This window comes from Prionailurus viverrinus, unplaced genomic scaffold, assembly GCF_022837055.1.
Source record: "Prionailurus viverrinus isolate Anna unplaced genomic scaffold, UM_Priviv_1.0 scaffold_35, whole genome shotgun sequence".
Classification (NCBI taxonomy): domain Eukaryota; kingdom Metazoa; phylum Chordata; class Mammalia; order Carnivora; family Felidae; genus Prionailurus; species Prionailurus viverrinus.
The window spans coordinates 6,098,982-6,168,403 of NW_025927605.1; the positions used below are offsets into that span (position 1 = coordinate 6,098,982).

The 69,422-nt window shown below is 49.8% G+C and overlaps 2 protein-coding genes across 5 annotated transcripts; both read left to right on the forward strand.

Annotated features, from left to right (window-relative positions):
- Positions 1-10,199: 10,199 nt before the first annotated feature.
- Positions 10,200-39,000, forward strand: KPNB1 (karyopherin subunit beta 1). The gene is made up of 22 exons (XM_047845910.1): positions 10,200-10,596; positions 10,700-10,758; positions 12,954-13,136; positions 16,286-16,486; positions 17,426-17,578; positions 19,436-19,495; positions 20,321-20,410; positions 20,766-20,876; positions 21,679-21,780; positions 24,081-24,305; positions 25,190-25,381; positions 26,141-26,271; positions 28,259-28,406; positions 28,732-28,803; positions 29,989-30,133; positions 31,345-31,427; positions 31,923-32,030; positions 32,401-32,544; positions 32,658-32,763; positions 33,407-33,521; positions 34,522-34,683; positions 35,847-39,000. Coding segments are annotated over exons 1-22 (2,631 nt in total). The 5' UTR covers positions 10,200-10,556; the 3' UTR covers positions 35,848-39,000.
- A 7,196-nt stretch (positions 39,001-46,196) lies between these two features.
- On the forward strand, positions 46,197-63,843 carry TBKBP1 (TBK1 binding protein 1). Of its 4 annotated transcripts, none has more exons than XM_047845782.1 (10): positions 46,197-46,329; positions 48,251-48,510; positions 48,868-48,990; positions 49,300-49,404; positions 50,445-50,625; positions 51,206-51,381; positions 51,546-51,607; positions 60,210-60,328; positions 60,577-61,304; positions 62,244-63,843. In XM_047845782.1, exons 2-10 carry the CDS (start codon positions 48,286-48,288, stop codon positions 62,370-62,372), a joined length of 1,848 nt encoding a protein of 615 aa, XP_047701738.1. In that variant the 5' UTR covers positions 46,197-46,329; positions 48,251-48,285; the 3' UTR covers positions 62,373-63,843. The 4 variants fall into 4 exon arrangements, with proteins under 4 accessions (XP_047701738.1, XP_047701739.1, XP_047701740.1 ...); XM_047845783.1 differs by lacking the exon at positions 46,197-46,329 and adding an exon at positions 47,064-47,870; XM_047845784.1 differs by lacking the exon at positions 46,197-46,329 and adding an exon at positions 47,064-47,870 and having other exon boundaries at positions 51,209-51,381.
- The last annotated feature ends 5,579 nt before the right edge of the window (positions 63,844-69,422 follow it).

Below are 69,422 nucleotides of genomic sequence, written 5' to 3' on the forward strand. Positions count from 1 at the left end.
TCTTCATCTGGCTGTTATCTGTATCCTTTGTCATAGCCTTTGATGAAGTGGCTAATGTATGCAATTCCCTGAGCTGTAATTGCAAAGTAATTGAACCGGAGGAGGGGACTGTGGGAAAGAACCTTTGATTTGTAGCCAAACAGAAGTTGAGGGTAACCTGGGGACCTATCCTTACAATTGGCATCTAAGTAGGGTGAGGGCAGGCTCGTGGGACTGAGCCCTTAACCTGTGGGGTCTGACAGCATCTCCAATTAGCTAGTGTCAGAATGGAGTTCAACTGTAGGACACCCAGCTGGTGTCAGAGAATTGCTTGGGGGGGGGGGGGGAGCCCACATCTGCTGTCAGAAGTTTGTGAGTGTGGCAGTCATGTGAGAATAAAGGACACACGCAGGCAGAAAAGAGCTGGGTTTTCCCCCCAAACAACAAAGCAGATAATCAAAATTGAAGTACGTACTCAAATAAAGACAAGAACAGGAAGATTACAAGAGTCTGGGCCCAGAATGCAGGATTCCCCGGAACACCTGGCCAGGAAGAGAAGCCTCAGTGAGCTTCCGGATTTGTGACCCAGTGGGCATACTTCAATGATCTTCAATTTTTAGCTTATTCTATTGGTATTTCAGAAGCTGAAGTCAAAAGCTTTTAAAAGTTGAAAGGCTTCATTAACTTCTGCATTACATGATCAGTGTGAAAACCCATTCAGAGCCAGTCCAAATACATGCAGTTGATACTATTTTAAGTTTATTTATTTTCGAGAGAGAGAAAGCACAAGTTGGGGAGGGGCGGAGAGAGAGAGAGAGGGAAAGAGAGAGAATCCCAAGCAGGCTCTGCATTGTCAGCGCGGAGCCCGATGTGGAGCCCAGGAACTGTGAGATCGTGACCCGAGCTGAAGCAGGATGCTTAACCGACCGAGCCACCCAGGTGTCCCCTACTATTTTTTAATGCAACCTGATAAAGAGTTGAGCCAATTTAGAAATCTTGAAAGTACAGTTTTTAGGTGGTGACAAAAAAAAAAAAAAAAGTTACATGGTAATATTTTGGTTCTCGATGAAAACTGAACTACGTCGGGGAAAATATGCCAATGTTTTCGCAGTGGGTAGAATGTGGGATCACAGGTGGTTTTTGCTTATGTTTTGATGCTTTTCAAAATTTCCCTAGTGAGGAGCATGTATTACTCTGGTAATCAGAAAAAGAACAAAGGGAAGGAACAAAGGAGGACTGACTAAATGAAAGGGGAAAGCGGCGGAGGCTGTCTGGTGCGGGTGTCCAGCATGCCCACAGACACAGTAGGGGGCAGGGGTAAAACTGATTAAATAATTTGCTCCCCCTCCACCCTTCTCTGAGGCCCTTCCGACTCAGGGTTCACAAAGCTTCTACCTCTACATTCATGCGTTTCTCCTTCTTCCTTCCGTGTCTCCTGTACTGAGTCCCTTTCTGCTTTGGTGGACGCGGGGGGGCGGGGGGGGCAGCGCAAAAAACCATCACCTATTTTCAGAAACTGTTTACAGAGGCTTGGTTGTGCCAGGTGCCGCAGGGGCCGTGCCCATGGGCTTACACCTAGTCCTTCAAACTTTCTCCCTACCCCTTACTCGATTAAAAAAAAAAAAAACAACTAATTTGAAAGATTTTTCTTTCTGATCAAAAAAAAGTAACATCTGTTCACTGACGAAAAATTGGAATACACACAGAAGACTCAAAAAAGAACATAAAAATCATCTCTGGTACTACCATCCAGAGACATCCATTATTAACATCTGGTTTATACGTTCCCAGTCTTTTTCCTATTCATGGATACACAGAACATGTGCTTCTCTTCTTTGAACAAAACTGGACATCTATATTCAATGTGCAAAAAAATATTCAATGTGTTTATTGACATATATCATGCCTGTAGTCAAGTGCATAAAATGCATGAGTCTTAAAAGTGTACAGCTTGATGAATTTTTAATATAAATACCTATAACTTATTTTCTGTACGTGGCAATCTATCGTGAACATTGTCTACACGATTAGATGGTCTTCTATGGCATAATTAAAAAAAATTTTTTTTTTAACATTTCTTTATTTTTTAGAGACAGAGAGAGACAGAGCATGAGCAGGGGAGGGTCAGAGAGAGAGGGAGACACAGAATCTGAAACAGGCTCCAGGCTCTGAGCTGTCAGCACAGAGCCCGTCGCGGGGCTCAAACTCCCAAACCGCGAGATCATGACCTGAACCGAAGTTGGGCGCTTAACCGACTGAGCCACCCAGGCGCCCCCTACAGCATAGTTTTTAATGGCTAACTACCAGTATAGCGGTCATCATACCAACATATAGCAGCTTGCTTAATCCATCTATCATTCTTAGAGATGTAGGTTGTTTCTATTTGTTATTCTTGTATCTGTTTGCTATTGCTGCCGTAACAAATTACTACAAGCAGTGGCTTAAAGCAACACAAAGTATCTTCTTACCATTCGGGAAGTTAGAAGTCTCAAATGGGCCAGCAGGGCTGTTTTCTTCCAGAAGCTCTAGGAGAGAAGCTGCTCCTTGCCTCCTGCAGCTTCTAGAAGCTGCCAGCGTTCCTTGGCTCATGGCCCATCATGCCAGCCTCTACTTCTGTCATCACGTCACCTTGCCTGGCTCATTCTCCTGCCTCCCTCCTGTAAGGACCTTTGTGATTAAACCGGGTCCACCCAGATAATCCAGGAAAATCTCCCCATCTCGAAATCTTTCATTTAATCACATGGACGAGGTCCCTTTTGCCACATGAATTAACACATTCTCGGGTTCCAGGGATTAGCATGGGGACATCGTTGGGGGAACATTATTCAGACTCCTACAACTATCAACAGTCCACTCACCCATTTCTTTTCCTACCTCTGGTGTTCCTTTTCTTCTCCCTCTTACTTCAGTGACTACTAGTTTGCAACCCCATTTCCATTCCCCAAGTGTTTTGCTTTTGTCTTTACGCAACGTCCTTCAAGACATAATTTACTCTTAGGACCTCAATGATTGTTTCCGATCTACTGACTTCTAACCCCAAGCACCAGCCCTTCCCCAAAGTCCCAATCAAGAATGTCTAGTTTCCCTTGGATATCTCCTCATGTTAAAAACTAAATGTTTTTAAAACTGGACTCGGGGCGCCTGGGTGGCTCAGTCGGTTGAGCAAGCGACTTCGGCTCAGGTCATGATCTCGCGGTCGGTGAGTTCAAGCCCCGCATCAGGCTCTGTGCTGATGGCTCAGGGCCTGGAGCCTGCTTCGGATTCTGTGTCTCCCTCTCTCTCTCTGCCCCTCCCCCGCTCATGCTGTCTGTGTGTGTCTCTCTCTCTCTAAAATAAATATTAAAAAAAAATTTTAAAAACAAATGGTGTTTAAAAAACAAAACAAAACTGGACTCACGACCCCTGCTCCAACCTCTACCCCACCTTGCTACACCAACTCAGCTTCTATACCTGACCTTGGTTTGAAAATGACCCACTCTCACTCAAGCTGGAGACATAGGACTCAACCTCCATCTTTCCTCTCCTCTGTATCTAATAAGCCACTAAATCCCATCAATTACTTAGGGATTTAGCATTCTTCTAATAGGGCCACCTAATATCTTGACTGTTCTTGACTGTTGCTGGAGTGTGTAATCAGAAACCCTGTTCCCATCCAAATACAATGCTTGCAGGGATAAACTATCTTCTTCAGCAAGCCTTCTAAGACTGCCCCTTCCTAGGATACCATCTTTCCCCTCCCCCTCTCAAGGAAGTAACCCATAATTAAATATCCACTGTACATGTACACTCAGCTTTTTCAAGCATTTTAAATTTTAATCTTTAAAGTATGGTTTTAATGCTCACAGAGGAGGCAACTGAGAGGCTAAGGAACTTCTACAACGTGATAGAGCTAGTAGGTGGCAGGACTTGAACCCCTCCCCGGCCCCGGTCTGATAGATTCCATTGCCAGCCTTTCACTTCTGTTCCACAAGGCCTCCCTAGAGTTCATGCCAGTGCTTACAAAACTTGCCTGTTCATTAAAATCACCTAGGGAGGGGCGCCTGGGTGGCTCAGTCGGTTAAGCGACCGACGTCGGCTCAGGTCATGATCTCGCAGTTCGTGAGTTCGAGCCCCGCGTCAGGCTCTGTGCTGACAGCTCAGAGCCTGGGGCCTGTTTCAGACTCTGTGCCTCCCTCTCTCTCTCTGACCCTCCCCCGTTCATGCTCTGTCTCTCTCTGTCTCAAAAATAAACGTTAAAAAAATAATAAAATTAAAAAAATAAAATTAAAAAAAATAAATAAAATAAAATAAAATAAAATAAAATAACATAACATAACATAACATAAAATAAAATCACCTGGGGAACAGAATCTAAGGCCCCACATCAGAGCTACTAATACTATCTGAAGGTAGGGCCCCCAAATTCGATTTTTAAAAATTCTTATAGTCTTCATTTGACACATATCATTTATTACTTATTACTAATTAGTATATTTATTTTTTTTAAGTTTATTTATTTTTGAGAAAGAGAGAGAGAGACAGAGCATGAGCAGTGGAGGGGCAGAGAGAGAGGGAGACACAGAACTGGAGGCGGGCTCCAGGCTCTGAGCTGTCAGCACAGAGCCCGACACGGGGCTCAAACTCACGAACTGTGAGATCATGACCTGAGCTGAAGTCAGAGGACTAACCGACTGAGCCACCCAGGCACCCTTTTTTTTTTTTTTTTTAATATTTGTTTATTTAAGTAATCTCTACACCCAACATAAGGCTCAAACCCACGGCCCCGAGATCAAGAGTCACACGCTCTACTGGCTGAGCCAGCCAGGGACCCCACTAGTATGTTTAAAATACATGTTTTGGGGGCGCCTGGGTGGCGCAGTCGGTTGAGTGTCCGACTTCAGCCAGGTCACGATCTCGCGGTCCGGGAGTTCGAGCCCCGCATCAGGCTCTGGGCTGATGGCTCAGAGCCTGGAGCCTGTTTCTGATTCTGTGTCTCCCTCTCTCTCTGCCCCTCCCCTGTTCATGCTCTGTCTCTCTCTGTCCCAAAAATAAATAAACGTTGGAAAAAAAAAATTAAAAAAAAAAATAAAATAAAATACATGTTTTGTTCTTTGAACCAGGATAGGAAGTGCTGCACTATTTATCTTGGTGACCCATGTGGTACCTTAATAGAGCAGGCACTCAAAGTATTTGTTGGTTGCTTAAATGCTAACCTGAGGTGCGCTGTGAGCTATACTGTTACAAAAGTTCTGAGAATAAATATACCAATAATAACAGCTAGCACTTACTAAACCCTCTTTATATGCCAGGCCCTCACTGTTCTAAAAATGTACACGTATCCACTTCCTAGGACTTTTCAATAACTCTAGGAGGCAAGATCAGAACACAACCCGCGGGGCCCCTTGTTCAAAAATCATTAAGAATTTCACATGGTGACAACAGAGCATTAAACCAAGTGAGGGGCCAGACGTTCTAAGCGCCTGTGTGACTGTACAGGTCTCATGCCCACGGCTAAGACTCTTATCCCCATTTTACAGATGAGGAGACCGAGGCACAGAGGTCTCAAGTAAACACTCCCAAGATCACTAAGCAGAGAGAGCAACCTTAGCTAGGGAAGGCTTCCTTGCACCCTCTAATCCTCTTCAACCCTCCAAGGTTTGGCTCAAATCCTCCCTTGTCTGCTAAGCGTTCTCATAACTAAGCCAGGAAACACATCTCTCTTCCTTCTCTGAGACTTTAGCTCCATACAGTTCTTATGGCCATTTTCATAGTCCTATGTTAAACTTGAAATGCCCAGGGGAGGGGAGCCCCAAAATTAATGTAGTCCAATGAACAAATTAACAAGAGTACCACCTTGAAGACAGAGAGGGACGAAGAGGGAATTCCAGGTGGGGGACAGGCCTGGGACAGGCCTGGGACAGTGATGAGCTACTTCTGCAGGATACAGTGACATGGTTGGCTTGATTGGACCAAAGGTAACGCATGCGGTCCAGTATGAGTAACACTGGAAAAGAGGGTGAGGTAAGTTATAAAGCACGTTATGATACAACTAGACAGTCACTTCTCACAGGCCAGAAGAACACGTTGCATGCTTAGTTATGCTTCATCCATTTCATAAATATTTGAGCACCTACCACGGTATGAGACACAATTTTAAGCGACAAACAAGACAGACATGATCCCTGCTCTTGTGGAACACGCATTCTGGTGGGGGTGGGGTCAGATAGCAGCAACAGATCATTCCGGGTATCGAGGAGTTCTGAAGATAATCAAGTAGGGTCCTGTCACAACGAGTATCTTGGAAACTACCTGAGATGGGGTGATCAAGGAACGCCTCTCTGAAGAAGTGACATCTGAACTGAGAAGAATGGGAAGGAACGACCGGGGGAGAGTGACCCAGGCAGAAGGGACAGCAAATGCCAAGGTCCTGAGACTCACAGATCAAGGTGTGTCCAAAGAACCACAAGAAGGCTAGAGCCTAGTGAGCAAAGGGCCCGGCCACAGGAAACAAGAGAGGTGTTTTATGATAATAGCATTGCTGCCCTGCTTTTCCGTGCAAATCATCTCTTTTCTAAATTACTTGGACGAAGTGTGATGTGGCAAGTCAGGAAGATGGCAATAATATTTTGCCCCATTACTAAGCAGGGGGCACTCAGTTCTCCAGGGGTTGTATTCACCTCCGTTCTTTCTCAGTGCTGAGGAAGCCACGGTTTGACCCCTCTGAGGTCAGTTAGCTTTGCGCAGGAGGAAAGGGCATCAGGCCACAGCCTGACTGCTTCTCCCCCTGCAGCCAGTCTTCTCACCCACAGGCACCGTGGGCTGCGTGACTGGGTGGGGACACGCCAGCAGGTCTGTCCCTTCACGAACACACTTGCCTCAAAGATGCCGGTGAGCGTCTCCTGGCACAAGACACTTGCAACGAGCACTTTGAGGAGAGGTTCCCGTTTATGTTCAAAATCACACAGATTCCCCCCATTTCACGGATCCAAGAGGTTAAGTAACGTGTTCAAGAGCGCACGGCAGGAAGTGGCAGAGTAAGACGAAAACCCAGTTCTCTTTCAGAATTTGTCCATCGGACATGAATATTCCTGACGTTCAAAAAGTTACACAGAATAACATTATTAAAACCTGCTGACACCAAGTGCAGCTCAAGAAATACAACTCGAATGGGGTGCTTGGGTGGCTCAGTCAGTTAAGCACCTGACTTTGGCTCAGGTCACGATCTTGCAATCTGTGAGTTTGAGCCCTGCGCTGGGCGCTGTGCTGACAGCTCAGAACACGGAGCCCGCTTCGGATTCTGTGTCTGCGTCTCCCTCTGCCCCTCCCCAACTCATGCTCTGTCTCTGTCTCTCTCAAAAATAAATAAACATTAAAAAGGAAGGAAGAACGAAGGAAGGAAGGAAGGAAGGAAACTTGAAGCCCCTGTGTACCTCTCCATTCTACCAGACCACATGGCCTCCAATTTCTCCTACTTGGGAAACACTGCAGATGCCATCACATCATCATCCATTCCCTAGTGTAAGCCAGAAGTCAAGTAGGCACCAGTGCTCCCTCCCTCTTCTTCCAATCAATTAACCAAGTTCAATTAATCTTGATATCTATTCCTATTTCCACTATAACCTCCCTTTCTCGCTTCTACATATATCATCTCTTATCTGGATTATGGCGATGGGCTCCTAACTGGTCTCCCTGCATCTCCTCTCCCCTCCTTCCAGTCTAATCTCCACATTATAACCACTGATTTTAAGACCTTAAAACAGCTGCTTTTGCTCTTAGAATACAGACAAGATCATACGCATGGCACACAATGTCTCGTATGCTTTTTCCTTTACTCAACACTCCCAACTTTATCTCAATCCCTTGGTCTCTGTGCTCTGGGGGAATTGGCCTTCTTGCAGTTCCTTATAACGCCGTGCTCCTTCCTTTCACAGGGCCTTTGCACATGCTGTTCCTCCCTTCTCCATCTGAATAACTCTTCCCTTTCTCAGGTAAGCTTTCCCTGAGCCTCTGACTGGATCACTCTTCCAACTTTACATTTGTTTATGAGATTCATTAATTAAAGCCTTTCTTTCCTAATTAGCCAAAGACCAAGAACCACTTGCTTAATACAAAATAATGCTTAATAGGTAACAGCCAATGCATATATAACATATATAACAGGCCAAGCAGTGTTCCTAGCATTTCGCATGTATTAACTCACTTAAGATCTCCCAAAAAACCTATATGAAGTAGGTACAATGATTAGCCCCATTTTACATATAAGCAAAGTAAGTCACATAGGCGAAAATGTGGCACTGCTGGGAATATGAACGCAGCAGGAAGTTTCTGGAGTCTGTGTGCTAAACTCTCATGTTATGGTGCCTCACTAGCATTTGCTGAATGCAGGATAGTGCGGAGTGCTTTTGATAGGGACTAGACAGCGCCATCAGTAACCTTAGTTCAATTAAAAAAATTATTTCACTTGGGTTTTGGTAAGGATCTTACCAAACGACTGGAACTTTGCGGCGAAACGTATATCTTCCCAGCATTTTATTCCAGCTACTTTAAAAATGTGTTTGCCCTCACTGGTATTATCATATTGAGCAAACTGCCGGAGGGCAGGAGAAAGTTGGATTGGAGTGAGGCAAAACTGTGGATCATTTGCAGTATGGATAATCCACATAAGGACAACTCAAAGGATTTTCCTGCATGCTGTCTTACTTAACCCCCACTGACCCCTAATAAAGTTACGCACACAGTACAGTTCCCCTTCAGTTAACAGATAAAGCAAAGGCTGGGGCTAGGTGGGCTGCTAAGCCATAGGAAACCAACCAGTCACAGGATGGGGTGACTGGTTGGTTTCACACTTTCAGCTTCTGAACTGCAAAGATAGCTCTAGCAGAGAAAGACCTCTTCTTCTTTTAGGGATTAAAGGTAGCTAACCAACCTTCCCTAATTCTAGAGTGGAACCTCTCAGGAAGGACAGAGTTCCTCCTAGGTTTTCCCAGTTTGGCTAGAGTAGGGTAATTATTCTGCAAGCTCAAGCTATATGGTAAAGGGCTCCACAAACTAGCTACATCCAATGAACCCTAACTCAATATGGTGAAAATGTAGTAATTCAGGAAATTCTTCACCAGGAGCCTATGTACCAATCTAAGAGGAAGTCAGTGTATGCACGTTTTCTTTATGTGCATTTTGCTACACAAAGACTTTCATTAGTTTCTTGCAGGATTTGAACTAAAAAAGGCTAAGAACTACAATCCTTTATGCCTGCGAACACATTCTTTCTGGTTCAAGAGTGTGCGTTTACAGGGGTACCTTCCCAGGTTGAAACACCTGGTAGCTAAGGATAAGGGCATCCAAATGCCCACCCCACCTTAGTTAGGCCTCAAAACCTATAAATAAGGCTAAGGGAACTGGATTAGCATTCACCTCCTGGAAGGGGAGGCTGCGTGTAAGGCCAAGGGCAGTCAGGAGCGCTTATGGTCCGTCCCCAAGCAGGCCACTAACCGGCTGCGTAATCTTGGACACGTTGCATACCCTCTCTGGGCTTCAGTTTCCACATCTGCAAACTGGAAGTTGAGCTGCACGGTCTTCAAGGTCCTTCCCAGCTGAGAGCCTGGTACCAAGTAGGCCTGGCCAAGAAAGCAGCTTCCTGTGGGCGCGGTGCAGGGCTTTAACGGTCTCCCCCGCCTCCCCCGCTAGGGCCCGCGAAACCCTCCTCGACACGCCCCTTGGAGTGACGGCGCTTTCCCAACCGCAGCCCGAACCTGGCTCCGCCCCTTCCCGGGGGCGTCCCATCGTGCCCCGCGCCGGGCTCCTAAAGCAGCGGGGCGCCTCCCGCCTTTCCGCGGCCCCGACCCCGAACTCCTCTCCCCAGTTCTCCCGGGCGCCCTATCCTATCAACGTCTCGTGTCCCAGCCAATCACGCGGGCCAAGAGTCTCGCCTTTGGTCCACCCTCCTCCCAGCGCTCAGCCGGTCTGAGCTCAAGGCCTTTACCAGGCCAACCCAATCAGCGGCTGGCTCTTGCCTGCCCCACCCCAATTTCCCTCTCTTCAGCCAACCCGCGCGCCTCGTTCCGCTGCCCGCCCAGCCAACCCGGGTCTTGAAACCAGCAGGCGAATGGGCGCAGGGCGGCCCTTCAACGCTGACCGCCTGGCCAATTGGGGATTCCGCGTGGCCAGGAGGGCAGCCAATCAACATGGAGCGCGGTGCCGCCGCGGAGAGGTCCGGCCCGAATATCCCTCCGCCTTCCTCCCTCCCTCTCTCTCCCTCCCTGCGAGCCGCCGTTCACTTACTGCCTCCCTTCCTTCTTTCTCCCTCCGCCACCCGAGCACCAGCCGCGCTCTGAGCTACCCCCGGGGTCCCTCCCCCGCCGCCAGAGGAGCAGCTGCCGCCGCCGCCAGCAGCAAATTAGGAGGGAGGAAGGAAGGAAAGGAGGAAGGAAAGGGAGCCGGGGCGACTACTAAGAGGGAGCCGGTGAATGGGCTTGTGGTGACCCCCGCCCCCCACCCCACCCTCCCTTCCCACCCGACCCCCAACCCCCATCCCCAGTTAGAGCCGCCGCCCGAGAGGCCGGACCGTCATCTTAGGAGGAATCCCCGCCACCACCTCCGCCATGGAGCTGATCACCATCCTCGAGAAGACCGTGTCTCCCGGTAGGACGCGGGGGCCGGGGGTCGGGCTGAGGTGACCGGGTGGGGGGAGGGGAAACCCTGGCCCCTCTGACCCTGTCCCCTTCCCGCTTTCCTTCCCCCCCAGATCGGCTGGAACTGGAAGCGGCGCAGAAGTTCTTGGAGCGTGCGGCCGTGGAAAACCTGGTGCGTGCCACCCCGCCGTCCCCCATCCCGCCGTCTACCCATCCCCTGCGTGCGGGCCTTCCCGCCCTCCCGGAGGCCCAGGCCTCGGGAACCCACCCCGCCCCATTCCGTCCCCCTCCCCCCCCGTCCAACCTAACCCCGCCGTCGGGAAGCCGGTGGGTGTGTCCCGCCCCGGGCCCCGGCAGCTGGCCAATGGCGCGGCGCGCCGGGGTGACTGCCGCCCAATCGCCGCGCGGCCTGAGGGCGGCGGTGCAGCGGGAGGGAGAAAGAGGGAGGGAAGGGAAGTTAGGTTGCGCGGCGCTGCGTGTTCAGCAAGGGTGGGGGTGGGGGAGCCGGGCCTAGGGGCCATGTGGAAGATCGGAGCCCAGCTGCCCGCCCTGCTCTGACCCGGGCCGGCTTCTCCTTCCAGTCCCGTGCCCCCTATGATTCTCTCCACCTACTTCCCAGAGTCTACCCTTTCCTATGTCCCTTGGTTGTGTGCTCATGGCCAGGCCTGGTACCCGAATACCTCCTAACCCATTCCGGCAATGTTTCTCCCTTTTCTGCCTGGTTATTCCTCCATGGGTTATTTAGTATTGGGTTCGGAGGGGGTTGGGGTTTTTGGTTTTTTTTTGGTTTTACTTCGATGGGTAGAGACTGATCTGTATCCATACAGCGGGCTGAGGCTCATCCTTGATCGGGCCTGTTTCCAGATGAAATCACAGAGGAAAGTTCCTCATTTTAATATTTTCAAGTTTAAGGGGTATAGAAAAAATGAAGATGAGTCCACTAGACCGGATCTCTGCATAAAAAATGTGTGATGGATGGGGTTGAAACAGCCTCTGTGGCAGTAAACGATTCTCTTTGAGGTCCCTCTTACTGGGGGGGATGGGGAGCAGGTGGAAAGGTAGTTAATACCTGACATCTTTTAAAGGTAATAGAAAATAAGCCTAAATAACGCCATAACCAAATGTGTTCCTTTGTTGTTCAGACAAAATATAAGCAAAAAAAGTGACAAGGCTTATTTTATACAAACTGCCTTAAATCCCCCCCCCCCTTATGTGCTAGTTTTTACTACTCTTTTTATCCTTAAATTTTTCATAGAAAGGGTTTTTTTCAGTAGTCAAGACCAGTAATAATACGTCCATTTGGGGTATGTTCCTGTTTCTGCCTCTGCTAATTGATAAGCGTTTTGTCTTATTCCTAACATTTTATTTCCGACATTCCTAATATTTTTTAGTGGTATATAATTAATAAAATCTTTAAGAATTATCTTCTGCTGTGACTGCAGAACTTGTTAGTGGTAAGAAATTGTCTGCTTTGGTTTTTCCTATTGGAAAACTTTTCCAATTGGACAGAGCTCTCTGTAGGGAAGAGGAGTGTGTCTTAAAATTTGTAAACAGGGAGTAGTTTAGGGGTCCTATGCGTTACAGAAGATTGAGTACGCTTTTCAGAAATGCACTATGTTTGGTGGACAGCTCAAGTCCAAAATATATAGGAGCCTTTCGTGTGTTAACTGTTGACTCTTAAACATAAAATCATTTTTCTTGGCAAATTTGCCTTGACATTTTTATCTTTCAGTTTTCTCCTGTTTCCAAATATTATGAGATTTTCCAAGTTGTCTTTTTTCATTGTTCCCCTCTTGCTGAGCACTTCAAGCTAAAACAGAGGACTAGCCTTCTAAATCTGTGTTTTAGGTTTTTAAGTATTTACCTGTGTTATACAAGATGACCTGCCTATGTGAGATCAAAAGCCACCCTGAATATCATCTTGGACTAAGATTTTTTTTTTTTTTTTTTTTTTATTTAGAGAGACAATTTTGCTTTCTACCCTGTCCTAACATATTCGTTCATTTAATAAGTGTTTATTGAGTATCAGGCATTATTACCTAGAAGAATCCTTTGACTACTAGACTGTCAAACTTATTTTTTTCTGGGAGACCTAATAGGAAGATTCGGGCACTAAGAATTATGTTGGTAGGAAAATCTGTACTCTTCCTTGTTAAGTGCTGAGTCTGTAAGGGAAGATGGATGACTTCCTTGTGGACCCTATAACATTTTTATAGAAATCTTGAAGTAGTATTGTAGCATTTTCTGAGACGTGATAAGTCCTGAAAAACTTAAGTTTCCCCCAGCATTGTGGTGCTCTGGAGCTATCCTCAATCGGTGAAATTCCCGAAAGAGATTTTCATTCACAAATGCATCTTCTCTTAATAGCCCACTTTCCTTGTGGAACTGTCCAGAGTGCTGGCAAATCCAGGAAACAGTCAGGTTGCCAGAGTTGCAGCTGGTCTACAAATCAAGAACTCTTTGACATCTAAAGATCCAGATATCAAGGCACAATATCAGCAGAGGTGGCTTGCAATTGATGCTAATGCCCGACGGGAAGTCAAGAATTACGTAAGTAACTTCATTTCCTTTTGGTCGTGTTAGCCCTCGGGAACAAGAAACATCCCTTCACCCCCACCCCATCCTTTCCTCCTGGACCCCCTGCAAGAAACATCTTGATCAGTTCTGTCGTTTACATAGGATGGAGCTGACAGTGTAATACGTTTCTGAGATCTAAGCCTCACTTAAAGATAAAAATTGTATGTGATTAAAATTTCCTTTCTCAGTTCAGCTTGTCTGTACTGTGCCATGATTTCCCATTAATGAATGCATTGGAATTTTTTTCAGAACTAAGGTAAACGGTAGCGGTTTGGGGAACTTGCATTAGATGCCACAACTTGTAGAATCTGTGGATTGACATAGTATATGAATTGGTGGTTCCAAAACTTGAACTATCCAAATCACTTAGGAATGTATAACAGTAGTATATTTCCAAGCTCCCTCCAGAGATTCTGTTTTGGAGTTAGGCTTGAGTATTTTGTAAATATTCCTGTCTTCCAACATGATTTTTTTTTCACAGCCAGCCCCTGCTCTTGTTGAAGTTCTGCTGTAGATAATTCTCATTGTTGGGTGATATAAGGCATGGCACAGTGTGGGGTTCAAAGGGGAACTAAATGGTGTCCTGGGCCTTTCGAGCCCAAAGAATTGGCAAAATAGAGTATGATGTTAATGATGCTTTTATCTACTTAGCAAATTAGGAAAACTTCCTTAAGAAACATCTGGCCTTTAATCAGGGCGTTCAAAGAGTGGACTGATGAGGTTTGAGGGAAGTAGGATGTCCCTTGCATCATGGAGTTCTTGTGACTTTGTTGTTGAATTAAAATCCATAATTCTAGCTGCAGCGAAACATTCAAAATATACGGCCAGATGTCCTCCCCACCCACCCTACTTAATGAGGTTCTTAGTGGTCTGTCTTAATGTGGATAAGGCACCAAAAACGGTAAGTCAAGCAGTTGGTCCTTGGTATTTAGGGGGAAACCGGTGGGGGGCGGGGGGGCGGGATTCCTAAATGTGTACTTGTACATGTCATGGTTCTACACATCATCTTTACTGTTTCCTGGTTTTAGGTGTCAGCATTAGGTAAATATGTGCCCCTTGAGGCAATAAGCTCTCTTTCAAGTTATATATCCCTTCCCTCTCCAGTCTTACACGAAGGTACTTATGACTGGGAACTAGATTATGAAAGCCAATTTATTTTGAATCTTTTTTGGAATATGTAGAGCTATTTCTATCCACATTGGGTCTGCTTATGTAATAACATTATAATCTTCCCTTCAGTAATTTGATACAAATGAAGCTCATTCATCAGTCACTGGAAATCTTGGTGCGTGTAGTGCCCATTCAGTTTCTCTTCTTCCTTGAATTACGCAGTAGTAAATGAGAGGAGACCTGATTAGAACTGTAATGGACTCTTTTTGGCACACCACTCTTTTAACACTTTTTTAAATTGGGGTGAATTTTGTATATGCGTTGTTGAACCCTTCTGCATGGAAAAAAAAGACCAGCTGATGTGGCCTTTTTTCCCTTTCGTAGCACCTCTGGTAATTAGTACTTTCTCAGTGTTGATGGTTATTTCTTTTTTGAAATGTGGGTCTTGGACACAGTTGAGAGCTACTTCATTATTCTTCTTATTTCTGATAATGAATATAATCATTAGGATTACCCCAGGTCAAAAAAAAAAAAATTTTTTTTCTGTACTTAGGAGTTGGACATTTGTGACCCCTAAATCACCTCAAGTAATATTAATGAAGAGTTTTCCAGAAGCAATTTAAAGGAGAAAAGATAAAGTTACAATGGGATTCGGTGCTCTCTGCATCTGTACTAGGAGACGGTGTGGCATAGTGGAAAGGCACCTTGAACTGGAACTCTTAGTCGGACTTCGGTTGATACCTGTTCGGCCCCTGCTGTTTTGGACCGGTCATCTCATCCCCACTTGCCCACTCCATGTCTTCGGTGTGCAGTTTGTCGGTGTACCATTCTAGCTCTGGTAACCCCAGAGAGCAAAGCCTTCCTTTAGAATCAATCAGAACAGTTTGTTACTGGGCAGAGCTGTTGGCAGTGGGGATAGGGGATGATATACTGTATAGGGGAAGGATGGGGAGTTCATTATTATTAGCTACAAAGCAGGATACTAAGTGACCTGACCCAGTCAGCAGAGCTGGCCTGAATATCTGGCAGCTAGTCTTTGTCCTGTGTTCATGCCAGGAACAGTTAACTGTTTGCCTTTTGAGTGCACTGGTGATTCTTAGTGAGTTCATTGACTGAATTAGCTGATTGTGGTAATGATTAACTCTGGGTCAGTTGTGGCTTCATCCTTTATCTGTACCTGTGCCTTTACCCTTTACATAAATCCTTGTATGATTATCATTTCAAAGAAGACCAGTTTAATGATAAGCACATCTCCTTTTAATTGGCGTTTCTAACTAGTTCTTGGTATCTGTTGAAAGCGGAGAGAAGAGTTCTCTGATTCTTGGGCAAACAAAACAAATCCTTCTAGATTGGAAGTTAAAGAAGGATGCATTCTTAGGTGTTGGTAACATCATTAACTTGGTGTCTGCGCTTAGTGATGTTCCCTGACCAAGGCCTTTCTGTGAAAGTCATCCCGGGTGCTAAATTGTCAACGACCAGAGGGAAGAGGCTATGTTCCATGTTTCATCAGTGGGAAGATCTCTTCCCTGAATCAGGCTAGACCATGAATCAGACCCATTTGAATGCCCCAGAGTTAGCCTCATTCTAAAACCCCCCATTTTCTGTCCACAAAATAAGGCCGTGAGCATCCTCCCATTGTACCACCACCAAGGAGCCTGGAAGGTGAATTTTGTCATCCCTTGCCTTCTAACGTTGTCTCCCTTCTGACTGTTGTTTTCTTACGTTGCATTGAATGTTGACGTGAGGTGTCTGTCTGGCTTTGGAGAATTCCATTTAGAAGCAGGGGGCGGTTAGTTTTGTTTCTAGACTCTGGGACAATGTTGATGATGCAGGTATTAGTACTGAGGCTGGTTTTGTTTTTGTTTTTTGACAGCGGACTATACCATTTAGGCCTTTTCTACTTTCGCATGTTGCAGAAAATTGAGACTGATATAAGAGGTTTGGCGGTAGGCAAAATGTGTTCAAATATTATTAGAAATTGATATCTTTCATCTTGTTTTGTGTGTGTGCAGGTTTTGCAGACTTTGGGCACAGAAACTTACCGGCCTAGTTCTGCCTCACAATGTGTGGCTGGTATTGCTTGTGCGGAGATCCCAGTGAACCAGTGGCCAGAGCTCATTCCTCAGCTGGTGGCCAACGTCACAAACCCCAACAGCACAGAGCACATGAAAGAGTCGACATTGGAAGCTATTGGTTACATTTGCCAAGATATAGTAAGTACTGCCTTCTGTATCCAACATACATAGCTCTGATTCCCCCTGGTTGTCCCATGCATGGTATTACGATTGTTCTTTATCATACGATGGAGGAATCCAAGCTACTACAGAGTGTTTTTGCAAGTAGGACTGCTTTTTTGTAATCTAGACTTTTATATTTGGATAGCTGGCTTATCCTCATACTGCTAATCATGCCCTAACGTAAAGAGACTTGAGGGTTGCAAACTCAAAAGTAGAAATCTGTATGCTTGGAGAGGCATAGATTCTAGACTCTTAAAGGAGGATATTCTCTGCCTTAGAACATCCCTGACCTGGATCCCTTTCTCAAGATCCTCAGTGTACCAAGGACGCTGTGTTATTTTTCTTCATTTATTTTTTTTTTTACAGAAACAGTTTGCCAACCCTTGCTGTAGTTGGCTTAGCCACCATAGGCACAGCATAGTTTGTGAAATGCAGCCCTCCTGGGACTCTGGCTGCTGCTGAGGTTACCACCCTTGGTGTCTGTTTTCATATACAGACTTGATGAAGCAAAGACGTCCACAACACTTTACCTGGACTTAGACTGCCTAGATGGTGTGCCTAGGTATTGATCCTTGGTCCTCAGAAGCTTTACTTCTGTCGGTACAGATAGACTAGAAAAAACACCAGCCTGCCATTTCCCTTTCACAAGAGGGGGAAGAAAAAGTCAGCATTACCTCATGTCCAGAGTCTTCGTGCTAAGAAATCAGATGAAGTTGATGAGTCTAACTTGTTTCAGATTGATTTTGGACGACTAGACCTTGGGATATTTTGCAGGTGATTTGTCCCTAAATGGAAATGTGTGGAAAGAGATCAGAGAAAGTCATGATACTCACTCGAGTGATTTCACAGTTAAAAGGGCTGCTGATTAGTCATGAGCTCATTATTTTACTCACTGCGCTTCTCTGCTCGTTTCAGGACCCAGAGCAGCTACAGGATAAATCCAATGAGATTCTGACTGCCATAATCCAGGGGATGAGGAAAGAGGAGCCCAGTAATAATGTGAAGCTGGCGGCTACTAATGCACTCCTGAACTCATTGGAGTTCACCAAAGCAAACTTTGACAAAGAGGTGAGTCTGTTTCGACAAAAAGGTTTAGAAGGTGCGGAGTAACAATTAAATGAAAGGGCTTTTTGTTTTGTTTTGTTTTGTTTTGTTTTAAGTTTTGTGATTTAGTGCACTACTAGGTGCACTCATTTCCATTCAAGATTTGTGTTATGTAAGAAATGGTCTTGGAGTAGGTGTTTGCCTTTTTTCATGAGGCTTTGGGGAAAATGTGATCTGAAGTGTTTCTAAGCTTAGGTTTTTCCTTCTGCAGATCAAAATGTGGATGTGCTCTGAGATTTTAAAAATACGACAGAAGTTGTAAAGCTTACTTCAGAAGGGTGGGGGGCACCTGGGTGGCTCAGTGGGTTGAGCATCTGACTTAATTTCAGCTCTGGTCATGATCCCAGGTCGTAGGATAGAGTCCTGTGGCGTCTCTGTGCTGAGCGTGGAGCCTGTTTAAAATTCTCTCGCTCTCTTTCTCTGTAAAGAAAGCAGGGGGTTGGGGGGGTAACTGGCTGGCTCAGCTGGTAGAGCATGTAACTCTTTGATCTTGAGGTCACATGCTTGAGCCCCATGTTGGCCATAGAATGTACTTGAAAAAAAAATGATAGAAGTTGAACTATTTCACACCTCCTTAGAAGGGTGCTTTTGAAAATTAATATATAAAGAAAGTTTATCTTGCCTGAAAGTATTTCCCCCTATTACTTAAGTTCTGTTAAAATCTATAGTAACCTAACATTTACATCTTAACCATTGTAAGTGTACAATTCAGTAGTGTTAAACATATTCCCGTTGTTTTGCAACCAGTCTCCAGAACTTTTTCATCTTGCAAAACTGCAACTGTATGCATTAAACAACTCTCTGTTTTCCCCTTCCCAGGCCCTGGCAACCACTCTTTCACTTTCTGTTTCTGTGAATTTGATTACAGTAGATACCTTATTTAAGTGTAATCAATCATACAGCATTTGATTTGCCTTTTGGTGACCGGCTTATTTCATTTAACATGATGTCTTGGGTTCATACATGTTGCAGCATGTGTCGGAATTTCCTTTCTCAGGCTGAATGATATTCTGTTGTGGGTATACATCATGTTTTGTTTATTCATCTGTCGGTGGACATTTGGGTTGCTTCCTTTCATCTTCTGGCTGTTGTGAATACTGCTGCTATGGGCATGGGTATACAACTAGGTCTTTGAGGCCCTGGTTTCAGTTCTCTGGGACATATATACTCAAGTGGAATTGCTGGATTATATGATCTGAAAGTTTTTTTGTATCTATGTGTGTTGACACTTCAGCTGTGCTTTTTGCCATTTCTTGGTCTTGTGGACAAAGTAGGGAGGTCCAAGAAGACAAAGCAAATTGTAATTCTAATTGTTTAGAAAATAGGCTTTTTCCTTTCACATTTCAGAAGACTTAGCATAGTAGCAAATAAGTTCATTGCTCTGTTCTCCGGTATCTTACCACATTTGATGGGGATTCGCCACCTCCCGGAAAACAAATTTGTCCCCTAAGTAAAGCAGATGTTTTGAATTCTCAAATTTTAAATATAAAGAAATGGATTTTCCTAATGTAGGGATTTTTGTTTGTAACCATTTTTATTTAAACTCTGTGACCTACATTTTCCTTTCTACTTCCTCCTTGGAGTCTTGTTAGTGAAGGTCATTTTGGGGATTAAAAGATTAGGGACCTCTTTAGAGGGCAGGTCATATAATAGACACTGGGGGCAAACTCTTTTATAGCTTTCACAGTGCCATTACTATGTCAGGGCAAAGCTGCTCAATTGGTCCAGGGTTATGGGAGTGCTAGGTTTTCCCTGAAGAGGTAGTCTAGGATCTTCATATATGTGAAGAATCTTATTCTCTTCTTTTTATTCTTCCTACAGTCCGAGAGGCACTTTATTATGCAGGTGGTCTGTGAAGCCACACAGTGTCCAGATACAAGGGTAAGTATGAGGTCAGATAATATCTGTCTTCCATCTTTCCTAGGAAACGCCATCTCTAGCATAGTAGTTTGAAATGTTGGGAATCAGGGGCACCTGGGTGACTCAGTTGGTTAAGCGTCTGACTCTTGGTTTCAGCTCTGGTCATGATCTCATGGATCGTGAGTTTGAGCCCCACGTCAGGCTCTGTGCTGACAGCACGGAACCTGCTTGGGATTCTCTCTCTGCCCCTCCCCTGCTTGTACTGTCTCTCTCCCTCTCAAAATAAATGAATAAACATTAAAAAATAAAAAATAAATAGATGTTGGGAATCAGGTGATTTCAGAAATAAGGTTTGGCTAACATCTAACATTGTTTTTAGTACAAGAGGGAAAAACAGTACTTGGAAAGTTAACATAATGTAAGTTGCTATGGTCTTATAAAACGTTTAAGGAAGAAATGGTTTTTCGTCCCCCTTGCTACTTAATTGCTGTAATTACACAAGTGATTGTTTTTCATTGTAGCCATTGGAACAGCTTTTGCTGTTGCTGTAACCTAAACCTTGACCCTCGAGACAGGTGGGAGTAACATCCAGTCTCAGTGGCATTTGTGACTTTAGTCCCACCATAGGTTCCACAGGCACCTTTAAAGTTGAAAGAAAGAGGAAAAATAAATAGGGCTAGTGAAAAAAACTAAGGAAAGAGATTGATTTTTGGGAAATGATGATATTACCCAAATGTACCTCAACTGACCCTTTAGGTTACTGTCCCATTTGTGTGAAGTAGTTCTATATCTTTGTCAGACTACATTGTTAAGCTAAATAGTAAAGTAATATTTTCTTCTTAAAAGGTACGAGTGGCTGCCTTACAAAATCTGGTAAAGATAATGTCCTTATATTATCAGTACATGGAGACGTATATGGGTCCTGCTCTTTTTGCTGTAAGTATTTCTGTTCTGTGTATTTCAGCATGTAGCTAGTTGCAAAGCCCATCGTTTTTGCTGCCTTGTTATTTCTGTAATTTTTTTACTCAATGTTATGAAATCAAGAAAACTCCTGGAGTCCTGAGTGTTAATGTTGACGCTCATCACTAATGTACTAAGCAGACTTGTACTATCTTTGTGCTGGTAAAGAGTGTATTTTTAAATCAGTTTCCTGTTTCTACCTTTCCTTCCAGACGTAGCATTCATAAGTCTACGTTTTTGACACTTGAGTGTCTGTGGTTAGAAGCAGGGGTCTAACTTGAACTAGCACTCATCGGGGTCTGCGGTGTCATTTTTTTTTTTTCCTCTTAAGATCACGATTGAAGCAATGAAAAGTGACATTGATGAGGTGGCCCTACAAGGGATAGAATTCTGGTCCAATGTGTGTGATGAGGAAATGGACTTGGCCATTGAGGCTTCTGAGGTGAGCCTGGGAGAAAGTCGGTGCCGGGGGGAGAGGGCTGTTTCCCTTTGGGCTTTGGGACATAGCTCCTTTATGGGCATTAGTCTCCTCTGGGAAGGCCTTGTTTTGACTCGGCTTAGAGGGCGTCTCCCATTTGTAGAGATTTTGCTTTCTCTGCTAGCCAAAGCTTCTCAGGAGGGAGACAGACCCTTAGTGAGGCATGTCATGCTTTTACCGATCAGCCAGACAGGATTTATTATAAATGTTGGTATTAGTACCGTGAACACAAGGGGGCAGCTGGCAGTCACCATTTAATGAGGTGATGTCTGACGCCGAATTATTTCCCTTTGGAAGTCCTTATGCAAGCACGGGATGCATAATTGCTAGTTTACTAACTCTGGTGAAGGAATTTGATCTAGACAGAGGGGTTAGTTCTGCACTTTGCAGTCTTTGAACTCAAGCTTTGTTTCCAGCTTCACTGTCTTGCACACTAAGAAACAGTTTTATTTTTGGCATCATTACGTAAACTTAGTACATCTCTTGATCCAAAGGTTAGTTAGATGACATCTTGTTAATATGAATTGAGCTTGTGAAAAAGGAATGTAGTTCTTACGATTGCCTTGGCCCTTTAAGGTGGATTTATATGTATGGCCTAAAAGAATCCCATTGAAGTAGACCAAAAAGTGAGCGCCTCCAGAGATCACAGCAAATGTTACATTTGCTAGGTGTATTTCTGTACAGACCCCTGGGCACCTCTTATTGTATGCCTCTAGTATCCGCCTGTTTGCCGCCGTCCAGAATTTGCTTTTATGTTTTTCCTCAGGCAGCCGAACAAGGACGACCTCCTGAGCACACCAGCAAGTTTTATGCCAAGGGAGCACTCCAGTACCTGGTTCCCATCCTCACACAGACACTAACCAAACAGGTGAGTTACCTCACAGATCTAGCCGGGGAAGCCGTGAAACCTTGTTGAGGATTGATTTGCTGCGGAACAGTTTCCGTGAGGGAACTCGGCAACTCTTCAGCCGGTTGGTGTTCTGTTCCGCTTGACTCGGGAACAGCCAAACAGATCTCTAAGATTCTGAGTTGTTTGTGAGGGAGGACTGGGTCTGACCGTTTCAGTCTTGATGGCAGACGAGCTACATCCGCTGCTGCTCTGATTTGAGCCTTGTCCAAAGGCGTGCGGGGGGGACCTACGCTATGAAAGTTGCAGTGAAGTTAGCGAGAGAGATGTACTAGTTTAGGCCACTTAATTTATCTGCTAACATCTGGATTGTTTTCATGAGTTCACAGTACGTGTGTACGCTTTTCAAATGTTGGTGAGGTTGGCTAAGAATTATTCACATCCCAGTGAAGGACGTCAACCCGTGGAAGAAATTTCTGATCCTTCGTGATTATTAACATCCGTAAGATTCGGGACAAAGGAAAAATAATGACTTCATAAAGATGGGGGTAGAGGGGCGCCTGGGTGGCGCAGTCGGTTAAGCGTCCGACTTCAGCCAGGTCACGATCTCGCGGTCCGGGAGTTCGAGCCCCGCGTCGGGCTCTGGGCTGATGGCTCGGAGCCTGGAGCCTGTTTCCGATTCTGTGTCTCCCTCTCTCTCTGCCCCTCCCCCGTTCATGCTCTGTCTCTCTCTGTCCCAAAAATAAATAAACGTTGAAAAAAAAAATTTAAAAAAATAAAAATAAAAAAAAAAAAAGATGGGGGTATAATGGATATATATAGAAGTTTATTTTATAAGAAGTGTATCTTGGCATCGTTCCCTTTTGATTTGGGGCATGACAGTTTTTCTTGGTGTGGTGTTTGGAAAGATTGTGTATCTCCTCCCTCCTGATACATGTAAAATATTACCAGAGGGCTGGGAGTGCTCTGAGGAAACCTTGTTGTCACTTTGAGCACTGTAGAATTTCCTTGGAAACAGGGAGGTTACTTGGTTTTAGGAAAGTACATGACTTTCAGTACAACAGTCTCAAAAGATACGTAGAGACGTATTTGGTTTGAAGTGGACTGGGTTCTCTCTCAAATTTTGTCTCATCTTTGAGTTTTACAGCCACTTTTTATCTCTTGACCTTAGCGTCTTCGCTTTTGTTTATTTTTGTTGTGTTTTTCGCATTTGGGAACAAATCATTCTTTAGGTGTGTAATAATATCCCGAAGGTGCCTAAGGCAGCCTACCTTAAATTGATTGTGTGGTGTGAGTAGCCCCAGTAAGGAAGCTAGACCTTGAATTCTAGTTTCCGGAGAAGTGCGAATGGAATCTTGGTTTTGACGTTGGTTTTGGTTTAACTTTTCATTGAACTGTAATAATTATTAGCACACCAGAAGCCGCCTGACGGCTTCCTCCGAGTCATTCACTCCCTCACCTTTACTACTGTAAATTAGTTTTGCTGATTTTGGCCTTTACGTAACTAGAATCATACGGCATATACTCTTGCTCTGCCTTTCACTTGCCGTGTGTCCCAGTTTCATCCTTCTTGTTGCATGTAGCGGGCGTCGTCTGTGTCCTTGTGTAGTATGAAGTGGGACTTCCCTCTGTCTGCATCACAGGCTATGCTGCGATGAGTCTTTATGGAAGCGATTCAAACATAAAGGTTTTCATGGGGTGGCTCAGTCGGTTGAGTGTCCCAACTCTTTTTTAAAAAAAATTTTTTTTTTTAACGTTTTTTATTTATTTTTGAAACAGAGCAAGACAGAGCATGAACGGGGGAGGGGCAGAGAGAGAGGGAGACACAGAATCGGAAGCAGGCTCCAGGCTCTGAGCCATCAGCCCAGAGCCCGACGAGGGGCTCGAACTCACGGACCGCGAGATCGTGACCTGAGTTGAAGTCGGCCGCTTAACCGACTGAGCCACCCAGGCGCCCCGAGTGTCCCAACTCTTGATTTTGGCTCACGATCTCCTGGCTCATGAGATTGAGCTCTGCGTTGGGCTCCACGCCGACAGCATGGAGCCTGTGGGGGATTCTCGCTCTGTTCCTCCCCTGCTCACGTGCCTGTGTGCTCTCTCAGAATAAATAAGTCAAGTTTAATATTGTATATACGTATATATACGTTTGTACGTGTAAAGGTTTTATATTTTATTTACATCCGCAAAACTTAAGTTCCAGTGACATCTGGGAGTAGTCAGAAGACCTTTGGAGGTAGTGATTTTTTTTTTTTTTTTTTTTTCTTTGAGTGGAAGTGATTCTTTGAACAAAAACTGAACTAGTGCCACATTCTCTTCATCAGGACGAAAATGACGACGACGACGACTGGAACCCCTGCAAAGCAGCAGGCGTGTGCCTCATGCTTCTGGCCACCTGCTGTGAAGATGACATCGTCCCACATGTCCTCCCCTTCATTAAAGAACACATCAAGAACCCGGATTGGCGGTACCGGGATGCAGCAGTAATGGCTTTTGGCTGTATCTTGGAAGGACCAGAGCCCAATCAGCTCAAACCACTAGTTATACAGGTGAGGCTGGGGGCTTTTAAATGGGATATTTATTACTTGAGCTTTTTTACTTGAGAGTGTGCCTTTATTTTAAAAACAAAACTGTACGTAGTCCTCCACAAAGGTAATTTCTGGATTGTTAACAAAACTCAGGACTTGACAGAAAGGCAGAAAAAGTCCCCTTTAATCACGTGCTGAAGGATAACATTTTTAACTCTTAGCGTTGATCTGTGTCACTGTCTTCTGTGTGCACATGTGTGTGCGACAGGATGGGCATCTTCCTGTGCAGCAGTCTCAGGACTTGTGTTTTCACTTACCTGCTGTGTCATTTTTATGTGATGATTCTGTCCTTGGGACACAATGATAGCTGTGTAACGAAAAGTCTTGTGGAAACAGGGTGTTTATTTTACTATTACAAAGCGCTGTGAGAGCCCATTGGAACGGAGTGCAGTGCGGTGGAACTCGGCCTCTCCCAGTGGAGCCACACGCCATCGCCACTGCACGGAGGTGCACTACCTGAGAGATTCGGCGGAAGTCTGCTGGAAGCTTTTTCTTGCTAGACTTCTAATAAAACTCTCTGCTGGGATTTGGTGAAGAGAGGACTGTTCACTTTTCCTTTTGTTTTTATCATACTGTTGGATACAGGACAGACGTATCTTCTAAAATGACACACTGTCTTGATGCTTTGGGTTAAAACCCAACCATCAGGGGGCACTGGGTAGCTCAGTCAGAAGACCGTGTGACTCTTGGTCTTGGAGTCGTGAGTTGGAACCCCATGTTGGGTGTAGAGAGTACTGAAAAAAAATTTTAAGGAAAAATCCCAACCATCGGCATTTCCTCCTCTGAGGTGTCAGTCGACATGAATCTTAATCTTTGCTTCGCTTTGCTAATTGCTATATTTGCAGGCTATGCCCACCCTAATAGAATTAATGAAAGACCCCAGTGTAGTTGTTCGAGATACAACCGCGTGGACTGTGGGCCGAATTTGTGAACTGCTCCCTGAAGCTGCCATCAATGATGTCTACTTAACTCCCCTGCTGCAGTGTCTGATTGAGGGCCTCAGTGCTGAACCCAGAGTGGCTTCAAATGTGTGCTGGGTAAGGGCTCTTCTTTCCATGGAGATATGGAGCTGGGCTGAGCCATGGGCAAGGAGGTAGGAGGTGTGGGAGAGAAATGGGTCTACCTTACTGGAAGGCCTTTTCTGAATAGCATCTCCTTTCTCATTTCTTCAATTAAAATGTGGGGGATGCCAATTGCATGAGCCAGTGGGAGCTGTTGACTCATGGTGAACTGGTTCCCAAACCATTTAGAACAGTCATGCTAACCCGGTGGGAAAACTATCTGGACCTGGTTTTCTTTCTTCAGTTGCTTGGGGAACAAGAAATTTTGATTAAGGTAGAGAGTTGCTAGCTACAAAAACTACCATTGCTGAGAAGGGGGCAAAAGAGAAGGCAGGTAGGCGGCCCGAATGCTGAGTCAGTGCAGGCTGAAGGTAGTTCATTAGGGACCTTTGGGGGTGTGGGGGAGGAAGTTCAGACAAGGAAGGAGTGGGGCTAAAAAGCCTTTCTGTAAGTGGAAAAAGAAATGACGTAGTGGCAGGTATTTGTGGTAGATGAGAGAGTTTGGGGTGGGACAAACAATATAAATAAACAAATACATAAATATTTAATTTTAAGGATACCTCTTGTTAAGTGATTGTCTTAGGACTTTGACAGGAAAAGTTGAGGATTCACTAGCATTGATTTATTCTTAGGTCAGTTGGAAACGAACACTGCCCATAGTATGTTAAGGAGAAATGAGGTTGTCCTGGGGAGGGGTTCTTTTCAGGACTAATGTTGACTCTGTCTCTGTTTAAGGCTTTCTCCAGTCTGGCTGAAGCTGCTTATGAAGCTGCAGATGTGGCTGATGATCAGGAAGAACCAGCTACCTATTGCTTATCTTCTTCTTTTGAACTCATAGTTCAGAAGCTTCTAGAAACTACAGACAGGTGACTGATATATACAGAAGTGGGTGGTATCTTTGCATCCAAATCCTTTTGCCTTGTGTGTGGTGGGGGGGCGCCTCTGTATAACCTAATCATGGGAACATAGTAACAGGAAGCATTAAAAGAGTTTTCTGGTACACTACTTGTTTAAATAAGAGAAAGGGACACCTGGCTGGCTCCGTCGTGAGAGCATGCAACTCTTGATTTCACTGTCATGAGTTTGAGCCCCATGTTGGGGCTAAAAAATAAGAGAAGAAAATACATGGGCGCCCTGGTGGCTCAGTCGGTTAAACGTCTGACTTCGACTCAGGTCACGATCTCACAGTTTGTGGGTTTGAGCCCCGCATTGGGCTCTGTGCCCCTCCCCCACTCACACTCTGTTTCCCTCTCTCTCTCAAAAATAAACATTTAAAAAAAGAAAATACAGACTATGTCTACCTTAGAATGTTGAGGTTACAAGTGAAGTCAGAAAATAGTCTCATATAAAGAGGAATTGGTCTAGAGAGGTCCCTTCGTTTTTCAGTGTCTACTCGTAACAGGAGCCTTTGATTATGGTATAAAGGAAATCGTAGCTCTTATTATGGATTTAATTGCCACACCAGATCATTAATTACTACTTTTGAAAATAGGTGAAGAACTTGGCATTAAAGTGCAGCTGTTTTAGAAGCGAGCTTTTGAAAAAATTTTTTTAAAGATTTATTTTTAGGGGCGTCTGGGTGGCTTAGTCGGTTAAGTGTCCGACTTCAGCTCAGGTCATGATCTTGTGGTTCATGGGTTCGAGCCCCATGTCAGGCTCTGTGCTGACAGTTCGGAGCCCAGAGCCTGCTTCAGATTCTGGGTCTCCTCTCTCTGCCCCTCCCCCACTTGTGCTCTGTCTCTCTCAAGAGTAAACGAACATTAAAAATTAAAAGAAAATATTTTAAAAAATAAAGATTTGTTTTTAAGTAATCTCTACCCCCAATATGCAGCTCGAACTTAACAACCCCAAGAACGAGAGTGACATGCTCCACCACCTGAGCCAGCCATGCGCCCGTGAAATGTAGTTCTAAGGGGTTATAAGTTGGAACGACCTTTAATTTTGGTTGTATGTGAGCTATACCTAAAGCCATGCTCAAAAGAAACCATTAGGAAGAAGGCTGGGTTTAAACTCTTCCATGCTTCCTTAGTTTATCTTTACTTCTCTGATCAAGAGTATATATAATACCATCTTTCACAGATGAATGAAGAAAATTATCTTTTTCTTAGCTATTCAGGCAACGTCTTCATTTGTCCACATGCTTTCATCTGCATTTTATTTTTATCCCCTCCCCCCATAAACCTAAATTCTTTTTTTTTTTTTTCTTTTAATGTTTATTTTTGAGGGGGGGGGAGACACAGAATCTAAACCAGGCTCTAAGCTGTCGGCACAGACAGCACAGCTCACGGGGCTCAAACCCACAAACGGCGAGATCACGACCTGAGCCAAAGTTGGATGCTTAACTGGCTGAGCCACCCAGGCATCCTTCAGCATTTTAAACTAATTTGTTTCCCTATAATGTCAGCCCATTTCCAAAGAGTTATTCTAAAGTTTAACCAGCTCTGGAGACCCATAATGAAGATAGCCGTTGGCTTCACAGTTGAAAATTTATTTCCTGGTTGTATTGTGTTGTCAAACTCAAACCACGTTTGCAACCGTACCAGTTCTAGGATCCTTATTTTCTTCCCTTTTTGTTTTTTTTTAAACGTTATTTTTGAGACAGTGTAAGTGGGGGAGGGGCAGAAAGGGAAACAGAATCTGAAGCAGGCTCCGAGCTCTGTGCTGACAGCTCTGGGCTCAGACTCACAAACCATGACATCATGACCTGAGCTGAAGTCAGATGCTTAACTGACTGAGCCACCCCCCAGGCGCCCCATAGGATCCTTATTTTCTTTGCAACAAGGTCTGTGTCATAACAACTCTATTCTTTTTCTCAGGTGAGACTTTAAGATTGTTGTTGTGTCTTCCTTACAGACCTGATGGACACCAGAACAACCTGAGGAGTTCTGCATATGAATCTCTGATGGAAATTGTGAAAAACAGTGCCAAGGATTGTTACCCTGCGGTTCAGAAGACTACTCTGGTTATCATGGAGCGACTGCAGCAGGTGCTCCAGATGGAGGTGAGACTGGGCTTTCCTGGCTTGGTCGGAGGTGGGAGGCCCATCCTCTTTTCTTGGTGTTTATATTTACGTGTAAATATATATTTTCTCAGAATGATGTAAGGCTTATACAAAAAACGTTGCCTCTTTAAATCTGCATTGCTCATCCCAGTTACTTAGACACATCACATCATATACATCTGTGAGTTTTTTATTTCCTACGTTAGAATCAGTAAAGATTATTTAATGGTCTTGCTAAACCCAGCAAAAATGGAAGCATTGAGGAAGTTTAGCGCTCTTTTAGAAGGTGTTTATTCAGAATATGATGATCTTCTTTTCTTTGTAGTCACATATCCAGAGCACATCGGATAGGATCCAGTTCAATGACCTTCAGTCTTTGCTCTGCGCAACTCTTCAGGTACAGTGGTGCTTTATCGCTTACCAGTTCTGAGGCCGATCAGAAAGTGTTCTCTTTTCTGTCAAAAGACAGAATTTGTCTTTTGCCCAATTTAGGGGAGGAAACTGCTCGTTTTATGATGTTGTACAGCTATGTTGTGTTGGCAGCTTCCAGTCTTGGTTTTTTTATTGGGTTGTCCAAATGTAGCCCAGCCAGATTTGGCTCCCAGCTGTGGTTCACTCAGCTGAAAACATGAAGCCTTGAGTTTTTCTGCCATCGTCTTTTGAAACAACAGTTCCTATTGGAAGCTTTATTATAACTTACGTCATTTATAGTACCTGTTATTCAGAGGAGTCTTTTGAGGGGAGACCGGGAATCTTTAAATCAAACGTCACCCATTCATGACTGGACTCATGGAGTGGCTGAGGTGCTATTCCCTTTTTTAACCAAAGGTAGGAAAACCCTGGAAATTGTCTAATGCTTACATAGGTACTAGGTTTTAGTATTGAGTGATGCTAACTAGGTCATCTTCCCTATGAACTCTCTTTTCTTTCTTAGCCAAAGTTAATGTTTTTTAAGCTTGACTGTTAAGGTCTTTCTGTAGTTATCCGACAAATTCAGGAATGATCTGGTAACATTAGTTGAAACAAATTGAAGGCTAAGGAGGGAGGTTTGAGGAATATTGAATTAGGATAATTCAGTTGGTTTTATTTTATCAAAGCTATTTCTTTCTTATCATCTGTAAATAGGTTAGGATATAGGAAGGATTGCTTTTTTGTTTTATGAGTAGGAACTATAATATAACCTGTTCTTCTTTAAAGCTGAAGTAAATTCAAGTGCCATTCCAGGAAGATTGGAATATGGAGGCTACTGATGGGTTTATCAGACATAAATGAAATGCAGAAGAAATGAGTTTATGTACCATGGAAGATCATCTTGTGTTCATTCTGAATTGGGGAATAGAAGGGATCTTAAAATGCATGTTTTGTTGCAGGTGATTTACACTGTGAAAGCTTTTGATTACAAAAAGTGTATTTGGCATTTCCAAAAAAAAAAAAAAAAAGGCTAGAAATTCAAGGAATTTAATTGATTTTTTTTTTTTTTTTTTTTTTTTTTTTTTTTTTTTTTTTAGGAAGGTATGTTTAGTGTTCTGATTAGAAGGTTTAGAATCAACAGATCCTGAACTCTTTCTTGTTCATTTCACAGAATGTTCTCCGGAAAGTACAACATCAAGATGCTTTGCAGATCTCTGATGTGGTCATGGCCTCCCTGTTAAGGATGTTCCAAAGCACAGCTGGGTCTGGGGGAGTGCAAGAGGATGCCCTAATGGCAGTTAGCACACTGGTGGAAGGTCAGTGAGCCAAAATTGGGCAGGGAGTGTCTTTAGGGTATGGGAGTTTCAATGGCCATGGGAAATTTTTGACCAGAGAAAGCATAGTCCTCTCTTCTCATTTACTGGGGCATGACTGGAGTGCAAAGTTGGGTTGAATATAAGCATAACTTTGTGTATAACTGCTTTGCCACTCTCACTGAAATAAATGGGTGGCCAGTTTGCATCTCAGATTGGCAACTGTTCTGGGGAAGAAACTATTATCATCTACCCCATGTTCGTCAGGTTCCTTTTAACCCTGAAAGTCTACTTGCTTTATTGAAGTTTGGTTCCTTTCAAGGATGGAGGAAGGAAAGGTTTCTGTTTTCTTTGCTGGAACTTGCTACCTTTTGGTTCATGTTGTAATGCTTCAGACTCCAGGTTGACACATCATGCATGGTTCCTCATATGGGATGGAGTAAAACATTGAGAGTTCTAGGAATTAATTGGTTTTCTGGTTGTTATATGTCTGACTATACAAAATTGCTTTGGGGGAGCCACGTCTGCTTAAGACTCTTCGAAGGGCCATTTAAAAGCACATTAAAGAGCACTTCAGAAACCTGGAATGCTTCTTCAGGGATGGCCTGTAAAGTGTATTACCAAGGCCATTACCAGAGGACTACTTCTCCGAGGAGCAGACCTATTTCTAGCATAAGAAGCATATGTTCAACTGATCTGGCCACATGTAACCACCCTGACAGGACCCAGCAGTTCATAATGGCTCCCGGAGTGGTGAATTCGGAAAGAAGCCTAGTCTGCTTTCCCTGACTGGCTTGTTAAAGAAGTCCTTGATGGGATTGCCCAGGGATGGACCCTGTTTTAAACCGGGCTGCCAGAGAAGACATGTTATGACCAGGTGAAGAGGTGGCCAAGAGGCAGCATTGTTAGCTCATCCAATTCAAAATTAACCCTGATGTTCCGTGAAAAAAACCACTTGGGTTTTTTTCAGCCAAAGTGAAATCCCGCTCCGTGGAGATTTGGCATTATCTTTGGGGCATAAGAGTTAGGCCCTGCCAGCACTTAGGAATTTGACTTGTCTGAGACAGCCTTAACATCTTCATTGGAGAATTGGTAATTAATGCACGCTCCACCCAACCTGTTGTGTGGAGCGAATACATTTTGGGAGAGCCAGGATGGTTATTTTTGCTCACTTCTGTGATATCCTGTGGTGCTAACAGTTTGCTTCTTTGCAGTGTTGGGTGGTGAGTTCCTAAAGTACATGGAGGCCTTTAAACCCTTCCTGGGCATTGGATTGAAAAACTATGCTGAGTACCAGGTAGTCCATGCTTTTCAATAGAACACATTTATATTCTCGCTTATACTGGACAGTCATTGTGGTACAAAGTCCAGACAGTCTCGGTGCATTGGCCCTGGGTGTGAACTACTTATTCTGTTGCCCTGAGTGTCTGAACTCAGGGCAACTCCCCAGAAGTAGTCCGTGAAAAAAACCAAGATATTAGCTGCACCAGCACGGCACCCTAAGAGCCGGGTTTTTTCCTTCTCTTTTTTTTTTTTAACCACCTGGCTCTTGCCACCATCGTTCCTGGGGAATACTGTCATTTCTGTCCTTTCTTAATGATAACCTTGGACGGCCTTAGTTTTTTTCCTGAGGTACTGGTTGTTAAAATGAACTGATCTCAGAGAGGGGAGGATGTTTTCGTCTTGCACTCTAGTCTCAGGTGATAAAAGGAGCAGCAGCTAAGTAAAAATAATGCCTTACCCCGCTGTTGGCCTTTTCTGCTCGGAAGATCATTTCCTGGATTCTTTGCAGGTTTGTTTGGCAGCTGTGGGCTTAGTGGGAGACTTATGCCGTGCCCTGCAGTCCAACATCTTACCTTTCTGTGACGAGGTGATGCAGCTCCTCCTGGAGAACCTGGGGGTGAGTGTCTGCACGCACAAGCCAGTCTACTAGGATCTGAAGAAATCGTCAGTTGGAAACACGGTTAAAAACTCAGTGAGAGGGAACTCTTTAAGTTGCTGGAATGTTGGCTGTAGGCTTATGAAGAAAGGAATTGTTCGTTTTCACAAAGTCATTCTATAAAGTAAGGTTGTAAAGTTAAAGGAATGCATGTGCTCGCTGCATGGAATGGGGGGAGGGGTGGGGGTGGTGCAGGGAAGCCAGTAAAGTGCATACATAATCCCTCTTTTCAGAGATTATGTGGTCTGTACACAGCATATTAGTAGTTGTTTGTTACAGCCTTTGGACGGGACACGTGACTTTTATTCATTTGCTTTTCTCTCTTTATCAGAATGAAAATGTCCACAGGTCTGTGAAGCCACAGATTCTGTCAGTGTTTGGTGATATTGCCCTTGCTATTGGTGGAGAGTTTAAAAAATATCTAGAGGTCGTCTTGAATACTCTTCAGCAGGCCTCCCAAGCCCAGGTGGACAAGGTAGGCTTAAAGCTATCTTTAAGTCCAGCCCTGATTGGATGAGGGGGATTTTTGACAGTCGCGTACAACTAAAGGGTCTTGGAATGATGGACGTTCTGTTTTGTCTCTTACAGTCAGACTATGACATGGTGGATTACCTGAATGAGCTAAGGGAAGGCTGCTTGGAAGCCTATACCGGCATTGTCCAGGGACTGAAGGGAGACCAGGAGAACGTGCACCGTTGAGTATACAACCCAGTTGACTCAGTCCAGAGTTCACTTAGCCAAAGGGGCTGTGCCTCTAGTTCTGGCACTTGTGAATGGAAAGGAAGGGGAGAAGGAAGCGCCCTGATGAAGAGAGTTGCTTTGGGAGAGAATATGGCCTTTCGTATTTCTGTTCCCTCTTCCTCTGCTGCTTTGTCTCCCCTTTCTTGGGCATTGTAAGGGATGGGATCCAGCAAGGCTGTGGTGCTGGTTGGCATCTACACCAACCCCGAGTGGCAGCTGTGAGCACATACACACCCCTAGTGCAATTGAATTAAAGGACTGGAAGATCAGATTTCCTCTGTCACCTGATATTTCTGTTACTGACTAGGGAAGTATTTGTCCTTTACCTCTTTTGATACCATGGGCTTAGAGGAAAGGTCCCATCAGTTTCTTCTATATTATTTCTGCTTGTAATAAAAGGACTGTCTGCCTTTTGTGTTGATGTGAAGAATGACATCTTAATCTGCGAAAGGACAGTTCGGTATAACTATATGCAGCTAATTCTCCCACCTGAAGCCAGCCTTGTGAGGGGGATAGTGTATTTGGAAACTTTGAAATGGGGGTTACAGTCCTGCCACGGTGGGACAGTTTCATCAGACTTTCTCTTTCTTTTATAGCGGATGTGATGCTGGTACAACCCAGAGTAGAATTTATTCTGTCTTTCATTGACCACATTGCTGGAGATGAGGATCATACAGATGGAGTAGTAGCTTGTGCTGCTGGACTGATAGGGTAGGTTGTATTCTATTTCCAGTAGCTAAATAGAACTTTTGGAAAATCCAAAGACATGTGGTAAAGAATTTTGAGGGTAGCCTGGATGGTGATTGTGTACTTCTTTGACCTGGATACTTCTTTTTTTAATGTCTGTTTATTTTGAGAGGGAAGGAGAAGGGGCAGAGAGAAACAGTCCTGAGCAGGCGCTGCCCTGTCAGCATAGAGCCCAACATGGGGCTCAGTCCCATGAAGCATAAGATCGTGATCAGAGCTGAAATCAAGAGTGGGATGCTTAACCTACTGAGCCACCCAGGCGTCCTGGTATTTCTTTAATAGAACCCATGGTGTCCTGTTAGGAGTTCTCACAGGTGAGAATTTACTACAGACCTTAGCTTGGGTCTTATTCCAGACTCCAGGTTTCCAATTTCTTTTCGCTAAACTATGAAGTGAGTTCTCAGAGGTATAGGAGCAGCATCAGATCTGTGTCCATCCCATATTCTGAGGCTGGTCAACAGGTTGCCTATGTTTAGCCTCCTCTGTTGAGAGTTTCTGAGGCATCATTAGAAGAGAGAACCATGAGTTAGTTGTGGAACCTGCAGTAGTCATCCTCTCTCTTTAGAGTTCATTTTGTGCATCTGTTGAGGGTAGGTGCTCAACTTATCCCTAAAATTTCTTCCAGCTTTAAAAAGTAAGTGAATACAGGGGCACCTGGGAGGCTCAGTTGGTTGAGTGTCCGATTCTTGATTTCGGCTCAGGTCGTGACCTCACGGTTCGGGAGTTTGACCCCTGCGTCAGGCTCTCTGCTGGCAGCTTGGAGCCTGTTTGGGATTCTGTCTCCCTCTCTCTGCCTCTCCCCTGCTCGCGTTCACTCTCTCTCTCTCAAAATAAATAAACATTAAAAAGCAGGTAAATATGAAGAAACCCACAACTAGCTTAGCACTGGTTTGGAAGGCTCAAAATGATATGATAGCAGTGTCGGGCCAAGGAGCTCATTGTCAGGTGTGTTTGTTCTGCACAGGGACTTGTGTACAGCATTTGGGAAGGACGTACTGAAATTAGTAGAAGCTAGGCCAATGATCCATGAACTGTTAACTGAAGGACGGAGATCGAAGACTAACAAAGCAAAAACCCTTGCTACATGGGCAACAAAAGAACTGAGAAAACTGAAGAACCAAGCTTGGTAAGAGCTCATCTCCATTGCCCTCTTCCTTCTACTCTCTTGGGGAGGAGGCACAGTTTCTTCAGACTGTTTCGACAAGGGCTGCCTGTCTCATGGCATTTTGTTTTGTATCCCTTCCCATATAAGTGCTTTTGAGCCAAGCCTTTGTTCCTCAGGCTTGTACTAGTGGAAGGGTCGGGCATCCTCAATCTTTCCTTGAGCCAAATACTTGATTCCTTGTGGTGATGAAGAGCAGAACTTATGTAACTGGAATTCAGTGAAGGCCCCACATGATTTTGGGTCCTAAGAAAGGCATTGGTAATGGCATTTTCCCAGAATTTTCTTTTCTACTCGCTATTCCCTTCCTCCTGCTCTTTATACTTTTTTTTTTACTGCAGCGCTTTTAGACATTGCGTAGCTCTGCAGAAGATATCCAAAGTCAAGAGTTGTGTGGTGCTTGCTTTTTTGGTTTTTTTTTTTTTATTTTTTATTTATTTTTGAGAGAGGGGAGGGGAGAGGCAGGGAGAGAGAATCCCAAGCAGGCTCCGCATTGTCAGCATAGAAGGGGCTCGCTAGGGGCGCCTGGGTGGCACAGTCGGTTAAGCGTCCGACTTCAGCCAGGTCATGATCTCGCAGTCCGTGAGTTCGAGCCCCGCGTCGGGCTCTGGGCTGATGGCTCAGAGCCTGGGGCCTGTTTCCGATTCTGTGTCTCCCTCTCTCTCTGCCCCTCCCCCATTCTTGCTCTGTCTCTCTCTGTCCCAAAAATAAATAAACGTTGAAAAAAAAAAATTAAAAAAAAAAAAGAAGGGGCTCGCTAACTGTGATATTGTGACCTGAGCTGAAATCAAGAGTCAGACACCCAGGCACCCCTGACCCTTGCTTTCAGATGTAGTCTTTATTTTTTCAACTCTCAACATACTCATTGTCTTACTCCAAAGATCTCGATAAAATTGGCTATTTTGAGTTTTATCTTGTTAGCTTCCCTCCTACCCTCTTAATATAGGTGCTAATGAGAGCAGGTAGCTGGCACATAGGAAGACAAGAAAAACAATTAGTCCTTTTATTAGGACAGACTAGACCAATTCATTTCAGGCTGGTGAGCACTTAATTGTGGGAATCAGAAGCGTTTGACTCTTCCAACTGTATGTGATCTCAAAGTTGACTTGTTTTCTGTCTGTTTTTAGATCTGTTACCATTGGGATGATAACCTGAGACCCCCACTGGAAATCTCCAATCTTTTGAAAAACCCGGAAGTGAGGAGTGTGCACGGATGCTGAATGTTTGGGAATGAGAGGATGAGTGAGTGAGGCTTGAAAACACACCACATTGAAAATCCTGCCACAGCAGCAGCCGCAGCCGCCAACAGCAGCGCTGTTAGTGAGCTAAGTAAGCACTGACTTCGTAGAAAACCATAACGTCGGCCATCTTGGAAAAGAGAAAAACGATGGATGTAATTGCTTAGGAAAAAAAAAAAAAAGGAAGTTCTCTCTTCCCAGGACAGGCTAGAACTAGCTTTTCTGTCTTTTGGCCGGTGCCGAGTGGAGTGACTGGTTTGGGAGAGGAGGAGGGACTGGGTTCAGCTGTGGTGCTTTGTTGTAAAAGGCAGTCTGGCCTTTGCTACTGACAAGAAAGATGGAGCCTGGGTCTCAAGCCCACCTTTGGTGTACCATTGTCACACGGTACTGTACGCGTGCCGGCTAAAAGGAGGGTGAGGGATTCTTTACGGTCTGAGAATGAGTGTGTGTGAGTGAGGCGGTATCCACATTCTCAACTTCAAGTCATTGCAGTTTCTTTTTCCCAGAAAAAAAGGGGTTAGATGTTGCATTTCATAAAACTAACCGAAGTCCTGTCTACTGATGCAGCACAAGAGATGTGTAAAAAAAAAAAAAAAAAAAAAAAAAAAAGGAAAAAAAAAAAGGAAAGACGCTCTTTAGGTTTTGTTTTTTGTTTTGTTTTTTTAATTACCTTCTAGGGAAAACACTGACGAATGGTCAGAGCTCCCGTATCCTGATCTTTTCATCAAGGCGCCTTTCCTAATAATATGGTTCAACTGTGAATGTAGAAGTGGGGGGGAGGGGGGGAGAAAAAGAAAACTCTGGAGTTAGAGGATCTAGAAAAAATTAAAATACAATTGTTACAAATAAAGAATGCAGACTTCAAAACAAAAGAAAGCCACAACCCAAACAAACCAAAATTTAGATGCTCAGAAGTAGCAGCACAAAAGAAAAGGTCTCTCCTGACATGTATGGTGGCAGTCTGAACACCCCCAGAAAATTGTGCCAAAGAGTTTAAAAACAAATACACAATAAAAGTAAACACACGCGCACACACACACACACACACACACACACAGAGCAAACTTCAGGTAACTATTTTGGATTGCAAACGAGGATAAATTTAATGTTCAAACAATCTGATAAAATAACCATTTGGAAACTGCTTGGCCTTCTGTTCTCTTTTATTTGATTGACTACAATGCGGTATTGGTCTCTTGCTGCACTTCAAAACCAACTAATCAACAAAATAAAACTTAAAAAACAAAAGTATATATATACATACATATATATATACTAGGACTCTTGTGATGAAAATGGCACTTGAAAAAGGTTTTATTTTTCCACTGAAGTTGAAGATTAATAAAATGGTGTCAGACATTCCCCTGGTCACACACTTTAATATTTTTTTAAAAGTGTGATGTGCTATGAGAACCATAAAGCAGACTTCGCTATTTTCCCTTTTACAAGGGAACAGGGCACCCGGAATTTTGGGTTTAGAATCTTTCAGCAATAAGGAGGGATGTCGGTGAGCTTTGACCCCCTTTTGGTTTTTGCAGTTACTAGTAGTTTTTTGCTGGCATTTTGAATATGCTGCTTTCAAAAACACCAAGGAAGATCTTTAATTGCTTCCTGGTGTTTGGAGGATTAAAAAACAAGACCTTAAATTCCCACTTTCATTTCCATTCTAGCAAAAGAAATGTGGGCTTACATTTTTCTCTTTGCCATTTTCCCCTCCCCATCCAAGCCTTCCATTCATAAGTGGGATTGGCTCGGTTTTGCTCATCCATATGGCAGCATCTCTAATCGCTCTTGTACAGGGTATCAGATATTGTGCCTTTTGGTGCCAGGTTCAAAGTCAAGTGCCGATCTATGAACCAGTGTACAAAAAAAAAAAAAAAACCACACACAAAACACAAAAAACAGGTGTTTGAAGGAAAGACTCCGTTGTGAATATAAAGAGTTCGTACCACCTGCTAAGCCCTACTAAGAAGAGACCTGACCCTCTAATCCCGTTTAAATGTTAGTTGTCCCTTGAGGAGAGGGTGATACACTAACCATTCCTGATAGATAGGGGTTGGTCAGGGCTTAGGGAGGGGGCAGGAATGTTGGGGAGAAAAAAAATCTGATCATTCCTCAGTGCTACCCATTTCTGTCCTGTGTGGGCTGCTTAGCTAGACAGCAGGAGAATAAAGTACACCGAGAACCATAATGGAAACAAAACCTTCCGTGTGTTTTGTCATGTTTTGTTCCAGGGAAGCAGTTGACAAGTGCTGTTATTAACGCTTTCTCCCAGATCCATTCAGTGATGGAGAGGAGGAAAATGGGCTGGTTGGACTGTGGTCTTGGTGCCTTGCAGGCGTTCTACACTGGTTATGCATTTAATCCTCTTTCCTAGTTACTTTTGGCTAGTGGGTTTTCCAGAGTCTGGGCTCTTACCCTGAATCAACTGTACCACCTAAGGTAACTGGGTGCAAGATGCATTCAGTCCACTCACTGTCCGGGCCTTCCCCACCCTAGTCTTGGCACATTCCTCCAAGAATGTAGTTACCGTCTGCTTGGGAAGATGTCAGTGCAAATGTGAAGCAAATGGGCATCGGACTAGGCTTTGGTTTGCCGTAAGTGGCAGCTGCCTGTATCAATTACGATTACACTTATTAATTTTGCTTTTCATTTTCCTGGTTCCCCTCAGCTCCCCTCTGTTGAAATGTTGAACTTCGGACTGTCAGAGGCAACTGTAATCTTGCCTTAGGGACTTGTGGAGAAAGGGAGGGGAAATGCTCAGTGCAGTGTTTTCACTTTCAGAACCAAGTAATCTAGTCCCTCTGATATTTAAGAAGTGTGTTAGTCCGACTTCTATGAGAAATCTCAACTCCATCAGCTTTTGATAGCATCTCGGTTTTGAAACAACTTCAGTCTGTAATTGGCATTCAGAATGCCCTTGGCATGCCAGTCTGTGATGGCATTAAAGACCTGTTAAAACACTTGAGCCCAACTTTATTAACCAAAACTGATACCACCATCTTTATCTTCTAAATAAAGTCCGCTTTATTTTTATTTTCAACATTTTGCTGCTTCATTTTTGGTTCCACATGGTGTCACCTTGGAGGCGAAATGAATGGTTTGAAAGAAGCTGGAACGTGTGGTGGTGATGTGCGTGTGAGTTGGGGAAAGGAAGGACACATCGGTCTTAAAAACAGACACTGCGTAGTGTGATGGGAAATGAGTGAAAATAACTGGCCTACAAAGCGGTGGGGAGGAGGTTTTTGTTCCGAGTGCTTCTGAACCCGCAGGAGATGGTCTCTGTCTTGTGCATATTTTTCAGGCGAATCTGGTTGGTTTAATGGCTCCTCCAAAATTGGCTTTTTACATGGCTTGCAGTGTGTATTTAATTTCTACTTCCACATCCTGCCCCCCCCCCCCCGAAATTTGTAGAGGGAAGAACACTAACTTGGGATTTAAGAGATTAGGTACGTTCTTCACTGTTGCTTAATAGCGTAGTGATGCCTGCAGGCTACTTTCTGGGTTTATGTTGGGCAAGTGAACTGAGGGCTGACCATAATTTTCCTCCCTTAGCCTCCATGTGGCCTTCCACTTTTCTGATTGCACCCCCGTCAGAAAGTTTTGATCATGCATACCCCCATGTGTTTATAAATTATATACCTGTACTACTGTACCCCTATATTGTGTAACATAAGACACAAAAATAGATATTAAAAAGCGATTATATGAAAAATACATAAATAGAAGTTCTAATATTTTATTTCTATGCCCAATTTTGGAGATTACTGGGTTATAAAGGGTAACTTCTAATTCTTCTAAGACATTAAATCCTGGGCAATGGCCGTCAACCAAGGACATTTCTCCAGGGAACATGCACCGAGAGAAAAAGAATGATACCGGTTCGTGGCGCAGGGAGGGGCTGCTTCTCCCAGGAATTTTTTTCTTCCTTTTCAGGAGTTCTCCAGGTAATTCCCCGTTCCCACATACCCCTCCCCGACAAACACTCAAGAAGCGCACACAGTACGAGGCTACGGTTCCACCTGGCCTCACTAAGGGTTCCAGCTCCGACCTGCCGGAGGTGAAAAACACTAAACACCGAGAAAATGTTGTGTGTCCCGTTGTATCAATTTTCACACCAACTTTAGCAATCACTGTTCTCATTTTCCTAATGAGAAAAGAGGCGCAGGAAGACATTCATCAGACCACGTGGAGCTCGAATTCAAAGCCAGGTGTCTCAGATACCAACACCCAAGCTTGTCTCACATTTGCCCTAGGCAGATGCTGTCAGTGCCTTAGCGATACAAAACGAGGGTCTGTGCTGTCCATATCTGTAATGTGCCATGCATTTCCTTCGCGGCACTATCTAAAAGTCTATTTTAAATGTTTTATTGCCGGTTTTCCCGATCATAATGTAAGCTCCCTGATGCAGTGACCTTGGCTATCTTCCTTACCACTGTATCCCCAGCCTAGAGCAGTGCCTGACATACAGCGGACCTTCAATAAATACTTGTCAGTACAGTTCGGGGAGTTGCCGGAAATGGCATCACCCAGCAGTATCCAGAAACCTGAGAAAGGAGGGCCTGGGGATACCTGGGCTCCCAGCTCTTCCCCCTCCTCATTTGCTGGATGACTTCAGGCTAGCCTCTTAGCCTTGAATTAGCTGGAGGAATGGGAACAAGATTAGTCAGTAGTCGTTATATGGTGTCTGTTTCATGCACTTACCCAGTGCCAGGCTTATAATAAGCATCTTCTGTAGGGTGGTAGAAGTAATCCTCATCAACGCTGTAACCAAGGTACCAACTTAGTCCCATTTTATAGATGAAGAAACAAGCACAGGGGAGGGGCTAAGAACCTTGCCGCAAGTCACGTGGGCTAAGGCGGTGCTTGTCCCACTGGGCGGCTGCAAACCACGTGGGATGCAGTGGAGCCTCTGCTCCCAGCGAGCTTACACCGTGCGAGCAGGGAGATCCCTGGATGAAGCGTTCTTGGAATTAAACAGCAAAGCCGCGTTGCCTTGATTCAATAATGAGGTGCGCTGTTGACCTTTTGACGGTGGTCAAAGTCTTAATTTAGGGGTCAGGGGTGGCATTTTCTCCTAAAATCAACTTTCCTCCCAATTGGGAGTTTCAACCGTCTCCTCGTACTTACCCGTCTTCCCACTGAGCCAGAAGATTTTTGGGAACCAGGGTTGGGGGAAGGGTGTTAGAGGTGCCTGGTGGCCAGAAAGGCCACAGGGCTGCTGAGTAAGCTCTACATCTGAATTACCCGGGCGCTGTCAGCTGATCCTGGGCAGCACAGCCAGAGCTGTTCCCTCTCCCAGGAGCCCCTAGGCCTAGGCCGTAAGTTCCTGAGCTGAGCTCTCCTCCACGTGAAAAGGACCTCAGCTGAAAGTACATCTCAGCTCTGGCACCCGGACTGAGCTCGGGATGCAGGGGGGCAGCCTGTCACCATCCTGAGGGAAAGAGAATGAAGAAATGACTCTGTATGAATAATCTCTCCCTGTTATTTTCTGAGCTTTGCCCTTCAAAATATTGTACAGTCTTTTGAGTATGACCGTGGGCAAATTCTTCAACTTCCCTGAGCCTCAGTTTTGTCATTTTTCTTTTTCTTTTTTTTCTTGAGAGAGTGTGAGCAGGGGAGGGACAGAAAGGGGGACAGAAGATCCAAAGCAGACTATACGTTAAGAGCAGCAAGCCGATCGTAGGGCTGGGACCCACGAACTGCAAGATCATGACCTGAGTCAAAGTTGGACGCTCAAGCCACGCAGGCACCCCTCAGTTTTGTCATTTGTAAGATAGAGATCCCAGTGAAAGGTAGCTCATATAAAGTTCTTAGCACAGTGACTTACCATGCACTAATTAATTGATCAACAGCTATTATTATGTGCCAGGCACTGTTCAAGGCACTGGGGATGCAACAGTGAAGGAAGCAAATAAGGAGCCCCATCTCCTTCTGATGGGGCTCACGGTCTAATGAATAGCGACAAATATTAAGTCTTCAAAAATTCAATATAATAATTTTAAAAATTCTAAAAAAAAGTTCTGTTTGGGAAAGAGCAGACATGAACATGGTCTTGGAGAATATGAAGCCATTAAACACACACACACACACACACACACACACAACTATTTCTTTTTTTTTGAAAAATTTTTTTTTCAACGTTTATTTATTTTTGGGACAGAGAGAGACAGAGCATGAACGGGGAAGGGGCAGAGAGAGAGGGAGACACAGGATCGGAAACAGGCTCCAGGCTCTGAGCCATCAGCCCAGAGCCCGACGCGGGGCTCGAACTCACGGACCGCGAGATCGTGACCTGGCTGAAGTCGGACGCTTAACTGACTGCGCCACCCAGGCGCCCCAACTATTTCCACTCAAGTCTTGCTTAATTTGATTACAGGACGTGTGTTACTGCCACAGGAATTTGGGAATTTGTTGAAGGAATGAGTTGTTTTTTTTTTTTTTTAATTTAAAGTAATCTCCACCCACAGCATGGAGCTTGAACTCACAACCCCCCAGAGATCGAGAGTCACATGCTCCAACTGAGCCAGGCAGGTGCCCCAGAGGAATGAGTCTTTCCATCACTGCCCAAACTTCTGATTTGATGGCAGACCAGTCCCTGGATGGTTCTGCAGCAAACCCTAATTTTCTGAGGTTTAGAACCTGAGGGCTAAGGTGGCACCCAGACCCTGCACTGTCTGTCACGTGTGTCTAATCAATTTTCCTGCCTGCCTGCTTCTATTTGAGTCATCTGGGTTTTATTTTGATTCACTCTCTTTGCCGGCTGTTAATGCCACCTCCTCCTACTCTTTTCAGGCAAGGTTGGGACAGGAATGACAAAGTTTTTCTCCAGAGCAAGAGTCCTGGGAATGGGAGACAGGCTCTCCCTGATGGTTTCCATGGAGGAAACATGCAAGGGCGACTCGGCCCTGCTTTTGTGGTCCTTTCCTGCTGGGCCTGTGAATGCCCTGTAGAAATGTTTTACCACTCCTGCCTGACCACCACACCCTCTTCTCTCCTTCTCCCACCTCACTTCCCCTTTCACCAAAGGTTTTTACCTTTTCCTGTCTCTGTTATGATGAGCCCTGATCATTCAGACCAATCTCTAGCTTTCTCAGATGAAGAAACTGGCCTGGAGAGGTGAGCTAATTAATCCAAAGTCACTGCCTCATTCATTTATTCATTCAACCAAGCACACGCCTTCTTACCCTTAAAGATGTAGCGTAACAGTCCAGGTGTCCATTGATAGGTGAATGGATAAAGAAAATGTGATATATATATACATATACATGCATATACATACACATACATACATATATATGTGTATATATGTGTATATATAGATAAACATACACACACACGCACAATGGAATATTATTCAGCCATTAAAAAAGAATGGAATTTTGCCACTTGTTAACAACACGGATGGATCTAAGGAGTATAATGCTAAGTGAAATAAACCAGAAAAACACAAATACCATACGATTGCACTCATATTGGAATTTAAGAAACAAACAAACAAACAAACAAACAAACAAAAACCAAATGAACAAAGGGGGAAAAAAGGGAGAGAGACAAACCAAAAACACAAGACTCGGGGTGCCCGGCTGGCTCAGTCCAGTGGAGCATGTGACTCTGGAGCTCGGAGTTGTAAGTTGGAAAAAAAAAAAACCCTCTGCCCCATCAGGTATAGAGATTACTTAAAAGTAAAATCTTCAAACAACAGACTCTTAACTATAGAGAACAGATGGTTCCCAGTGGGGAGGTGGGTGGGGGGGATGGATGAAACAGGTGAAGGGGTTAGGAGTGCACTTGTCATGATGAGCATGGAGTGATGTATGGAACGGTTGGATCACTATAGTGTACCCCTGAAACTAACATAGCACTGTATGTGAACTACACTGGAATTTAAAAAAATAAAAATAAAAATAGAAACTGTGCATCGTAAAGAAAAGATAGGCCATTATGAGGTTTATATGCAGGGTGCAGCTTCAAAAAGAAAAAACAAGATTTAGCTTAAACGTCACCTCACCGGAGACCTCTATTTTACCTAAAGCAGATCCGACTCCCATTTTTCTCCGTTGCTCCCCCCTTGTGCCTTTTTACCCTTTATCATGATTCATAATTTTTAAGTTATTTTTTTGGTCTGATTCTCCCACTAGAATATAAGTTCCGTGAAGGCAAGAAAGACATGTTTGTCACTCAGAGCCTTGCTCATCACTAGTCTCAGTACCCAGCACTTGACAGGTGTCCAAGAAGTCTTTGATGAATAAATGTATGGTGGGCAAGTACCATCACCATCGGGGCATTTGTGATATGAAGATGGATGGGATACAGTCCTTGCTCTCAGAACTGTTTGGAATAACAGAACCGGAAACAGGGAGAATGCAATGAGATCAGGTCCTGATTGGCGGGGGTGGGCGGGTGGGAGGGTGTATTTTAGGGTCACCTAAACCAGGCCTAATCTCTGCTGGGCTTTTGCCACCAGCCATCTGGAGCCCAGGATAAACCTTTTGGCTGTCACTTAGGCCTGTACCCTGAGCGGCCCAGAAGCAGCAAGGGCGGAAAACTTATTCTGTAGAGTGAGTGCTCAGATGGGTACCTGGAACCATTACCCTTTCCAGTGAGGGAGGCTGTGCCCATTTCACAGTCAAGCTCATGCCCATCCAGTCCCCAGAGACAACCCCACACCTTGCAGCCTAGCCTCTGATCTTTTGCCTGGCCTTCTGCTTTAGAAGAGAACTTCTGCAGCAGTAAGGAAGGTGAAACCTGTCTACCCCCGGGGATTAGTGGGGTGATGGATGTCCTAGCCCGGTAGCCTTCACATCTAGAGGACAGGTGGGTTGTCCCACATGGCTCTGAGAAAGCTTGTGACTCAGAGAGCAAGTGGCTGACCTGCCTACCTGTTCTGGACTAGGAAGGAACCCATCAGGAAGAGGAGGAAGGAAGCCAGTTGAGGATCCCCTTCTTTGAAGAGAGTTCACAGTCCCTGCAGGCTCTCCTGGGAGGGGAAGCTCACCCCCATCTTCTCGCTACAGCGGGGCAAGATGGCTGCTGTTGCTGCTTCTCAAAGCTCACAACAAGGAAAACGCCTTTTCTTTCCTCCTCTCCCCCTTCCAGAATCAACCCCAGGGGCCAGAAAAGTAGGCTCCAGTTCCCAGCAGCCTGAACCTTCCCTCCAGATGGGAGGCTTCACAGCTAAATGCTGAGCCTACCCTAAGCCTATAAACCTGCTTCCCTGGTTGGCCTGTCAGAAGTTAGCCAGAGTCCTTCAGAGTTTCCTCTCATCATTAAATACCTGCAGCCAAGGCTGACCATGCCTCTGCCCACGGTGTTTAATCCACCAAGGAATAATCAAAATGACTCATGAACACCTCCTGAGGATCCACCCAGCACCTTTAGTTCTGATTTCCCATTCTTCCCCCAGGGGTGCCTGGGTTGGGAAAAATCTCCAACTTTATTTAGAGAGGTTAAGTAATTTGCCCAAGGTCACACGGTGGGAAAGTGGCAGAACAAAACGAAAGGAAACACACACAAAAACTTGTGCCTCCTGCCCAGCAGTTTGGCAAGTGCTCAAATCATCTTTGTGGAAAGGGTGAAGTGTGTTGTTATTCCTTCATTTCACCGGCCTGTGGGTGAGGGGACTGTGTCAGGGGGAGGAAAGCCGCTTCCCTTCTTAAACGAACCTCTGACCTCCTTAGTTCACTCTCACTTCCGAAGAAGTTACCAAATTTAACGCTAATCTCTCCGACTAGACCCTATGGTCCGTGTCTCTATTATCAGAGCAATGCCCCCATCCCCAAGAGCAAGGAAGAGTAACTCGAGTATTTTCCTTCTCGAGAGCAAAGACCAAAACCAAAACCCAAATCCAAATCCAAATCAATAGCTTCACTTTCCCCCCAAAGACACAGCCCCCAAGCAAACCCCAAAGCGCCACCTGAGCCCTTGCGCGGCCCGCAGGCGCCCCGACACGCGCCACGCCACGCCACACTGCGTTAGGGAGGCGTCGGGGAGGGGGCGCGGAGCGCGGGCCGGGCGCGGCGGGGAGCCGGGGGGCGCCGGGCGCGCTGCCAGGCCGCGCCGCACCGCGGGGGCTGGCCGCCCCTCGCCACGTGGTGGTGGCAGCGGCGGGGTCCCGGGCGCCTTCCCAGCTGGAGAAACCCGGAGCAGCCGGGGAGGAGGAGGAGGCGGCGGCGGCGGCGGCGGAGGAGGAGCGGGGCGGGCGGGAGGGAGGGGGGCTGGGGGGAGGGGTGGGGGGTGGGGAGAGACCCGGCGGCGGCGACAGGGCGAGAGCGGAGCGCGGTGCCAGGGGGGTGGGGGCACCGGTGCCCGTCTGGGGAGGGAGCAGGCGGAGGGGGTAAGCTGCGATTACAAGCAGGAACCGGCAGCAGCTGTGAGTCCCCGGCGGGGCTGGGGCGGGGGGGGGGGGGGGGGGGGGGGAGGGGAGCGGCGCCCGGGGCCGGCCGGGGTCGCAGGGTGGGCCGGAGGAGGCGACGGGAGGTTGGCGGGCAGTTGGCCCTGGCGGGCCGGGAGGGGAAGGGTCCGGCGCCGGCCCGCCGCGTTCCCCCTTTTCCCCCTCCGCCGCCGCTGCTCAGGCCGCACCGCCTCGGGAGCCCCTTCCCCGGCCCGGGGACCGCCGACTGGGGGCCCGGGGCTTGGCCAGCGGTGGGGGAGGGGGCTGCGTGGTCTCGGCCCCCGAGAGGGGAGGGGCGACAATTTCTGTCCGCCGAGCTAAAGGGGTTTAAAGGGCGGCTCTTAAAGGGGCCGCAGTAGGGGCCCGGGGCGCAGGAGGCACCCCCTCCCCATCCGCCCTCCGCGGCTCTCACCCGGGGCCGCCGGGCCGGGGGGGGGAATGTGGAGGAAGGGAGCGTCTGTCCGGGCGGCCCAGGGGACAGAGCCCCCGCCAGTGGGGCTGGGCCCGAGGTGGCGGGCTGGGGTCTGGGGGGGGTGTGGTGAGCGCTGGCGGGCGGAGTTGGGGGGAGGGGATGCGCCTGGAGAGGAAGGGGTTAAAGGTGGGGCCAGCCCTACAAACACGCGCACACACTCCTTACTCAGACCCGGTCACACGCGTCTCCCTGGCACTTAATGGGGGAGGTTTGGGGGGGGGTGCTGGGGCCCGGGCTTGAGCCCCCTTCACTCCAGGCTCCTGCTGCCCGGCTTTGGGAGGTCGCGGACCCCGCTGTCTCAACTCAGACCTCACGCCGAGCCCCCTCTCCTACGCGCACACACGCTCCGGCGCGCGCGCACACACCTCGGACATTCCCATAGTGCCTCACGTGACACACGGCCCCGAACGTGCCCACCCTTCACACACGCTCACGCACGCGTGCACACACGCGCACACACAAACACACACGGCTTCCTGGCCACTTTCCAACTCCATTCCCGACCCCCAGCCACCCCCAGCGCAGCCCTGCGAAGGCACTCATTGACTGTGACACACCTACACTCATTCACAGACACACACACTCCCCCCCACACATGCCAACCACAGACACACATTCATAAACAGGGCCAGAAGTACACACGCACCCTCTCGCGCGTACTCTTTCGGAGCCCTGAGTCATTCCTGCCCCCTCTCAGGGCTCCTCACTTCCCTGTGTGCAGGCACATTGGCGGGCTGGGGAATTCTTCGGTGGACCCTTTCCAGGGCCCCCCACCCTCTGTGTGTTCCCTCTGACGCTCTGTGAGGACTTCCTGTGGGTCCCAGATCAGGGGCCGGGAGGGCCTGGAGGGTTGCCACAACCCTGGTCTGAGTGGGGGAGGCACTTCCTTTTCCTGAACTCTGGGATCCTGCAGGAAGAAGCTGGGAAGTTGGGCGGGGGCCCCACAGAGGACGTCCTGACAGTGGTGGGGCTGACTCTCCCAGAAGCACTGGGCCTTAGTGAGGAGCCAGGGGTGCCAGAGGCTGGGGATGAGGAGCGTGGCAGAGAGGTATCTGGGGAAGCAAGGCCTGGGGTGGAGAGGGGCTGAGGAGTGAATCAAGGCAGCCCCGTCTGGGCCCTAGCCTGGGAAGGCAGTCCTTTCCTGTCCACAGGTCTCCCTGGGTTCTGGAAGGAACTCTTCTCCGCTGCTGGCCTGGTTTACTTGTCCCTACTTGTCAGGCCCTCCCTGCCAGAAGTCTTCATCTAGTTACAGCCCCTTCCCCCAAAGGCAGCAGAGAAGAGAAAACAGGGCTGAGTAGTCTGTGGGTAGGCAGGGGTGGGAGCTTCCAAGCTTCCTCTCAGCTGGTCATAGCATTCCTTGGGCCAGCTTGAGGGGTATGGGGGACAACCTCCAGGCTGCCCTCTCCACTGTTGCTCCTGCTCTCCCAGGAGGCCCAGTGGGGGCCGAGGCCCAGGCCCTTGCCATGGAGTCCATGTTTGAAGATGACATCAGCATCCTGACCCAGGAGGCACTGGGGCCCAGTGAGGTGTGGCTGGATGCCCCAGGAGACCCCTCACTGGGAGGGGACATGTGCTCTGCCTCCCACTTTGCCCTCATCACAGCCTATGGGGACATCAAGGAGCGGCTGGGGGGCCTGGAGAGGGAGAATGCCACCCTCCGCCGCCGTCTCAAAGTCTACGAGATCAAGGTCAGAACTTGGAGAAGATGGGGGTCTGGCTGTGTGTGTGTTGTGAGGGTTGGGGATCCCAGGAATCGCAAAGAGGGATCAGGATGCACACTCTTGGGAACCTGAGGGTCCCCCGTGAGGGATGTGGCTGCTTTGGATGGGAAGGGTCAGGAAAGGATCCTGAGCCAAAGGGTGGGACCTTGCATCTAAAAAAGATCTGGTTGGCGGGAGATGCCTCCAGGCCGTTTGGATCCCACTTGAGCAAGGGGAGGGAGAGGCGAGGACTTCAAGGCAGGTTGTGAGGTGGGAGCCCAATCGAGGCTGAAGCCTGGGCAGGGAGCCGGGCACCAGCTCTCCTGAGGACCTGCCTGCCCACAGTACCCGCTGATCAATGACTTTGGAGAGGAGCATGGCTTCTCTCTGTATGAAATCAAGGATGGCTCCCTGCTGGAGATGGAGAAGGTCAGCCTGCAGCAACGGCTCAACCAGTTCCAGCATGAGGTGAGTCCCTCGCTGGCCTCCCAGCCCAGACTGGGCTCCCTGGACCCCTTGCTCCAGTGTATTTCTGACAGTCCCCTCTCTCCACCCCCGCCCCCCCCCCCCCCCCCCCCCCCCCCCCCCCCGCCGCCAGCCTCTGTCTCCTTGGTCAGCGATGGCCCTAGTCTTCCCTAGAATGGGTTGCAGCCTCTCCCACCCCTCTTCCATTGGGCGCTGGATGTGTGGGTGGGAGGTATGGGGAGCTGCTTGGCCCCCAAGTCAAGGATGGGCCTGACCACGGTGTGCTTTCCATCCCCTCTGGGCCCCATTCAGTTGCAGAAGAATAAGGAGCAGGAAGAACAGCTTGGGGAGATGATCCAGGCTTATGAGAAACTTTGCGTGGAGAAGAGCGACCTGGAGACAGAGCTGGGGGAGATGGTGAGGCCCAGGGAGCCGGGGGTGCTTGAGGCTGGGACCTTTGTTGTGTGATTGTGTGTGACCCCATGTGTGTGTGTTTGTGGTGTGGACCCCAGTGGGCTTGAGTGCCCGTTTGCCCTTGTGAGGGGGGCTGAGTGTGTCATACAAGTTGTGAGTGACCCTCAGGACACCCTGGCCACGCGGTGACAGTAGGTGACTATGTGAGTGACCCTGTCGACAGCGTGTCTCCGGGCGAATATTTGTGTCTCGTGCTGGGTCGAGTCTGTGCCTATACGCTGCGTCTGGAAGGCTGTGTGGGTGAGGGTAGAGGTAATCAGGTCTCTGTGGCTGCTGGGACTGGTCCTGGCATGTGTGTGATTCTGAGTAGGGGTATGGCCACGCGCGTGAGCAGGTGTCAGAATCAGGACACGTGGTCTCTGCCAGCTCCTACCTGTGAGTTGGGTCGAGTCTCTTAGCCTCTGTCCCTCCTCTGAAAAGGGCAAATGATAACAATACTGCTGAGTTGTTGTTTGTGACGTCTGAGTTGGGACGTTTGTGTAAGAATGCTTCGCCTTAATAATCATAAACACTTAACATAGCACTTAACTATGTGCCAGGCACTGTTGTTATCTCTTTAGATATATTTACTCATTTTAATCCTTGCAACAAACCTAAGAGGTAAGTGTGGTTATCCCCGTGTTATAGATGAGGTAGGTGAAGCCCAGAGTGGTTGTCACATGTGCAAATAGAACTTATTATGCTTCTGAGGGCGTAGCTATGTCTGGACTGAGGGGCTGTGTGTTCTTAGAAGTGTCCCGCAAGGAAGAGGCGTTAACTCTGACCTTGCAAGGGGCAATAGCCAGAAACATCTGCATTGCAGTTGCTGGGAGAGGAGACCTCACACTCATAGCCACTTGAGAGTGCAGTTGGGATGTGTGACCTGGGGCCTCTGCTCCGTTTAGGGGTGATGGCTTCCCAGACATGGGGAAGTCCTGGCTTTGGGGGGCCCACAGGGGTACCCTGGTCCTGTGCAGACCCTACCCCTTTGTCTCACCCTGCAGCGGGCCCTGGTGGAGACCCACTTGCGGCAAATCTGTGGTTTGGAACAGCAGCTACGGCAGCAGCAAGGCCTCCGGGACGCAGCCTTCCCCAGCCCGAGCCCCCCACCTGCCCCTGCCCCACCTTGTACTGATCTGGACCTGCACTACTTGGCACTGAGAGGGGGATCTGGCTTGAGTCACGGTGAGATCTCTGCGACCCCTGATATCCCTACCCCAGAGTCCCCTAGACTAACCCCCATTTCAGTACTACTCTGGAATTGATGGTGAGCACCCCATTAAAATGTCTTATTAAATTTCTCCCATAATTGCCCTATGCCTCTTTGCCACCCGTTCCCTCATTTCATCTACTCTTACGCAGTTTCTCCCACTGACACCCCCCTCTACCACCTGCTTTCTCTGGCTACCCCCATGCAATTCCTATGTGTGTCAGCAGAGGGCACCTCCACCCAGAGTCCCCCAGCCGGTCTTACAGTGGTGATTAGCGGAGGCCAGAGGATGCTTGGAGATTTGAATGTGGCCAGGGAATCCTTTCAGGAGGCCATCTTATTTTGTCCTTGGTCTCCTAGAAGATGAGAAAAAAGCAGCTCGGGCCATCCTCCCACACTGCCCTCAGTAGAGGCCTCCCCTGGGTATTTGTCCTCTGGCTATCTTCTGGATCTCTGATGGGGCAGTCCTCACCGGTTTCAGTCTTTGCTGACCTGGGAGTCGGTGGAGGGTGCCAGCAGCTGGACCCAACCTGACATTATCCTCTCTCCTGCCAGCAGGCTGGCCGGGCCCCACACCCAGTGTGAGTGAGCTGGAGCGACGGCGTTTGGAAGAGGCTCTGGAGGCTGCCCAGGGTGAGGCCCGGGGGGCTCAGCTTCGGGAAGAGCAGCTCCAGGCCGAGTGCGAGCGGCTGCAGGGAGAGCTGAAGCAGCTGCAGGAGAGCCGGGCCCAGGTAAAGGACCCCGCCCAGCGCTCCCCGGAGGTCTGAGAGCTGCTGGAAATAGCCGTTAGAGTCCCAGGACGTCCTTCCTGGGTTTCGACTGGCTGTGGGAATGGTAAAGAGGCGGGTCTGGGCAAGGTGACATCGGCGTCTGACCTCCCCGTCTTCCTCCCTAGGATCTCGCCTCCAACCAGTCAGAGCGGGACATGGCGTGGGTGAAAAGAGTCGGGGATGATCAGTAAGTCGTATCTGAAATCCTCTCCATCTTAACCTCTGTGCCCTGAGGGTGGCATTTCCCAGGTCCCCGTTTTGGGTCAGTTCTCCCCTCTGTTGTTTGGAGGGCCCCTCTTCCAGCATCAGGCCTGTGGGGTTTGGCTTGCTTGTGTGACTCTTCATCCTTCACAGGAAGGAGGCGAGGTTCTGGGATGTGCCCCCCGCTTTCTTCTGACACCCAAGCTCGTGTCTCCTTGAGGTGTCAGGGGTTGAGGCATTTCCTCAGCTGCTTTGCTGCTATGTTCTGGGTCCCCTGGTGAGTTTCTGGGCCTCTCTGAAGCCCCATTTTTTCTGTGCCAGTAACAAGGCCGGTTAGTTGGGTTAACTGCCCCCTCACTGATGAAGAGGAAGGAGGTGGCGTCTTTCAGGGTCTGTGCTTTGTTTCCCACCTCAGGAGAAAGCTGAGGCCGAGAAGAGGGGCTTACCTGAGTTCTACAGCAGCCGAGAGGGGGGTTAGGACAGGCTCCACTGGGTGGCCCCTGTAGAATCTTGCTGAGAAAGAAGGGCAGCAGGAAGGAGGGAGGGAGCTATGTCAGTGGGGAGTCTAATGGCAGTGGCCTCTGGGGCAGCACTGGGCAGCAAGGGAGAGGGTGAGCGGCAGCCTGACATCAGTGAGCCTGATGCTTTTCACATCCGCACCCTGAACTCCTCCTCTCCCACTTTCTGAGAAATAGAGAGCAAACCTCCTTCCGCCTAAGCCCTCTCCCCTGAGACCAGTTGTGTGGCACAGACTCCCTACTTTCGTTGGAGGGGAAGCATGAGGCCCAGAGAGGGACAGGAACTAACCCTGTGTCACACAGTATACCCAGCTATGGGACCCCAGGGTCCTTCTTCCAGTGGGCTTCCTTCTCACCTTCCTCCCAGCTTCTGGCTACTTGGGGATACCCCTCACCTCCCTCTGTACCCTGGGGTGAGGGCCTGGGTGGAGCTGTGATAGTTGGAGTGGGGGGCGGTGAGAACCAGTTTGTGGGAGTGGTGGGTGGGATCCCTCAGCTAGGCTGCTGGGGAGTGTTGAGGGCTCCTGTGGAGAGGGTCTGCCTTAGCTCCTGGCTGAGGCTCGGAGCCCATCCTAGCCCATGTGCCCAGACCCAGAACACAAACACACACACACACACACACATTCTAGAACCCTAGCTTGCTTCAGATGTTATACCGTAGGGCTCTTTATGGGTCACTGAGTCCAGCCCCCTCTTAGCAGACCGGCAGTGAAGGCTCCCTCCAACTGGTTGAACCCAGAGAGAGGACTTTTTTGGCAGGGCTGGAATCTGAACAGCCAGACTTTGAATCCTTCCAGGGATGCAGACTGGCTTTGCTTTAATGACTTCACCTCTGTGGCCCCAGGTATCCTTCATGGGCTCAGAGGTCAGTCATTAATGAGAGGTGTGAGAGGAAGGTGTCGGGGGTGGGGGGCCAGAGAAGGAGTGGAGGACCCCAAGGGACCAAAGCTGTATGTGAGTGAGTGAAGGAGAGCTCCCATAAGGTGCCTTTGGAGGTTGGATCATCCACGCTGCCATTGGGGCCAGAACAGCCTCTTTCCCTTCCCACCCCCAGGGCACCTGCTCCACCCAGTTCCTTTGGCCACAGTGGCTTTGCCCAGGGGCTGGCCAGACCACTCTTACCAGAGGTGACCTCCAGCTCCTCCCCTCCGTCCTCACCGTTGGGACTCTGCATGGGTGCCTCCTGGACCTCTCTCCCCCGGTGCCAGTCAGGCTCTGCCTGCCCCGCCTCACACTTTTCAGGCGGAGCATCTCTGGACAGCCCCAGCTTGGCAAGAGTTAATTCTCAGAGGAAGTCCTCACTCCCCCGGCAGTTTTATTTTCTTATAAACTCAGCTCCTTTTGGTAATTGCTTCCCGAGTGTTCCCTCCCCTGTCCTCCCACCTGAGGCCTCAGTCACCTGCTCTCAGCTCACTTTCCCCCACCAGCCCCTCCTCTTTCTTCGACTTGGTCCAGACCCTCCAGGCGAGTGGGAATTTTAGCTGTGGGCTTTCCCAGGACAGGAATGCAGGGCTGGGTTATCCAGATCGGGGTAAGAAAGCTGAAGAGGGGGTCAGAGAAATTCCTGAATCCAGGCCACCCCTAATGTGGGAGTCGTGTGTGTTCCTGAAAGTGCTTACCTATCTCAGTCTGGACACCTCCAGGGCAGCCAGTTTTATTGTGGGAGTCCTGGCTGTTCAAAGGCCCCCCCTCGTAATGCCCTTGCCCCTGTTAATCCCCACCCCACCGCACAGTGGTCCTACTGGTACTAAGTGGACAGGCCTGGGAGGCAGCCCTGGCCCCAAGGATTCCAGTCCCTTCCATCCCAGCCCCCAGCCCACCAGCTCCAGTCATCAGTGTTCCTCCGAAAGTGGGCACCCCGACCAGGCCACTCTGCCACCTTCCATGGCTGACCTCTGGGCAAGATTGCCCTGCTGTTTGCTCAGCCCAGCACCTGGTGGCTGGTGCCCAGGGGACAGATTGTCCCAGAAGAAGAGCTGCTGGAGGCCAGTCAGGGGCCAAAAGCAAGGATGAGGGAGGAGAGGCAGTGGAGACCAGCCTGCTTCTTAGGATGTGCAGGGAGGTAAGGACCCTGGGGGGTCTCAGCCGAGGTGGGGGGGTGCAGAACCCACGGCCCCCTCCCCTCTGAGCCCAGCTCAGAGTCACAGGTCCTGAGTGTGGCCTTTCTGAGGGTGTGGCTAGTGCTGAGGGTGGAGGGGAAATTGTGGAGAGGGGGTTCTTTAAGGGGGCTGAGGGCTCAGGCGGGCTGACTCAGTGAAGGGGGTGAGGGCCCAGTGAAGGAGGGGAGCCCCCCTGTGAGAAGACGGGGGCTTAGTATGAGTGATGAGGGAGAGAACGATAGGGCTTGCTTTTTTTCCCCAACGTGGGGGGCTCAGTGTTGCAGCCCTGGCCCTTTTCCGCCCCCCCCCCCCACCCCTCTCTCCGCCCACAAGCCTCTGCGTGGGCTGCGGTTAGTGGTGGGGGAGAAGTGTGAACTCGGAGAGAGAGGATGGAAACTCTGCACAGAGGTCAAGGGCAGTGTGGGGTGGGTCAGGACGGAAGTCGGAGACCCCCGTGTACCCTGAGCTTAACTTCATGCCCCAGAACCAGCAGACCCAGGGCCTCCCCCTTCACGCTTCTCACCCTCCCTACTTCCTTTCTTTCAAATTTCCTTCAGCCAAGGCAGGGGTGCTCACAGGAATTAACCCCTGAGCACTTGCAGCCTTGGGACTCCCCGAGGGTGGGGAGGGGCTCGGAAGGTGAGGCCCACCACTCCCACCTGATTGTGGTCTGAGGGATTGGTGGGCTTTGAATCGGCCTCTGCCTCTTCCTTTGCTAGGAAGGCAGAGAGCAGCTCTTACCCACACTGTCTCCCTAGAAGGGAAACTGCACATCCTCTCCTCCTCGTTCTTAAACCAAAGCCATTGAGCTGGTTGGCGTCTCCAAAGAAGGATCAAGGCGGGTTTCTTTCTTTCTCTTGGGCATATTCCCAACTCTTCGTCCATACGCCAGACACCACGGAAGGCGGTTCACCTACACCATCTCATTTCCTTCTCACAGAAGATGTGGTGACAGTTCTGTCCCCTTTTAGTGCTGAGCAAACTGAGGTACAAAGAAGTGAAGTACTTGGAGAAGTTCAGCGTGAAGTTAAGTGCGAATACCCCGCAGGCCCTCAGCAGATGGGGCGATAGTACCTCTGTGGTGTTTCTCTGGTTCAGGTTCTTCCTCAGGTAGGAGGGCCCTTCTGGGAGGGGTGACCAGTGAATTACTGGCCCAACCTGCTCAATTTTGAAAGCGGAAATTTCAGTATGTTAAAATGTCAGCATCTTAGTAATTCTGCCAGGGCCGCTAGTGGGAGCCAGGACGGTCCGGGGCAAGTTGGGATGCCTGCCTCCCCCCACCCCCCACCCCCCCGGCCCCCCACCTTGGTTCCCAGTCCCACTGTGAGCTGCTCAGCTTGGCTGTGTCTGGGGAGGCTTTCTTGACACTGTGAACTTTTAGCTGTGCTGGGAGCATGGCAGGGGCTGCCATGAACAGCCAGGCTCTGGGGACCGCAAGTCATAGCTGGTCGAGGAGAGTGGAGGGGCTCAAGGCGCCTAAAAGGAAGTGGTACAGCAGTGGGTTGTTGCAGAGTGACTTCCTCCTCCCCTGGCCCGCAACCTCAAGTCCGCTCCACGGCCCGGTGCCTGTGGTTCCCTCCCCGAGGGTCGGGCGGGAAGACTGCTGCTGGGTGTGCCCGTGGGTGGTGGAAAGTTTGGTCCCTAAATTCCCCCACGAGAGTGAGGTGGCCGGGGACAGCTGGGGACGGCAATGGGCAAAGAGGGAAGAGCCGGGAATGCTGGATTTCTGTTTTCCTCCTGATTCTGAGTCAGCTGGTGATTCTGACCACATGACCAGCTCGGATGCTGACCCCAATCCTAACCCTAATGCCGATCCCACCCCCGAGACTTGAACCCTGCCCCTCATCCTGTCCCAAGCAGTGTCCACAATCCTGACAGAAAATGAACTACCAACCCCAGCCCTCATCTGACCCTGACCCCAGCCTCGATCCTGACCTCAAGGCCATCCCTAGTTCTGATCCCGCGGCCCAACCACTGGCCCTCACTGTGGCCCAGCACAGCACAGGCACCCAGTGAACTTCCCTGGGGAAGATGCCACAGAGTCTGTGTGCCTCACAGCTGGTTCGGGGTAGAAAGAGCCCCTTTCCAGAGCAGGGTGCTTCGGCCTCTAACCATCCTCAGCTCAGTTGCTTTATCAATCACAGTGAAGATTATTGTTTCTAGATGAAAATTTGAGATCCCCGAATTATTCATGGAAAGAATGAATGAAAGGATAAGTCAATGAAGGGTGGAAAGACTTGCAGCGGAGGGAGCCTTCCTTCCTGCCAGCTCTGCCATTTGCACTCTGGCTTCTCCGAAGGTGCCAGCTCAGCAGGCTGAGGTGCCAAGAGCAGGTTTGAGTCTCCGCTCTGTGACCTTGAGCCAGCTTCTCAACAGCTCCGATCCCCCACATATGTCTGGCACCTTCCTCTCCCCTCCCAGGGCAAGGGTGGTGATGCCCAGGCTACTGTAAAGCTCCCCAGCTCCCTCTCCTCCTGCCCCTCCTCCTCCCCCTCCTTCGCCTCCTCCCCTTCCTCCTCCTCCTCCTCCTCCTCCTCCTCCTCCTCCTCCTCCTCTTTCCCTTCTGCTACCTTCCTGTCTCTCCTTCCTCCCTTTCCTGATCATCTTGGAAGGCAGCATATAGCCTAATGGTCAGTAGCCTGCACTTTACCGTCCAGGAGGCCAGGGGCCAGTTTCAGCAACTCCACTGCTCCTAGGCTTTATGACTTTGCAAGCCTCAGGTCTCTTATCTAGAAAATGGAGATCATAGTGGCAACACTGTAGGGTTGTTGAGAAGATTCAGTAAAGTTCTTTAGCATAATGCCTGGCCTATGGTAAGCGCTCATAAAGGCTATCTACCGTTCTTTTCTCTCTAGGTCTCTCCCAGGTTCTGAGAGACTCAGAACTTTCTCTCATAATGTAAGCAATCGAGAAGTGCCCAAATTTAGCCGTCTGCTGCCGTTCACCTGACCCTTCCCAGACAGTCTCGATGGTGGAAAATAGCACTCAGGTGTGGGCCAGGAAGCCAGGAAATGGAATGTGTGTTCAGGTGCATGTGCGCAACCCTTGGTTGTGTAGTGCAGTTGAGATTTTTTCCATTGAATTGGCAGTGTTTTCTAATGTGAGTCATTCAGGTCGTTAGTGTATTTAGCACCCTGGGCCTGAGCATCTTGAGGTGGGAAGAGGCGCCTGACGAAGGGGGGAGGTCCTGAGGGGCCCCACCACCTGGCCCAGGGTCCTAGGGGTCTTTGTGAGGCTGCCTGGGGCTCCAGGAGGACAACAGTCACTTGCCCTCCCCCATCCCACTCCCCCTGCCCCACACCTGGTCAAAGCTGGGGGAAGGTCTGGGCGGTCTGGGCCAGGGGCTTCTTCCTTCCATTTCCTGCTGTCCTGTTTTTCCATGAGGAGGGTGCCAGGAGCAGGGCGGTAGAAACTGGGGTAGCTCCTGACAAGGGGAGGAAGGCATGTAGGGGAGAGATAGGGGCCTGGGAACTGAGTGTGGCAGGTGAGATCTCTAAGGCTGGGTGTGAAGGCGACGACCTGTATCTGTCACCTGAGATACAGCAGTGAAGGCGGATGGGGAGAGAAACTTGCAGCTGGTTGGCCAGAGAGGGCGCTCCATCAGTGCCCTAAGAGCCCCTCCTGCTCCCACCTCTCAGGGGTCAGTATGATGCTCTCAAGCCCCCGCTCTGATAGGGGAGACATAGCTCCTGCACTCAGTCTGAAGCGGGGAGCCTGTCACTGGAGAGTCCCCAGTTTAATGTGGGACACACAGGCTAGATCCTCCTGTCTGATGGGGAAGGTGCCGTTTCTCCCCACAGACACATGAGATCAAAGTCGGGGAACACAGGACATGTAACACAAGGGCTGAGATGTGATGGGATTGAGGGCTGCAGCGTCTTGGCCAGAGTTCGTCCCCCGAGGGACTCCTTCCTCTCTGCTCCTGTCCATCCCTGTGCACCCTCAGATGAGTAATGAGTGCTCCCTCTCCCTGGGAAGTGGGCTTGCCCCCCAGAATCCCAGCCTCTTTTGCAGTAATTTGGCTTTGGCCCAAATGAGTTAAAAATAGTTTTGTTGTGGGAGGGGCTGTTGTCTCCCCCATCACCCAGCTCACCCCAGGATTAGCAAGAATCAGCCAGTGAGCAGAGAGCGCAGAGCAAGGGAGCTCGGTCATTATCTACCCTCTGCACCTCGGCTTTTCCTGCCCTCTGAAGCCCTAACCTCATGACTTCCCCTGCTCTCCTCCAGGGTCTCTCTCTCTCTCTCTCTCTCTCTCTCACACACACACACACACACACACACTCTCTCTCTCTCTCTCTCTCTCTCTCTCTCTCTCTCTCCCCCTCTGTGTCTCTCTCTGTCTCTCTCACCCTCTAGCACACTGTTCCTCATGTTCATACTGGCCTCGCTCTTACCTGCACTCCCTCCTGTCCACATGCATCCTCTCTCCCATGACCATTACCTCAGGATGGGGACAGGGCCCACAGGGTCTGGACACCTGCCCCTCCATTCATGCCCAGCACCCTATAGCTCCAAGAGCAAGAGCGCCTTCCCTGGGAGGAGATCCATCTAGAGTGGCTGAGTCTCTGCCTGCCACTCCCCTCCAGCTCAGCTCCAACTTCCACAAAGCTCTGGAGTCCCTTCTGGACTTGGTAAGGGGGTGGAGACATCAGAGGAAACAAAAACCGCTGTCTCCCAGGCTCTGTCCAAGCCCTGAACAGAGATGAAAGCAGTGACCCAAGGCGACGCAGAGCTGCCTGTGAGGTCTGGAAGGGCTCCCTGGAGGTATGCAGCCCAGGCTGGGAGAGGGGAGGCGCAGTGCAGAGAGAGATTACCTTCGGTAGTTCTGGGTCAGAGTGACCCACAGAGAAAGGAAGAGAAAAGGAAGTGGGTTAAGTCTTGGCTAAGTTCAGAGTCTGTTCCAGCTCCATGCAGGCGGGTGCCCAGGAGGAAGTGGGAGGAAGAAAGGGAAGCAGAAAGGCACATGGATTGGGAGGTTCAATTCATTCTTCACTTCCTGAACATCTACTGGGTACCAGGCCTGGGCAAGGCGCTGGGAATATAAATACAGCCACATAATGCTCCCTTTCGAAGAACTCCCAGGGCAGTTCCAGAACAAGACAACTTCTGTAAGTGCTTATTGTGGGTGGCGCCCTCTGGAGGTGTGCAGTACACGGCAGCTGTTCACAAAGATCTCCACCTAAAGGGCTCCCTGGAGGCCCTGGGAGGTGCAAGACTGAACACTCAGAGGCAGCTCTGAGGTGAAAGCAAGGGCAGTGGACCTGAAACTTGGCTGACTTGGGTTCAAGTTTACCAGTTGGTTCCCCTGCCAAACCAGAAGGCTGTGTCTTCACTTATGGAATGGGGGCTCCTCTTAGGCTGTACGACACTGGTCCCCCGTCTTTCCAAGGTGAGGACTCCTCATGGATCCCCTGCCCCCAACAACACAGATTGCACTTACACTTTTACTGGTTGCTCTTCGAGAAAATTCACAGTAACTAAAGCTACTATAAATTCGGCGCAGTTTTTTTTTTGATGAATCTGTGTTTTATTCGTCACCACAGCTTCTGGACAGATTAGAAAAACGTTCACACATCCCTGAATCAGATGTGCTCAGGCCATAGACTATGCTTGATGAACACATGGATTCAGGGACCCCCCCCTAGAATCACTGAGCTCCCCAGCCTCAGCCTTATAGTCTGGGAGCCACTGCCCTAGCCCCAGGTAAGGTTCACCGGGAAGAGAGGGAGGCTCCCTGGAAGAGGTAGTGTTGGAGGTAGAACTTAAGGCCAAAGGGAATTCTGCAGCTGGGGTAGGAGAGCCCTGGAGGGAAGGGAGAGCCAGCTGCTCCGGCACAGCCAGTTCTCCCTCCAGGCGGTGACAGTAAGCCCGCTTCCCTTCTCCTCTTCTTCACCCGCTGCCTTCTGACCTCAGGGTCAGGGCAGGCTGGCGTCCAGCCTTGACTGGGGGCGGGGGCTGGGGTGTCCTTCAGGGTGAATTTGGCGCTGGCTTACACGGAGCTGACAGAGGAGCTGGGCCGGCTTCGGGAGTTGAGTTCCCTGCAGGGGAGGATCTTGAGGACTCTGCTGCAGGAGCAGGCCCGGAGTGGCGGTGAGAGGGGGCCTGGAAGGGGCGGCCCGGAGCTGGGTGCCAAGGGGGGGGGGGGGGTAGCTGTGGCTACCATCTCGCGTCCTGGGGCCACCCCTGCCTTCCTTTCCCTGCCGGGTCGTTTTTCACCCGCTGGCGTTCCGAGGAGAGAGGGTAGGGTGGGCGTCGGGCGCCGGCACGCCCATGGCTCCCCAGTGCTGACGCCTTCTCTCCCCACCACTGCCCTTCCCCTCGGCTTGCTTCTCTTCCAGGCCAGAGGCACTCGCCTCTGTCGCAGCGCCACTCCCCGGCCCCCCAGTGCCCCTCCCCGTCCCCGCCCGCCCGAGCGGCGCCCCCGTGCCCCCCGTGCCAGTCCCCCGCCCCCCAGCGCCGCTCCCCCGGGCCCCCGTGCCCCTCGCCCCAGCAGCGCCGCTCGCCGGCCTCGCCCTCCTGCCCGTCGCCCGTCCCGCAGCGCCGCTCGCCGGTGCCGCCGCCGTGCCAGTCTCCCAGCCCGCAGCGCCGCTCCCCGGGGCCCCCCACCTGCCCCGCCCCGCAGCCCCGGCCCCCGCCGCCCCCGCCGCCGGGCGAGAGGACGCCGGCCGAGCGCGCCTACGCCAAGCCGCCCAGCCACCACGTGAAGGCCGGCTTCCAGGGCCGGCGCAGCTACTCGGAGATGGCGGAGGGCGCGGGCTACGCGGGGGCCTCCCCGCCCTGGCTGCAGGCCGAGGCGGCCACGCTGCCCAAGCCGCGGGCCTACGGCGGCGAGCTCTACGGGCCCGGCCGGCCGCTCAGCCCGCGACGCGCCTTCGAGGGCATCCGGCTGCGCTTCGAGAAGCAGCCCTCCGAGGAGGAGGAGTGGGCCGTGCCCACCAGCCCGCCCAGCCCCGAGGCGGGCACCATCCGCTGCGCCTCGTTCTGCGCGGGCTTCCCCATCCCTGAGTCGCCGGCCGCCACCGCCTACGCCCACGCCGAGCACGCGCAGTCCTGGCCGTCCATCAACGTGAGTGGGGCGCCCGCTTGTCACCTGAGGGCCGGCCGAGGCCCCTCGCCTCTCAGGGGCAGCCTAGGCCCGTTACTTCTCTCTCCGGGCCTTTTGCTTGCGTAGGTGGGGCCTGCACCGTTACCTCTCTCTCAGGGCGGCGGTTAAGGGCATGGGCTTCAGAGTGACAGTCCCAGCTTTGATTCCGGACTTCACCGCTTAGCAGCTGTGGGACCTCGGACAGGTCACTTATCCCACCTGATCCTCAGTTGTCGTATCTGCAAAATGAGGGCAGTGATTATATGATCTAATTCCATTGGAGGGTTCCTAACAGGGAGGCAGTGAGCCTGAAGCCCTCTCCTGTTAGACTGGTGATGGAGGCCATGCTGACTGCCGCAGGTCTGGGGCCCACACAGGGCCAGGCCTGCTCATCCAGCTGCCTCCATCTGGTCTCAGAGCCCCTGCTCTTTTCCGGCTGTCCTAGAAGACAGCCTATCTCAGGGCACTATCATTTCACTGAAATAATGAGTTTCCCGAATGTCAGAGCCAACCCTTGCCACCTGGAAGGACCAAAATATATTCTAAAGCCAGACAGAAAATTATTTTTGGGTTGTACATTGTTTGGGATTATCCATTGCTTTGAGTTATCCGGGAGCTGTGTCTTAGTCACTCTGGGGGCATGTCTGGGTCTTGGCCTCCCTCATTACCGTAGATGACCTGGCAGGCTGAGCACACGCACCTCCTGGGGCCGTAGGCCCTGGGTTGGGGGAGTGGATGCTGAGCTGGTGGGAGGTGGGCAGGGAATGGGGAGAAGGAGGAGTGGTGCTGGACAGAGGGTGACCAGACCCTTTCTGCATGCTGCAGCCCTCCCGGCCCTGGGTCTCGGGAAAGGGCAGGCTGGGCTGTGGGGACCGTGAGGGAGGGCTGGGGACCATAGGTGACTCCCCTCTCTCTCCACAGCTGCTGATGGAGACAGTGGGCTCTGACATCCGCAGCTGCCCCCTCTGCCAGCTAGGTTTCCCTGTTGGGTACCCGGATGATGCCCTCATCAAACACATTGACTCCCACCTGGAGAACAGCAAGATCTAGGGTGCCTCCCCCACCCCCTGGCTGTTTCTCCATCTTCTCTCATCACCCCCACTCACTCACTCACTTTGAATGCTGCATGAATCTCGTGGGGGGCCCTTGCCCCTTGCGACCCCCAGATACCTCCACTAGCTACCGAGTCAACGTGTGTGCCGTCTTCCCTGGTCCAGGCACCACTCAGCCCTGCAGGCCCTTCCTGGAAGGCCAGCCGAGGCTGTCCCCAGCTCCCTGGCTTCCACTGGGGAGGTGGGGATCTGGGCTGAGATGGGGAGGGGCGTACCCCACCCAGCCTCTCTCTCTGCCTTTCTGTTCTCAGACAGGGTTGGATCCGTCGCCGCCGCCCGCCCGCCTGCCCGCCCGCTGCTTGGGCCTGGGGGAGGGGGAGGGTGTCAGAGGACTCCAGGAGCTCCCCTAGCCACTCCCCGGATGTCCATCTTTCTCAGGCTGTGCTCTGTCCAGGGAGCGCCTCCCTGTGGGGTCCCAGAGCCTGCCTTGCACACTGATGCCAGTTCCTCCATCCCATGGCCAGCTCGGGGCTCTTGGCATGGGCCCCTCCCCCTTGGGGGAAGGAGGCATCTTGTTTCTTGCCATTCCCTGCAGGCCGGTCTTGTTCTCCTCTGCTCCCCTGGGGAATAAGGAGGGTGGGAGAGGAGAGGGAGGACCCTGGAGGACTGGAGGGATTCAGCCTAAAGAGGCTGCCCTGAGGGTGGGGATGAGAGGCGGGGGGGGGGGTGCCATCCTGCAACTTGACCCTCAGGCCAGGGGAGTATCTGTGCTAGCCTCCCAGGCCCCTGCCTCCCCCTGGAGCCCCTAGCACCAAGACGCAGATTGTTAAGACAGATGCTCCCCTTCACCCTTACCCCTCTCGAGTCCCTGACACCACAGGTGCCCTGGAGCCCGTGTGTGACTCGGCCTCTGATAGCTGGGTGGGTGTCATCATCCCTGCCTCCCAGGCCAGAACCTGTGGATGGGCCCAGGGTGCTGTTGGAGATCAACTTCAAAAGAGCTAACCCCCTTCCCACACCCCAGCGACCCACATTCCCTCTGTGAAATCTACCTCAGAGTCGTACCCTCAGAAGGATGGGTAAGCAGGAGGCCAGGGGGTCCCCAGGGCTGAGGTGGGGAGCTTCCTATGGCAAGAGCCTGCTGCCCCACGATGAATCCAACCCCCCCACTGCGAGCCTCTCCCAGGTCTCAGCCCCGGGCTGGTGGCAGTGGGCGCTACCGTCAGTGCATGTACCATTCTGATCCAACACTTCCAGGCACCCCCGCCTCCTCACACCCCTCCCCTCCTCCTCAGTGCAGGGGAGTGAAGAGGTGTATCAGGCAGGAAGGGGCCAAGGACTCCAGAGACATGGCATTGTACCTTGAGTGTTCCCCCAGGGAGGGGAAATGAGAAGGGGGCCTGGAGAGGGGAGGTGGGGGCCCCTGAGCTCTCTGAACAAGTTTAAAGTCCAAATAAAACTTACCTGTTCCATCTGCTCTTGGTCTGTGCCCTCCGTGGCTGGGGTGGGAAGAAAACCCTTGGTAGCGGGAGGTCTGGCAAAACCCAAGGAACCGCAACTATGGCAAGGTGGGCCATGTTTTCTTTATTTTGATGTTTATTTATTTTGAGAGAGAGTGAGAGCAAGGGAGGGGCAGAGAGAGAGAGGGAGAGAGAGAATGCAAACGGCTCCATGTAGTGCCGAGCCCGCCTCGGGGCTCGAACTCACAGACCAGGAGATCATGACCTGAGCTGAAATCAGGAATCGGCCACTCAACTGGCTGAACCACCCAGGCACCCTGACATGGAGTGTATTTAAAAGAGATCCGGAGCAGTAGAGGGTGTCTTTGTGACAATGCAGCCAGCCAGCCAGCCCTGAGCAGCTGTCTGGGACTCGAATTTTCCCTCCCAGCAGGTCTGGCAGGTAGAGGTTCTGAAGCCTTGGGGCTTCAGCAGCAGCTGTTTCTTCATCAAATGATTTTTGCGTGCCAGGAACCAAGCTGGGCCTCTAAGAGAAAGAACATCCGTGTTCCATGTCCTCGTGGTTCTGAGAGCAGGAGAGGGATTGGACCCCAGGCTCAGCAGCTGCCTTGAAAGCCCCACAGACTGGGAGGTCAAAGCCAGGCCATGAACCTGTGACCCCTGCCCCAGACGGGGCGGTGCCCTCTGTGTGCAGGAAAGGCCTCAGCTGTATTCGCCAACTCTGGGTGCCTTTCATTTCCATGTGACCCTTTCAGGCCCAGGATTCACTTAAAAGGCTGGAGCAGTTGCTCATCGAAGTCCCAAGGTTCAGCTCCAGATGCAGGATTCCTCCCCATTCAGCACCAAGGTCCAGACCCCAGTGGGGAGATGGCCCAGCTTCCCCTGCTCCTCTGTTGCAGTTAACGACTACGGCTGGCTTCTAAAAGTTCTTCCAGCCTTGATTCCATCTGCAGCCAAATCCTGAGTGCCAGGAAAGGTGAGAAGAGCCATCCCTATGGGACATGGCTTCATAAGCCATGGGAAAGAAGGTTCTGGAGCCTTGTGGAACATAGGCACTCAGTGCAACCTGGGTCTCCTCCATCTCGGTCAGCTCCTGTGGAAGAAGGCAGCACCCAGGTTTCTGGGTCTGGGTCCTCTTTGGATCTCTGGAAACATTTGCTAGAAGGGTATGAGTGAGTTAGGGGTGGTACAGGGACACGAGGCAAAGAGAAATCCCATTCATTGAGGAAAGGGGGAAAGGATGACCCGGAATGAGCTACAGGTAGGGGCATGACCTAGGTAGCCACTTCCGGTCCTTGGCATGTCTAAAGGCGCGAGGGAACCCAGGTATCCCACACCTAGACATCTTCCGGGTCACTGGGGTGAAGGGCGCATGGGGACAGAGGGTGCATATTCTGGCAGTTTGTCTCCTTGATTTTTAGGGACTAGGGAAGGGGCTGGCTCAGTTACAGGGCAGAAGGTTGCTACGGGCTGGGTAGGGAAGGGGGGAAAGCTAGTGTCCCCAGCCCAGGTCCTTCAGAACTGCAGGCTTTCATTTAATGACCCCCCCCCCCACAGGAGAGGACGTGAGAGGTGGGGGGGGGGGGCGTGCTGAAGGAGGACTGAGGAGCCCTGCCCAGAACACTCATCGCTCTCCTCCCAAGTGGGATGGTGATCAGACAGGACCCTGGCTGCTCTGGCTACCTGTGGCTCTGTGGGAGTAATGCGGGGGGCATGAGGGGCTGAGAGAGTGTGGGGGCAAGGGATCCAGATCACCAGTCTTCTGGAAAACTGAGGAGGATGACACAACTTTCATAGGGGTAAAGTGGAGGGAAGACCCCACCGCGTCTGGAGAAGACGCCCAAGGGATCTGCTCGCTCTCGCCAGCACAGACCCAGAGCCAGATGTGGTAGGGGTCAGGAGGACTTCACAGCAACCAAGCTGCCGTGGGTCTGTCTCCAACTGCCCAGTGAAGGTCCAGCGCCCAACAACATTCTCTCCAGTTTCAGCTGCTCTGCCCTCAGTCCCTCCTTCACCCACGACCTGCCTCGTCTTTGGGGACCCTGCAGTCCTGCCCCTCCCCCACCAGGATTTCCTTAGCCAGACCTTCCAGGCCATGGAGACCCCTGTCCCTCTTCGGGGTCCCCATGGAGGCTGTCAGGTGATCCCCTGAGGAACGAAACAGCTCCTTTCAGAAGCTGGTGGTGTGTGTGCGTGCATGCATGTGCATGTGCGGGAATGTGTGGGTGCGTGCGTGCGTGCGTGTGTGTGTGTGTGTGTGTGTGTGTCAGGGGAGAAGCTGATCGCTGACAAAGAGGAGGGGTGTGTGGGTGAGTCAGCCGTGTTAATGAGAAACGACTCACCCTGCTGATTAGGACTAATGCAGAACAGAGGGGGTGGGGGTCTCACTCAATGACATCTTTATAGGGTAGGGGTGAACAGGCCAGCTCCCGCAGTCCCGTTTCTCCCTCAGCAAGGACAGGAGCAGAGCAACCTTGGCTTCTGCAGGAAGAATTGAGGTCAGACACGAGGATGAACACAAGGAGGGCTCTCTCACTGGGACGGGGTGGGACAGGGTGTCTGGGAGCAGAGGCCAGCTCTTGTGGGGAAAACTGAGGGATCTTCCAGCACCCTGCCCCTGTTCCTGCCCTTCCTCCAATTTCTCTGGGTGGATTCCAGAGAAATTCTTGGCTCTTGGGGCTGTGGCCCCTAGTTGCCCGAGTGCCTTTAAGGTCCAGCTGTGTCTGCAGGGCCTTGAGGAGGTTCCAGCCTGCAGCGCCCCCTCCCAAGGCAGCCTGGAGAGGAGGCTTTGGTCTGGGGCACTGACTGTCTATACAGATGTTAATGACCCAGGGAGGCCTGGCCAGGCGGAGGGCAAGAGGGGGCTGGGGCAGGGGGGAGGCCCCGGGCATCAGCTGGCTGCCCTGTCCCTATGGCAGAGGCAGAAGCCCCTGAGAAGCCACAGCTTCACCCGCGCGCCCCCCCCCCACCCCGTCCATGCCAATTCTGCCAAAGGCAAGGGCACCAGGCGTGCCTCACAGATGTTCCAGTTGGCTGTGAGAGTGTGGGCATGGGGGGAGGGAGGGGAGAGGCTGGGAGTGGGGACAGGATGGGTGTTGGCCAACACCTCCTAATTTGCATTACCACTGACACCCTTCTTGACCAAGAAAATGGAGCTAGAAATAACAAGGGGGGGGGGAGGTAGTTCCCTGGGGGGCTCTTCGAGGTTCCCTTTCCTTGCCTCCAACACTCCCACAGTGCAGGGAGGGAGGCAGGAGGTCAGGCCTTTTCCAGGCCCACAGCTGGCCCCTGTTGGGGGTGGGGGTAGTGCACCCACTGTCGCTCCTTCCTCCTCAGAGTGGGCAGACGCCCCATCCTGACCTCCCACTTCCTTCGGCCCAGACACCCCAGATGCCCCAGACACCCAGCCCTGCCTCAGTCCTTCTTTGGAGCATAGTCCACTCACCCTTCCCTCCTCCAGGAACCCTCTCCCTGGGGGCCCTTCTCAAAGACATCGTGAGCCCAGCTCTGCCCTCACTGTTCTCTTCAGTCTTCGTCCTGCTACCCTGTCAGATTGGGCACTTCCCAGGGCAGGCCTATCCTGGGAACTGCTCAAGGGAACATTCTGCATGACAAATAGTCCCAACAATAGCAGGGGGGCTCGTGAGTAGATTCTAGCAGTGGCCAGAGGTGGACCAGGGTCCAGCGCGAGGGCTGTTGGGTGGGAGGGAGCGGGGACCCCCAGCTCTGTGAGAGGCCTGTGGTCCACTTTTACCTGGAGGGAGTTTCCGTGCCAGACCTCTCCTTTGTGAGTTCCTTGGAGAAGAGGACCAGGACTGTGGCATCTAGACATATTTCTCGCCCACCTCAGCGAGTGCTGCGTAAACGCCCCGCCCCCCCCCCCAAGCGCATTTGGTGCTCATTGACGTGCATTGAATTCACTTCTGTCCCAAACAGGATAGGGAATGCCGCGTGGCAGCCACAGCCTGAAGGTGGGAGACGGGCCGAGCTAGGAAAGGAGGCTCCCTCTCGGCCAGAGGGGTCCTGGACCTGGAAGAGCCAAGTGGTGAGGGTGGCGGCAGAGCAGAAGGGCCTGGCAGGGAAACCAGGTCGCGAGAGACAGCCCAGAGAGCTGTGAACACGATGTGGGAAGGAGCGAACGGTGAACTGAGAACTCCCCCCCCCCCCGCTTCCCCCCTCCAGAGATGCTATTTTGGAGGGAGAGAATATATATGCAGTGCAGGGGGCAAGGCAGGGGGAGTCTGCTGGCTTCCACGAGGGTCAGCCAGACCACCTGCTGCCTCCACTCTCCTGCCAGCTGTCTCCACTGGCCCTGGAACCCGTCCCCGCCTCCAAGCACTTCCCTCCCCATCGGAAAAGTCTTCTTGCTCTCTTGAACATAAGAGAAAGAAGCAGCAGCTAGGAGATTAGCAGCTGGCCCCTTGGTACCCCTTTGAGGGTCTCCTGAGGCCTCAGACCTAGGGAGAAGCTTCTATTTCCAGTCCTTCCTTGGAAAGAAAATGTGGAGGGTACTGCGAAGCAGGGGACCAGTATAGCTCGTGGGCCTCAGCACTTCTTTCCCCCAAGCCCCTACTTAGGCATTCTGCATGGATCCCCCCCCCCCCCCCCTTAACCTCACACTTAGGGAGCGAACTTGGTGTTAAAAGAGACCAGGGCAGAAGGCGCTTCCACGACCAGCAGCTGGCTTTGCCCACAAGAGAGCGGACCCCTCCAGGTGTGGGAGCCAGTCTTGCCCCTTCTGGGCCAAGAAGACCGGACAGAGGTTGATGTCAAGTGGAGCCCTTGCTTGACATGAAGGGAAATTCCTGCGCCCCGGTTCAACCCCTCTGAGGGGCCTTGACTCATTTTGGGATGAAGGCTCCAATGCCCTGTGGGTTTCTGTGGTGGCTGGGGGCAGGGGGCGGACAGGGTGCACAGAGCAGGCGAGCCTGGCGAGCAGCGGAGACTTTTGTTTTCGTTTTTGGAGCCTGGCTCTTTTTCTGCCTGACAGTCCAGCCTCACCTGAAGGGGCAAGGCTGGCTGAGACGGGAGGAAGGCCCGACTTGTAGCCAGTGAGGTGCACAGTGAGGGCACAAGAGAGGGAACGTTAGGTTAGACTTTAGGAAGAACTCCGTGTGAAGACCCTGAACCACGTTTCCCGGGTGAACCCAGGGATCTGGTCCCTTAGATGTTTTCCACGGTAGATGCCGCCCTCCCTCTGAGCCTGGGAGCTGGGGCTGGCATTGGGCAGTGCAGGCCAGAGGCAGGAGATGAGCCATCAGCCCCTGTAGGTGGTGGGGGTCTGAAGGCTCCAGGGATGAGGGTGAGTTCAGGGGCAGAAGACCTATGTCCTCAAGCCAGACTGCGGGTATGGGATTTGAGTTAGAGAGCCACAGGTAAGAAAACCTGTCTCTCCCCTCAGTCCTCCCCCACCCTGTCCTGTGTCGCTTTTCTCCTTCTGACCTCAGACCAGGGAGGGACAGGAGGACGGAGAGTGGCTGTGGTGAAGGGGCACTGGCCCCATCCCCCTGCGCCTGTGCCGCGGAGGCCTGCAGGGGGAGGGGGTGGTGGAGCGAAACTCCCCCGGGGTAGAGGGACTGACTGGGTGG

Excerpts from the sequence above, each read along its gene's own strand:
- KPNB1 (XM_047845910.1), top strand. The coding sequence starts at position 10,557 with ATGGAGCTGATCACCATCCTCGAGAAGACCGTGTCTCCCG. Across the intron at positions 10,597-10,699 it reads CGAGAAGACCGTGTCTCCCG|ATCGGCTGGAACTGGAAGCG; the intron begins GTAGGACGCGGG and ends CTTCCCCCCCAG. Across the intron at positions 32,031-32,400 it reads TCCTCCTGGAGAACCTGGGG|AATGAAAATGTCCACAGGTC; the intron begins GTGAGTGTCTGC and ends TCTCTTTATCAG.
- TBKBP1 (XM_047845781.1), top strand. The coding sequence starts at position 48,199 with ATGGGGGACAACCTCCAGGCTGCCCTCTCCACTGTTGCTCCTGCTCTC. Across the intron at positions 48,511-48,867 it reads TCAAAGTCTACGAGATCAAG|TACCCGCTGATCAATGACTT; the intron begins GTCAGAACTTGG and ends GCCTGCCCACAG. Across the intron at positions 61,305-62,243 it reads AGTCCTGGCCGTCCATCAAC|CTGCTGATGGAGACAGTGGG; the intron begins GTGAGTGGGGCG and ends CTCTCTCCACAG.